Genomic DNA, 72,089 nt, shown 5'->3' on the forward strand with positions numbered 1-72,089 from the left:
ACGCAAGGAAAAACAAAACACAAGTATGTTTATCTTTGTAATTGTAAAAATGTACTAACAATTTCCAAGTTAAAAAACAAAACCAACAATTAAAGGGATACTCCACCCCAAAATAAAAAAAAATTGTCAATCACTCATCCCGATGTCGTTCTAAACCCGTTTCGGACCACAAATTAAGATATTTTGGATGAAAACCAGGAGGCTTGTGACTGTCCCATTGACTGTATAGTAAATTGTCTTGCATACTTTTCTGGACCTTGACAGTGTAATTTACTTGGCAGTCAATGGGACAGTCAAAAGACTCTCAGTTTTCATCCAAAATAGCTTAAATTGTGTTCTGAACACAAACTAAGCTTTTATGGCTTAGGAACGACAATGGGGGTAAGTGAATAATGACAAAATTTCTATTTAAAAAAAAAATCTAATTTTCTTTGGCACAAATGTAATTTATTCTGAAGCAATCGTCTCATCGGTGCTCTGTCAGGTATTGCTTTAATCAGCATATGTGTGATATTTGCCTTAAATTGATTGCTGTTTTTAACTTTATGAAGAACCATATTCTCCTAACCTGATTAAATGTACATGTCACCATTTACATGAAATTAAGTTAGAATAATAAGACACTATATGGTTGTTACTATTCAAATAAAATCAGTATCAACTCCATCTTTCCACTGCAGAGAAAACACAGAAGCTGCATCGAAAGTGCCATTTAGATGTATTTACTCAGACTGTTTAATGAAGATAAGAGGTTCCATAAATTCATTTACTCAATTACAAATGCATAAATAATCTTATTAGATTAATGTTTTACTTTTGTTGACATACGAATATGAAATGTTGGAAAAACGCAATGATACTTTTAAATATGAAATTAAACCACCAGTAGATGGTGGCAAGTCACTGTCTTAATGAGTGAATCATTGATTCAACCAATTCATTCAAACAGCTGATTCATTCAATAATGAATGGCTCACTGTTGCATATATTATCTAGAATATTTATCTTTTTTTCTACCGCAGTATGTTTGCTCATGTTTCTTTGTGTGTGCTGTTGCGCTTATAGTGTTGATTTCTCCACAAGTTAGACAGGCTGCACGAGCCTCAACTGACGATACTGTCAATACATTCTATAGCCCTATTTCGCACGGGATTAGTATTACCTGGTGACCTCCCCGCAAATGCCCTACCCTACTGAGGTCTTGAGATAATATTAGTCTAGTGCAAATCGACATCTCTGTGATTTGGCCTGCATTTGACAAGTTTTTTTTTTTTTTTTTCTCTCGAGGTTTTTGTTTCCTGTGCACCTTTTTATCCATCTTTCGCAAAGAATGGAGCTGCATTAGAGTGTTTGATAGTATTTAGGGTGCTGTCATCATATCACTACACCATGCAATTTGCAGAAAGAGAAAGCTGAAAAGGTTTTGAGGTTGTGTTATAGATAAATCAAGCATAAAGCTTGAGATATTATTTTATGTTCAAAATTTTTATTGAGTGGAAGGTAAAAACAAGGCATAATTGAAACAACTGACATAATAAGGACATTACACATTTTAAACATTTATAGCAGGGAAAACAACACAAGAAAGAAAGAGGGGGGAGGAGGAATGGCGGTGACATAAAGGGATTCAGTCAACAGGTAAAATTTGAAGAGAGTGAAAATATGTTATAAAAGGTTGCCATTTAGCTTGAGATATTATTTTAACCTGGTGAATGACAGAGCACAAGACTATATTAGTTTCTTTTTTAAAAATCCATCAAACAAGACCATATACTGGGACTCTCAAAGCCTTGACATCCGGGAGATTAGTCAGTAAATTCAAGTAAAATCACAGGCTTCTCTTATCCTGTGCGAATGCACCACACAAAATTCAGATGTGGGGGGGTAATTTCAAAATTATACAAGGTCCCCAGATAATACTAATCCCGTGCGAATAGGGCTTTAGTCACTGTTTACACTGCAAGTAATAAAATCAGAATCATTATCGACAAAGTTTCGGTGCTGCCCTAGTTAATGTTACTTGTTTGATCGAGCAAGTATAATTCTCTTTCACTTGCCCCTTCGCAAAATCCACTTGTCCCGGACAAGCCCTGATACACACACACACACACACACACATACTGGTTTTTGTTAATTAGGAAGACTATTTTTTCAAACCAGTTTTTTGCAACACTAAACAGTCACCCCTTTCCACTTGTGCTAGAAAGATGTAATAAATCTTAAAAAATCCTATTTGAGCTATACAACACAAATCTCACTTCAAAATGTGAATAAACACATCAGAACTCAAAATACAAGAACCTGACACCATGCTGTATTAAGAGGACAAACCATAATAAGGTAATTAGCTCCACCCATGACACAAATAGTAATTAACAGGGCCAACTTTAGTTGTCAGGACCATGGCCATACACATACACAAACATGTAAACTATGTGTATTAAAGGGTCAAACATGGATAAATGGAACCTTAAACAGACAAGTATTAGAGCAACAGAATCCATACTATTTGTGAATAGAAATTAAAATTAATCTAGTTCTAGAAAAAAAAAAAAAGTAATGTTTTTAGTAAGGCATGTTTGTTAAAAACTAGTTATATTTCCTAATTAAACTTGGCTAAGATGATCCCTGTCCAGGAAACTACCCCATAATGTTTATGCATGTTTATAATGTACAACAAAAAAGATGTACAACAAACAAATAATGTACTATCAAAAAAGTTTGAATTGTTCGTAAAAAGAAAATTGCCCTTTTGGACTATACATAGTCTATTACAGTACTGTCTTGCTTTCGGACTGCCAGTCGCAGCCGTTTTGTGGAGAGCTGAATGAGAAGAGTGCATTGCAGTAGAGAGCAGATTAAAGTCAAGGCAGTAAACAGGAGGCTTTTGTTTACCTCAATGCTGTTTACCCTAAGTGAAAACTCTGTAACACTAAAGATGACTTGCTGGTGGCTCATGATGACTCGATGGCCCTACTGTTTAAGTTGATTTTCAATAAAGCAGTGTTGATTTTTCGCTTCTGCATCCTCTATGTTTGCAAAATGCTCAGGTAAGCCACGGGCTAGTTGGTTAAATTTACCCAGAAAGGATTTTTACTTATACTAAACTAAATTTAAGGTTTGTTTTTCAGCAAAACCACAATGTACAGTCAGATCACAACAACTGAAATATAGTTTATGGCACGATTTGCGTGAAATATGATTGCCTACATGTGTATACTCTTTAAAAAAAAAAATTAAAACTGGATTGAAGTGTGATCCAGTGACGTACGAAGTGCGGAACTTTCCATTTTAGAGGCCACCTATCATACAGTTTCTGCCTCCACGTTTTAAATTACCACTTTATTTTCTGTGAACAGCACTTTTCAGGAATGAACGGAGGTAAGAAATTTAAAACCTGGACAAATTTAATTTAAGACCTAGGACTTAAAAAAAAAAAAAAAAAAAAAAATTTTAAAAACTTAAACTTCACTTTCTGAATTTTAGACTTTTTAAGATTCCGCGGGAACTGTAAATACTGAAAAGAAAATGTCACATCACATGGCATGGCAAAGTGATTGAAAGCAATGAGACAGAGGAGCAATCTGAATTATAGCGCTGTAGAGATACTGGACCCTTGGGCCAACACATCTCACATGGCTGTAATCACAAGTGTATAAAGGAATTAGTTTATAAAGGATGTAGATGAGTACAATCAGGAGAGAGGAAAGACAGTCTTCAGTTCCCTTTGTGAAATGTTTTAATGTAGATGAAAACGCTCCGGTTTCAAAATCAATGTGGATATTTAAATAAAACAACTCCGGTAAATCCACAGGCAGACAGCAACAAAACTGCAGGTATAACAAAAACTGGACAGAAAATGAGAACTAAAGAGGAGCTTAAATGGTAACTGATTAGTGGCTGGAAAAGGACAAAAAAGGAACACCGGAAACAGAACTTAACAGGCAAACTAAACCAAATTAGAACTAAATGGACTGTGTGGAGATGACATCACTGGTGGACAATTCATCACATTTCCATATTATAGCTAGGATTATTTTTTCTTTTCAAAGTCACACCACGATTTCTTACGAAGTCTCTTATGTTTAGAATAGAGCGACGAGCCAGAGCAGGATCTTCTGCCTCCTTGCATTGCTGGCATTCAATCATAGTGGCCAGTTTTCCTTTTTTGATGTGTTCGCCAAAATGTCTCATGACCGCGGCAACCCTTTATGGGAGACCATTGATGCTTTTTTGCTTTTGCTTTCCAGAGGAACTAGAAAAAGACAAAGAAATCAATGAAAACAAACTCAACTTTTAAACTAGATAAACCTTCACACTGACTCCACCAAAAGATGTTTCTCTACAGGTGCAGCATCAGCATAGTGTTCTTCACATCATCTCCACACTTTGACTACTATCCAACTGCCATAAGCAGAATCTTGACTCATCACTTAACGTTCCTCAATGTTCATGTTCGAGCCCATGTGTTGCCAAACCAGCCCAAATGGGCATGTTATTACAGTTTTTGGTGACAGAATGAAAAACCATTTTTACCTTGTCTTAGTCAAGTCACATTTATTTATATAGCGCCTTTTACAATGCAAATTGTGTCAAAGCAGCCTTACAGTCACAGTTGGTGAAAATTGTAAATTCAAAAAAAGTAAATTCAATATTGATTAATTATTGATTTAAACAACTAGGGCTGGGACAACAAAAATAAAATACGTCCTCGCAAAATATGATTTATTTTTATTCATTTTTCCACAAAACAGAATAATAATAAACGCGTCCAAACTATGGCATAACACAAATGGAACTGTGGGAATTTTGTTGATGACTAAAGCATCCAATCAAAAACTGCCATTTTATTATTATTATTATCATCATCATTATTGTTATTTTTATTTTATTCAGATACGTAAATTAGCATGTATAAATTGCTATTAGTCAATTAATGGGGAGATAATCGAGGATCGAATCAAATTCAAATTGGAAGTTCACACGAAACAGCGAGTCACGTTCCGAGGTTTGCTCTTCCAGGCTGTGAGTGTGTAAGAGTTGTGCAAACTTTCCATTACATTCCCACCGAAAGAAGTTTACATTCTTTTGAGTGGCAGCAAAGGCAGCCAATCAGCATTAAGTGCTTGCGTGCTTTGCTCAGGCCTGGCGTCAAGGGCTTAGCCAAAAGTCTCAAGCCCCCCAACCAGCCAGGTTTGAGGTTTGACTCTGCCCAGTCTTTCAAGCCCCCCATCCAGCCAAGTGGCAGGCTTCGGCTCTGCCCCATCTTTTCATCTGCGTTTTAGCGCCTTTTCAAGTTCATTAAGAATTTTCCATGACCAAGGCACGGAACAGAGTGAAGGTCAAAAGGTAAGTACATTAACTGATAGATGACATCCACATCTAGTCATACTGTGGTGCAGGACCAATACAAGACGCCTTCCTATCCACTCTAAAAAAAAAAATGCATCCCTTGTTTATCTGCAGTTCTTAACACACATTGAAGACAAACTATTTAATCTAATGGAGTAATCTAACGGAGTATTCTAAATGAAAGGCGCAAACGTGGCAAAAGTAATGCGTTTTAAAAGGCAGACACATAAATGTAAACACGGCCAAAGATTAGTGTAGTACAGGGCGTATTTGAGCACATAGCATGCAGTTTTCAGCACCGTTTTTTTGCGCATTCCGGGACCTGCACTTGCCTCATCACGTCACCCCTCTGCTCTAATAGGCCTTTTGCGTTCCAGAACCTTTTGTTTTACAAATTAAGCACTATTGTGGATGTTGCATTAATGGAAAATGCAGTCATGCACAAAAGTAAATGCACACAGATGTTATAGTGGAACACTGTATTAAGGTTAGTATAAAATCCAATCATATTTTTTAAAAATATTTAAATCAGCCCTTAATAAAAAAAAATGCCCCTAATATTAAAAACCTAGCCTGGATGCCAGCCAAACTTAGCCCCGCCCACAACATTTGAGGACAGGAAGTTTGGTCTGGTGTTCGCTCCGTTGAGGCGCAACTATGCCCGAAGAGACACAGTTCAGACCAATCAATTTGTCAGGGCGGGCTTTATAAGATGATGGACAGCTGAACAAAAGTAACGTAATCAACCACGTCACCAAAGAGCTCGCGTGTTCAACCTTTTGAATCTGAACTCCATGGCTCTGCACTCAATTGGATAGACCTCCAACCAATCAGAGGCATTTTTTTTTCCTGGTTCAGTTGAGACACGCCCCATAATCACAGCCCAATGGAACGGTATCGGACTCAAATTCTGACTAGAACTGAGTAGGATAACGTCAGGCTATTAAAAACCTAGCACACCCAAGCCTGGCGAGAAAGAGTATGGACGAATTTCAAACTATGCTTTTGCGCCCTTGAAGGGCACGTCAGGAAGAGGACACCGCTTAAACTTTCACTCCAGATGTAAATAAAAGGATGTTTTTGATTGCTCTATTCTCCAAATTTATTTTTAGCGGCCACACAATGAGACAATTGTGCAACTCGCTGCACAATTAAAAGCTATGATCTTCGAAGGCAATATAGGGCATAGGGAAGATCACTTTCAATTGATATTCTTCCTATATGTGAAATGAAAAATTACTTTTTGCAGTTGGGTCTATTCGAGATCGGATCACGTTCTCACCACAAAAGAACCGCTCCAGAGTTCGTTTGAAAGCGTACCGAGACCACCTCTTCAAGCAGGTCTCGGTACGCTTGTTTGGTCCGCCTTTGGTGCCACTTGCCCAAACGAACCGCACCAAAGGGGGAAACGAACTCTGGTACGATTCAACCGAACTAAATGAGGCAGTTGTGAAAGCACCCTAAGTAACTTGGTGTTTAGTGACATGTGTATGTGTAGGAGCATTTACCTGTTTATTTGTTGTCTTTTTTCTGCTGGGCTCTTTGTCCTCCATTAGTTTTCTGCTGGGTTCTTTGCCCTTACCATCTGCGTTTTCACATGCTAAAAACAAAACAAAAAACAATTGTCACCAGAGGCATTTATCTGTTGTAGGTAAATTTCACAAATACTGTGAAGCAGAAGATGCTCCTTTATGGGGTCAAACAACTAATAGACCCTTTAAATCATGAATATTCTTCGTAAGGTGAAATCCAAATTTGCAGCCTGGACTTGTAGTTCATGGTGAGACATATGGATGCATGCTATGTCCAGTGCTACTACAGCTTATACCAAAAGACATGGAGCTGACAAGACTCCAGTGGTGAGTGGAAAGTCGACCAGCTCATCCAGTTTCTGGAAAACGATGTTGAGAACAGAGAGAGCACTGCAGCGGAGCAAACCAGGTAACTAACAAAGAGACATTCCACCAAATAATAAATTCTAGGCAACACTTTACATGAAGTGAACATGACAGATTAATCATATTAAGAAACCACTTAGCTTTATGGGTAAGCATTACATGAAACTGTGAGGTGGCTGGTTTTGACACTGGCTGTCATGAAGCCAATGATAATTAATCTGCTATATCATGTTTATTACAATTTATGTTGTCATGGTAATACCGATAGCAGAACCATTAGTCCAGGACCTTATAAATATCTACTGGTACTGAACAAGTCAGAAACTAATTTAATACCCACCCCTGCTTATAATCATTGTTGTCTTGTTGTTGCTGCACAGGTTGTCTCTCCTCCAGCTGCTGAAAATAAAAAGTATGTTAGATTTATTAGAATGAATAGACTCACACATAACGTTCACGTTAAACCAGTAAGTGGCGACAAACGAGAATATTTTGTTATAAACAACTCTAAATCATTGATTTGGCTGGTTCATTGGCTGTCATTACAAAGAATTTAAGTAAACAAATCGTGAAGTAATTAACCGTGTCTGATTAACCGTTTTATACAGATTTTATTGAATTTTCAATATGGTTCATATGAGCTTCAAGGAGGCCAGGCAGGGTCTAAAATTAACACTTTACTACAGTTGCCGTTTAACGAATATAAGTGATTATTCTGCCGTTTATAGCATTAAACAGTGAACGTTACACTTAAAATAACTAAAATAAAAATATAAAACTGCGTCTCAGATAATTTTAACGTTAACTCTACAGACCGCCTCACGGGGACAGCGCTCGTGCGCACATTAACCAAACGTAATTTATTTATGAAATACATTTAGAAAACCAAAAACACTGCAGTAACATTACTCATCACAAGTGATATTTAGTGTCACATGGGCAAAAACGATGAATAAAAGCAGATTTGTAGGGCTTACCTTTTACTCCGTGTCCGTCTGCTGGAAGTCGACCGTTACAGAACAAAATGATGCGCATGCGCAGTACTCAAGATTCTCCGAAAGTCCGTTAGACTCAGGGATGGGCAGTATTTCAGATACATGTATTTAATATACGTATTTGAAATACAAAATACTATTTTGTATTTTGTATTTTAAAGCCTTTGGAAAAAATCAAATGTAATTTGTATTTAAATACATTTAAGATGAGTATTTTTGTATTTTCAAAATACTCAAAATACTTTGAGACAGTCAACCTCTTTATCAGGGTGTTGTTTTCATGCATCAACTAGTTCAGACCAGGTTCAGACCAGACACGCCCCCCATTTTTTACCTCTAATACACGACTGTCCAACTCCGTTCAGCATCGGTTAGTGATGTCTGATCGCGCTCTGACAACGGAAGTGATGTCTCGCGCATATACTTTAATGAGTGTCAGACATCACTGCCGCTGTCAGAGCGCGATCAGACATCACAAACCGATCGTTTCGTGTCTTAGGACATCAATGTGTCGTCACGAGCCGCAGGGTTTAATTTGGATTTGTCTAAGCAAGCTTTTTTTACTCTTTTAGCCGAAGTCCCCATCTACTCCCATTATTTGGCTGACAGACAGCAGCGGTTGGAGTTAAAAATCCTCATTTGTGTTTTACTGAAGAAAAAAGTCACCTACATCTTGGATGCGCTAGGGGCAAGCAGATAAAAATCAAAATTTCATTTTTGGGTGAACTATCCCTTTAACGTTACTGCATGTTAAGCCGAGTTCAGACTGCACGATTTTAGCCCCGATTTTGGCTCGCCGACAGGTTTTGAGAAATCGCAGACAAATGCCCGAAATCACAGGCAAATCGCTGCTCGTTCACGTGAGTTCGGGGAGGAGTTATAGACCACAATATCAGCAAGCATGGCTTCGTACACATAAACATTACAATGTTTAGATAGGACTTTCCGCTTTCTCTTTAGCTTTGTGCAGTTGAAGCCTTGTTTATACTTTCGCAATTCGCATGGCTCTACGTCATGAACCTGCTTACTGCGCGCGCTCCTCAGTAAACCTATTACCGTGCGTTCACACCGCCGCTGGCGAGAGCGTCAACAATCGCCTTGGCCGCCCTGCCAACAACGCAGTACTGTTCGTTCAAACCGCCGCCGACGGGAGGGTAAATGACAAGTCGCGTCAACCAATCGGAAGCCTCTCAAGCGAGGACCTCTACATTCCAATTGGTTGCCTCAGAACAGCGTCATAGCTCATTACCATAAAGTTAACCTGATTTCAACTCTCCTCGACACTCTCACCGTCCAAGACGCGGCGCGCCGCTCTCGCCGGAGCTCGCCGCGGCTCTCATTGAAAATGAATGACTAGCGTCACTTTGACGCTCTCGCCGCCGGCGGTGTGAACACACAGTTAGGCTTTTATGCTTGACGTGCTCTCCATTGTATAATTCTGTGAAAAACGACAGAGGGCGACTCTGAGTAATTGTTCTCCAAACCACCAAAAAGCAGCAATGAGAGGAAGTAGTTTGCCGAATAATTTGTCAAACACCTCTTATACTATGTCAAACACTCGTCTCGTGAGAAGTTTGTGAATAAATGGATTTCTTCACATGTAAACTGATTAGGTTGTAGGTCATTTTGACGACACATGTGAAAAAGTTTTTTTAGTACACTTCTTAAACCCTACCCAAATAATCAAGTTAAACCCAGTAAACTTGAAATTGTGACTTGAGACATTAGAACAAAACATATTAATATGATAACATACAGTAGGTGGACAACCAAAATGGGTATTACCGCCGCGCATACCGCCGCCGCAGGGCCGTTGCGTTAACTGAAATTCAGTCACGTGTAAAAAACTACCGCCAGGTGGCGCAAAGGGACGGATTGGAAAGTGACTGTAATAATAAAATGTCGATATGTTAACGGAGATGAAAGGACGAAGTAAAACAACAATAACATTATAATATAACATTTTAACATCCTTAAAAACCATTAGAAAATTTAACGTGAGAGTTAATTTCAAAACGTGGGATAGTCTTAGGCTACAGTCTATGCATCAAAAATTAAAAGAAAGACCTTTACACAAAGTCTTACTGCATGCTATTGTCATTAAACAGTCATTACTAGGCATATATAGCCTATATATATATATATATATATATATATATATATATATATATATATATATATATTAGGAGCACACACACACGGATTAAAAATGTAATATTTTCATTCTGGTTGGCTCTTAGCAAAAAAAAAAAGTTCCATATGCGGAGCGAAATGAGAACGGTCCAGCATTAAGACCGCATTAAGAGCAATAATTCTTATTAACTGCTATTGTTCTTGTTTTTATTGTTGTTATTGTTAGGCTATATGTGCTATGTAACGTTTAGTGATTTTGATATCGCAGACTAAAATACCGGCAGGAATAAATATTTTGGCTAATTTACTCATTAAAACCAAAGGTGTTCATCAGTGATTGTACATTAAGAGCAAGGACACGTTGTGTGCATTTTGTTTTGTGCTTTTACCAGAAAGAAACGCTCGATTGTCTGTGTGAAAACTGTGCGTGTGCACGAGCACCAAGAGAACTAATAACAGCAGCAACGAGCACTGGCCATGATTTCAGAAACAACACATTCCAGCGCATAGATCGCCTCTTATTTAACACAGACCTATATCTTATCGAATTGAGATATTTCTTTCTTTTTAGGTACAATTATTCGCTGAGTTTAAGTTCACTTTTGGGACGTTTCAGATTCTCGCAGAGAGAGCTGAAAGCGCACCCTGTTTTTTTATTTTATTTTATTTTTCAAAAGTAGCCTACAAGGTTTTGTTGTTATTGTGAGCGTACACAAGTAAAAGTAGACCATTTGTAGTCTTGCATCAATCTGTAGGCTATCGCCAAAAATTGACGGAAGGCCTGTTTTAAGTTGTTTCAGCTGTCATGAGGAGAAAATCCATCAGAACGCGCCGGCGCTTTCGTCGGCCAGAGGGATAAAAATGTAACTAATTTAGTTTCATATTTATATTTAAATATTGGGCTATAGCCTAATATAATTTTTTAAAGATGTCACCAATGTTGATTATGAAAAGTGAATAGCATGACGGATGCGCAATGTTGGGAGACATGCAGCGGGTCAGACATAAGTTTGACCACTTCATTAAGTTTTGTTTTATAGTAAGTCTTTCTTTAAAGTGAATTTCGTTTTGTAGAAATTGTATCTTAATTTCAATCAATGTTTCATCAACCAATTGCCTATATTTAATAAATAGGAAGAAAACCATGAACGTCGGGTGTGGAATGGATTGCGTAACAAACGAAACCGTGTTTCCGCGGCCTTTAAATAAGGCTAAATCAATATACGTCTTTCTGTTTTAATTAAATGTATTTATTACTTTATTACATGTCTTTATTGCTTAAATAATTGATAAGATGTTTTTGGTCGAACAATATATTTTAGCTGGTCTAGTTAGACACAAATTTGCGTAGTGGCTTATTGTGCAAACTTTTTTTTCCTACCACACGCCAAACTCATAACATTTCTTGCAGATTTAAAAAAAAAAAAAAAAAAACAGCCTGATCACACGAAAATGCGTATCAATAGTACGAGTTTGTAATCTCGTAGAATATATACGCCAAAATGAGTTTTGGCGTGCTTATGGTACGCAGTTTTTCGCGTGCATATGATACGCACTTTATGGCGTATTATACGTACGAACCCCCCACCCCCATCCTAACCAAGAGCGTATCATATACACGCCATAAAGTGCGTATCGTATGCACGCGAAAAACTGCGTACCATAAGCACGCCAAAACTCATTTTGGCGTAGGCTATATATTCTACGAGATTACAAACTCGTACTATTGATACGCATTCTCATGTGATCGTGTTGACTCTGCTCGGCAGCAGCAGACGCTGGCAACGCGCGGGGGAGGGTTGATACCATTCGAACTTCTGCAAATCCCCATAACACAAACAAATAAAGAAACTTACTGCAAATACTCGTAACAGAGTCTAACAATTGTGTATTTCGTCAGCTTATTTCATATGATCAGATCAGGATGTTAAAATTAACAAAAAGCACCAAGATTGCAAAAAGGTCTGTCACACGCATAGCTTAGGCTAATATTTTGAGTCTCCCGCCCTCTGGATTAGTGGCTTTGGTGACAAACATTTTAAACAAAGCGCCCTTCCCCCTATCTCGAACTTGTCAAGTGTTGCAGAGCAAGCACTGTTAGGTTGGGTGAGTGCTTTTTATACACTCAAGATAATGTAAACATTATACATTGATATATGGAACACAATCGGTTTGTTGTTTTTGTTTGTTTTTCTTTAACATTTTTATTTTATTTCTTTGTCTTTAAGGAACATTGGATGGCAGTAAAGATTCTGTACAGTTATTGTTCTAATAATACGGAGCCATAATGTTACATATCTTGGTCAATTTCGAGCTGCTTTACAGCTTAACCACAGTTTGCAACATCAGCATTTATTGAAATAAACTGAATCAACACAGATCTGCTGATATAAATAAATAGGCCTAAATAAATAGCAAAAACCAAGATTGGGTTTGTATGGTTCATTTGAACTATAATTTAATGATTTATGTTATGATTTTATAGAGGTACAATGTACAGATGCCTATGTTTTGCATAAAGTAAGAATATTTAATAAAGAATCTTAAACTTCCAATATTAAACATGTTCTCGTCATTTTGCTCTTAACTGCAGTCAAAATACAAATAGGCCTATAAAATATTGTGTAGCCCATTGTGGAGAGTCAGATTAGGCGCAAACTATAGCAGAAACTTTTTATCTTAATAGCCTAGCACTTGTTGAATAACAAAATGTTGATTATTGGGATATCAACGTTTTTTTTGTTCGTATTTGTGTAGCTTATGGCATGACATTTCTTTTTGTAATGTTTATGAGCGTGTTAATGGATACAAACTGCAAAATTTCAGTTTATCAGATTGTTACATAGCTATAATTGCACGATATGGTTGAAACATTAACACATTAAAATCGTCTGATAATCATACAGTAGTTAACAAGAACCCTTTGTAAGCGATGTATTACCATTACATCATGGGCATACGGGACACCCCCACAGCCCCCACGCTATGATGGGCCCCATCGCAGATTATTTACTAGCCTTTGCTTTTTTTAGAACTAAACTCAATTGACTAAAGATAAAGATAAAGCATCCAACTGAATCAGTTGGATGCTTTATTTTTATCTTTAGTCAATTGAGTTTAGTCGAAAATGCAAGCAGAATACAATAGAAAATAGTGCTAAATTACCACAAAAGGGGGGAAAATTCACTCTTGTTTCCATCGCCTTTTGTAAGGTAGCCAAGACAACAGCAAGCTTTGATGTGCTGTTACTGTTACTGTTAGCGGTCGTGTGCCGAGACAAATAAATATGTTCGGTCTTTGCTTCGATATTATTATTATTACTATTATTATTATTATTATTATTATATTGCCCAAACGTAAATATCCTAGCCAATAAGTCTAGAGTTAGGCTATTTCTTTATTCTTTTACTGTAAATACATGAATTTGGTTTAGGCCTATATATCATTTGATGCACCGATCGAAATTAATGAAAATTTGCGGCCGAAACAGCAATTTACGCGCTTGTCTAGAAGGGAACCCTATAGCCTAGCCTATTACGCAAATTTGTGTCTAACTTAGAATTTAGACCAGCTAAAATATATTGTTAGACCAAAACATCTTATCAATTAATTAAGTAATAAAGACATGTATTTAAGAAATTTAATAAAAACAGTAAGACATCTATTGATTCAGCCTTATTCAAAGGCGGCGGAAACATGAGTTCATTTGTTACACAATCCATTCCACATCCGACGTTCTTGGTTTTCTTCCTAATTATTAAATATAGCCAATTGGTTGATGAAACATTGATTGAAATTAAGATACAATTTCTACAAAACGAAATTCACTTTAAAGAAAGACTTACTATAAAACAAAACTTAATGAAGTGGTCAAACTTATGTCTGACCCGCTGCATGTCTCCCAACATTGCACATCCGTCATGCTATTCACTTTTCATAATCAACATTGGTGACATCTTAAAAAAAAATTATATTAGGCTATAGCCCAATATTTAAATATAAATATGAAACTAAATTGGTTACATTTTTATCCCTCTGGCCGACGAAAGCGCCGGCGCGTTCTGATGGATTTTCTCCTCATGACAGCTGAAACAACTTAAAACAGGCCTTCCGTCATTTTTTGGCGATAGCCTACAGATTGATGCAAGACTACAAATGGTCTACTTTTACTTGTGTACGCTCACAATAACAACAAAACCTTGTACTTGTGAAAAATAAAATAAAATAAATAAAAAACAGGGTGAGCTTTTAGCTGGCTCTCTGCGAGAATCTGAAACGTCTCAAAAATGATTGTACCTAAAAAGAAAGAAATATCTCAATTCGATAATAAATTTGTAGGTCTGTGTTAAATAAGAGGCAATCTATCTGCTGGAATGTGTTGTTTCTGAATTTGTATTTGATATTTTAAGGAATAGAATACACTCCTGCATTTAAATGCGGCTGCAGGAGTTGCAGTTTTTTTATGACGTTTTATTAATCCGTCCATTCTTTTTAGTTTCAATGATTTAGCTAAATCGTGCCTTAATAATGGGAGCGAAATTATTCAGTGACTCACGTTTTAAAATAAAGGATATAATTCACGAAACACGCAACAATTTCTTAATCAGTGTCCAAACAGATTATATATATATTTTTCCTAAGTAGTTATCTGTCAAATAAAGGACAGGTAACGAATAACAAAGTATGTGCGTGTCAAAAATCCATACTGTTTTATTAAAGGAGTTTAAAATATAAATAAAAAAATTTATTTGTGATAAATGTAGGCATAATATGTGAGAAAATGGACATTTTGCATAAAGATAAATGTGCTTAGATGCATTTGTTGGATAACGTGGTTAAAGCGCCACTCAGCGGTCAAAAGCTGCAAATGCACTTTGCGACGCGGCCGCGGCGGCGGCGGCGGCGGCGGCGGCACGCGCGGCGGTAGAAACACCGTTTTGGATGGCCACCTACTGTATGTATAACACTAAATTGAACAATACTGTGTTATATATGTTTTTTAATTCATTAATTATTTTATTTCAATTAACGATTGTATTAAACACCGACCATTACTTTATTCATTATTTCTGCTATGCAGGCTCATTTTGTAAATGTAATCATTTTAAATTTTACAAACATGGTGCTTTATGAAAATGTAACTGGACACATTTCCAAATTGTGATAGTGTTTACCCATCTATGCAAATGTTTGTTTATGTAGAGACGAAATAATTAGGTTAATCATTGTCTGTCTCCATCAGTTTAGTGTAGTGATTGTGTGCATTTGTGATGACAATGATGAAAGATACACTACACTTTTAGTTTTATTGTTCACCAAAAAAAGTGGCAAATGATTTCTAATTAAAAAAATTTTTATTTTAGATAAACTTTATATTTTCTAATTATGTATATAGAAACAAATAAACTTTACATTAAATAAATATAAAAGTTACTATACTACTTGCGTAAAAAAAGCATCAAAAGAGTTTGAAATTCAGTTTTTGCTGTGGTATCAAAACTGATAGTGATAATTGTGAAACCATGCCATATATTGTCATATCACCCATCCCTATTCTTTGCTATATAGCAGAAAAGGTTCCCACAGTTTTACAGTTTTTTTTAATAGTGTTCACCATAAGTAATAGACTACATTGTAACCTTGTCAGAAGTAAGTATATAAATGGCTGCTATTTTGCACTACATAAGTTTATTTGTAATTACCAGCAAGGAAGCAAGCACTTCAGAAAGAGAGAGAGAGAGAATGACAGAGAGTGCAGAAATAAGGTAAGGAATTAAAAGTCAGTAGGCCTGTGTAGTTTCTTAATTCACTGTGACTATTTATAATTAGCTTAACAAATTACACATTGTCACATTGGCTTTTAATGATGGTGATAAAACATAATAAAAGTTAAAAATTAGTTTTTTGGGGGTTTTTTTTGTAGTTTTTTATTTCCTACAGGGCAGGGGAAGGGAAGAGGTATATAAAATTAAAACGAAAGATAGATTTCAGCCTAATAGGGATACCTGCACTGAATCTTCAATTTCACATGTATTTTGTGTATTTTTAAAATACAAAATACTGTATTTGTATTTAAATACATTTTCCCACACAGTATTTTGTATTTGTATTTAAATACATTTTTCCACACAGTATTTTGTATTTGTATTTTAAATACATTTCCATGTATTTATGCCCATCTCTGGTTAGACTTGCTCATTTAAAATTTCGAATTTGTCTCGCGCGTGCCCCATCCAATAATTCTCCTTCATTCACAAACACAACATATAATATATAAACATGTCCATAACTTTTGGCGCTCTAACGGTTAAACAGAACGGCATGCATCTTGCGGAAAAACATTGTAGCCGGAGCTACTTCTCTCTGTTTATGTCTATGACGAATCACGCAGGTATTTGTGCTACTCCGCAGCGGTTCCTACCAGACTGGTCTAAAATAGTCCGAATATAAACACTTATTATAGGTGTACCATAATGATTCAGGGTACAACAAAAACACGGTTTGGAAAATGTATTCATGTTGTACATTCCCATTGTATAATTTTTGAAAATTTTGAACACAAAAAGTTACATATCTGGAAAGTTATCAGGAGACCAATGGACCACGTCGCTACAATGTTCTCCATGGGATTAACCAGCGACGTCTTTTGAGGACGTGCCAGTGACGTTTCTGGAACGTTAGCCAAGATTCTTAAAAAATAAATAAATGGAACTTTACCACGACGTCCTCACAACGTTGTCATTCAGTAAACCTCTTGTTCACAAACATATGAATAATCACAATTTATTAAGTAAATGTTAGCTAGTTTTGCTGGCAAATATTTTATGAATATGTAGTAGGCTATTAGGTATATCTCAAATATAAATAAAACTATGTCGATTCGTTTAAAAAGCTTGAATCAATTAAATTTACTCATAATATCCAAATGCCATATTAACAAACATAATGTTGGCTTAATGCAATATCTGGAAAGTTATCAGGAGACCTATGGACCACGTCGCTACAACGTTCTCCGTGGGATTAACCAGCGACGTCTTTTGAGGACGTGCCCGCGACGTTTCTGGAACGTTAGCCAAGATTCTAAAAAATGGAACATTACCTCGACGTCCTCACAACGTTGTCATAAAGTAATGTCACGCTGACCAAATGACGACTAACTGATGACGTCGTCACAACGTACTGTGTTTGCTGGGAATAACCCTGCCTAGGCAAAAGCACAGAACTGCATTACAGTAAATTTTCCCGCTGTATAAGCCACGAATATTTACAAAGATTCACGAATTATAATTCCGTCTGGGACACAATCTCAGGCCGGGAGTCTCATGCTCATCGAGGCCAATAAACCTACAGCTATTGTTGAAAACATAATTTACATTTAAGTTTTTGTTAACCGACCAAAAGAGAGCACCCGCTAATTCAGTGGTAAGAAATTAATGTAATGTTATCCCAGTTAAAGTCACATAATTGTTATTAAATTTTTTTTAGTGTCTGTGAATAAAATTAATATTTAAAAAACCCAATATTGTGTTGAAGTCATTGTTTGTCGCTTAAGAAACGTAAAATCTGCTATTGGTACAGTGTCACTGATACAATTCACGAAATCTTACATAGTATTAATGCATAAATTCGATCTTATTTAATCCTCCATAAGGTTTATGTGCTCGGATTATTTATAACATATTTCTATTGATTAAATAAAAGTTCAAAACAAAACATGGTCTGTAGTATTGACGTCCATTCATGCGATCTTCCGTGCCGCTTATATCATATGGGACGCGGAGTGACAACGAGCCTACAACAGTAAATTATATCGGAGTAAAAAGAGGTTAGGGGAACGTTCCGGGAACGTTCTAAGAACGTTCTCCAAACCAACAGGGAACGTTCTATTTATGTAAAGAAAACGTTCCTGGCTAACCAACAGAGAACGTTAGGATGTATGTTCTGGGAACGTTCCCAGAACGTTCTGGGAACTAGAAACTAACATTCCCAGAACGTTCTGGGAACCAAAAATTGTTAGCTGGGACACTTAATGTGTTTCAATTCGGACACATGAATGAACTCTGCTTTATGAACTCATACAACCTTTTTTACCATGATTGTTTGTATCATGTTTCTCACTGTTTTGATTTTAATACAAAGATTAACTGGTAAAACAGTCAATGCACTTCGGAATAGACTTCCGGCGGAGAAGGAAGTGGTGGAGGAGTGACATCGCGGACAGAGGCTGGATGGCGGAAGGGAGAATGTCGTGGGGAGATGAGTCGGATGGCAACAATGAGCAAGAAATGGAGTATCAGGAAGTAAGATTTAAAAAAAAGGAAAAAAAAAGGAAGCATGGGTGATGGATCTGATTCGGAGCAAATAATGAACAAATCAAGCGGTTCGAGAAATGAAGCTGATAAGGAGGCGGAAGAAAGAGAAATCAAAGTGATAATTACGTTTGCTAAACAGTCAGAACAACAAATGCATCCAGTTAAACTATCAAAAGCAATTGAGAAAGAGATAGGAATAGTGAAAGCCGTATCCTTTCTTAGTAATGGTAGAATAATGATTAAATGCAAGGACGGGAAACAGAAACAAAAGATTCTGAAAATGAAAACACTAGTTGGAGGAAAGATAACATGTTCAGAAATAGGCGATAAAACTAGAGGGGTCATTTCAGGAGTACCCCTCAATGTAAGCATGGAAGACATTAAAGGAAGTCTGAATGGAGGCATAGTTACCTCTGCTAGAAGATTGCAGATGTGGAAAGATGATAAAAGATGTGATAGCACAAGTGTGATGATCCAGTTCGAAGGGAGCACTTTACCGATAAGGGTAAAGCTCGGATTTATAAGCTTTTCGGTTCGAGAGTACATGCCTCCACCTTTGAGATGTTTTAAATGTCAGAGAATGGGACATACGGCAAATCTGTGCAAAGGAAAAATGCGATGTGCGAAGTGTGGAGGAGAACATGAATATGGCAAGTGTGAGGAGGGAGCAGAGATCAAATGCTGTAACTGTGGTGGAGGACATAGTGCAGCATACGCAGGGTGCCCTGTACAACAAGAAGCTCGGGAAATACAAAAAGTTAAAACAATGCAAAAGCTAACGTATGCAGAAGCTACTCGTAAGATAAAAGGCATAGATGGGACAAAGAGAAATAATGAGCAAGGAAACAGGGTGGATTCTAATGTCCAAAAAAATGTAAATCACGATCCAAGGAATGAATCAGATCTGCACTTCATGGTAAATAAAATTGATTTTGTGGCATTCATTTGTGCTGTAATAAATGGTACAACACAAGTAGAGAGGAAGTTGGATAAACTAAAGATTATTGTAGAATGTGCTAATAAATTCCTAAAGGTAACAGGAGTTTCAGCTGAGGAAGTCCATGGGATTTTAAAAACAAAAGAAGGAAATGCTGCTTTGGATATGACTCAGAGTAATGATAATTAGTTGTATAATGTCCTTCCTACTACTACATTGGAATGCGAGGAGCTTAATAGCAAATGGGCAAGAATTTAAAAAATATATAACAGAGATGGGAAAAACACCTGACATCATGTGTATTCAAGAGACGTGGTTAAATAGCTCCTTGGATTTTAAGATCAATGGATATGTAATAGAGAGGAAGGATAGAGGAAATGGAAGAGGTGGAGGGTGTGCAACATTTATTAAAGAAGGAATAGCATATAAAAGAATATATGGAAATAGTAATGCAGAGTATGTAAATATAACAATAATGGGAATACAAGAGGTAATCAGAATTACAAATTTTTATAATCCATGTAAAGAATTAAGTAATAATACATTAGAAGAAGTAATGGGTGATACACAGGGTAAGATTATTATATGTGGGGATTTTAATGCTCACAATGGATTATGGGGAAGCAAAAAGACAGATAATAATGGGGAAATAGTAGATAGTTTTATAGAAGAACATTCACTGGTGTGTTTGAATGATGGTAAACCAACAAGGGTGGATATAATGACAGGTGGCACATCTTGTTTAGATCTAACTATAGTGTCAGCAGCTTTAGCTGGAAAGTGCACTTGGACAGTATGTAAAGATAATATGGGTAGTGATCATTGGCCAGTAGTATGTGAAATTCAAAAATCAGTACAAAAGCAAAATATTAGTCAATGTGTATGGGGATTTAAACAGGCAAGATGGAAAGAATTCCATATGATGTGTGAAGAAAACTTCAAAAAAATAAAATTAGAAGGAACTGTTGAGGAGGAATATAGTAAGATAGTAGGAGAAATTATTTATGCAGCAAAACAATATATACCTTTAATAAGAAGCAATGGAAAGAAAAAGAAAAATGTACCGTGGTGGACTGAAGAGTGCACAGTGGCAATAAGAGAGAGGTATAAGGCATTTCGATGTTTAAAAAGGTTAATAACTCAAGATACAATTGTAGATTATCAGAAGAAAAGGGCAGTTGCAAGAAGGGTAATTAAAAATGCAAAAAGAAAGGCCTGGCAGGAGTTTTGCAATACAATTGGGAGAGAGACTGGTATGCATGTGGTGTGGAGAATGATTAGGAAAATGAATGGTATTAATAGTTATAAGGAGATCCCAGTAATTGAAGAAGAAGGGGAAATGAATGTTACAAATAAGGAAAAGACAGAAGTCTTAGCTAAAACCTTTGCTAAAATTCACAGTATTGAAAATTTGGATGAGAAGTTTTTAAAAAGAAGACAAGAAATAAGTAAAGTATATAAGAATGTTCATACAAAAAAACAAGGAGTTGATAACATTATGGATGAATTTTTTAATAGTTTTGAGTTAAAAATAGCCATTAATAATTCAAAGAATACAACACCAGGGAGAGACATGATCAGTTATAGTATGTTAAAAAATTTACCAGAGGTGGCCTTTAAAGCAATATTGGATCTTTATAACCATATATGGAGTGAAGGCATATTACCCAAAGATTGGAAAAGTGCAATAGTGATACCAATAGTGAAACCAGGGAAAGATGCAACAAAAGCTAATAGTTATAGACCAATTGCCCTTACGTCGACATTATGTAAAGTAATGGAGAAAATGATAGTAAGAAGGTTGAGTTATTTTTTAGAGAAAAAAGAGATATTAACATCAGATCAGAGTGGTTTTAGGAAAAAGAGGTCTACAATGGATGCTCTAATTTTATTTGAAAATGATGTTAAAAAAGCTCTTTTAATGAAAGAATATTTGATTGCTGTTTTCTTTGACATTGAAAAAGCATATGATACTCTATGGAGGGAAGGATTGTTAATTAAGCTAAATAAAATTGGAGTAGGGGGGAGAATGTATAATTGGATATTAGATTTCCTGTTTGAACGCACTTTTCAAGTAAGAATAGGGGAAGAAATGTCTACATCTTATGATATTCTGAATGGGACCCCACAAGGAAGTGTAATCAGTCCAATTTTGTTTAATTTAATGATTAATGATATATTTGGAAAAATAAATCCTAACATTGGAAAGGCATTGTATGCAGATGATGGAGCAGTATGGAAAAGAGGTAGGAATCTAAGGAGTATAGTAAAAGGAATACAGGAAGCAATACATGAAGTTGAAAGATGGTCAGACTGGGGATTAAAGTTTTCAGTATCAAAGACTCAATATATGATTTTTACAAAGAAGAAGAAGATGGAACAAATTACACTGAAATTATATGATCAACCATTAGAAAGAGTTTCAGAATTCAAATATCTTGGACTAATCTTTGATGGAAAATTAACATGGAAGAGACATATTAAGAAAATTGAAAATAAATGTAAAGGTATAATAAATTGCATGGTAGCAATATCCAAGTATGAATGGGGAGCAAGCAAGAGATCATTATTGCATGTATATCAAGCATTAATTCGCTCTAGTATAGATTATGGATGTATAGTGTATGGGGCTGGATCTAAATTAGAGATGAAGAAATTGGAAAATATTCAATCTAAAGCACTTAGAATCTGTTGTGGGGCAATAAGATCAACCCCTTTAGATGCCATCAGGGTCGAAATGGGGGAGATGCCATTAGATTTGAGAAGAGAGAAAATTTCTTTGATGTATTGGGTTAATCTACAGGGAAGTGAAAGAAATCACCATACACGAACAGTTTTAAAAGATTGCTGGGAATATAAAAAAAATGGAGGAAATAGTTTTGGATGGAAATATGAGCAATGGGTCAAGGAGTGTGACCTGAAGGATGAAGTTATCTGTCCTAATATACCACTACATGGTGTATCAGTATGGAATATTACTGAACCTGTTGTTGAAATGAGATTATTAGATGCCCGGGAAAAAGAAGAAGGGTATAGTAATAGTTTTGAAATCAGTGGTTTTATGAGAGAAACATTTTGTTCTTTTATACAGATTTATACAGATGGATCTAAGGACCCAGTGAGTCAGAAAGTGGGTATAGGAGTGTATATTCCCAGATTTAAATCACAAATAATCTTAAGATTAAGTGATAAATTATCTGTATATTCCACAGAATTAAGTGCTATAATAGTAGGATTGCAGTGGGTTGAACAGGTTAAGCCAAATAGGGTTGTAATTTGCTCAGACTCTTCATCAGCTCTCAAAAGTATAATGTCAACAAGAACTGATAGAGAAGACCTGTTGGTGGAAATTTATACATTATTATACAGACTGAATAGCAGAGGGTATAGTAGTATATTTCTGTTGGGTACCAGCACACATAGGGATAGTAGGGAATGAAAAGGCTGATCAATTAGCAAAAGAAGCATTAAAGAAAAACTTGGTGGATATTAAGGTACCCCTGGGAAGAAGTGAGGTAAAATCAGTGATAAATAAGGAAATAATAAAACTGTGGCAACAAAGGTGGGAAAATAGTAGTACAGGCAGATGGTATTATAATATTGAAAAATCAGTAAGGAAAAATGGACAGTTTTATGGAAGACATAGAAAGGAAGAAGTTATGATATCAAGATTAAGGTTTGGACATACAGGATTAAAGTCAACACTTGCAATAATGGGGAAGCATGAAAATGGTATGTGTGATGCGTGTGATGTATTAGAAACAATAGAGCATGTGTTTTTTTAAGTGTAATAAATATCATGATGAGCGTAATAGTCTTTTCAGCAACATAAAGAATAAACCAGTGAGTGTAGCTGACCTATTGGGAAAGGGTTTGAGAGATAATCAGGTATATATGGCGGTTTTAATCTTTTTAAAGTGTACAGGATTAGAGCATAGGATATAGATGTAGTAATGCTCTCATCCATCTCAGAGAGTGAGGAGCCTACTGTGGAAGCTGGAGGAGCTGAACACGCAGCGCCAGTTAAAGCATGGGATCTGATCCTTTGGGGGTGGGTGGGGCAATTAAATAAAAATTATACAGATACATCACCCATGCAAGTAAATAAGTTATACAGTAGGTGGCGGTAATACTCCAAAGGAGTGAATGGCCATATAACAAGAAGAAGAAGAAGAAGAAACTAATTGCTTGTTTTACCAAGTCAAAGTGAGAGTGCAACTGCGGTGCCTCGAACGAACCTCCAAACATATATTACATATACATATCATATAGTATATTGTGGATACTTACCTTTATATATTTTTGGTTGGATTATTTCCTCTTTATTTTGCTGTTTGTTGTTTTTTTTTGGTACTTTGGTTTTTTTTTTTCCTTCCCATCGTTTTTTTTTTTGCGCACCTGTATATATAATTCACCGTTGGACTGTATATTTTTGGCACTGTAAATAAATCACACTTGCACAAAAGTGCTATTGCGGGCTGAGCCATCAATTTTTAACATCTTTTACGGACATTCACTTCGTCCCCAAGCGAGTGGTGGTTCTCGCTTTATCACAAATGGTCTATATTACATAGTCATAAGTGTGAATTCAGCATGTTTTAACAAACTTTTTTTTAATCATATTTCAAGTTTCACTTAATTTTGTTGTACATTGTAACAGTCACATTTCCAAATATTTATGACCCACCTTCTGTCAGTCATGTACCACTACCGATCAAATGTAAAAGAACGTTGTGTAGTTCTAACTTCCTGTTTGTTTTTGTTTTCTTTAGATGTAAAAAAGGAGGCATCAAAGTTTGTATTTGCTGTTTCTGCAAAACTGGCTCTGTTTATGCTCGTGATCAGCTTGCAGGCATTGCTCGTGGTGGAAATCCCTGAGTTCGTCAGAGTATCAATTTAATGAATAAGGACATAATTTTTGCAATAGAAGAGTAGCTTCAATCCTTGAAAAGCTTAAAGTCCTGAACAGTGAACTGTGTTAGTGTTTCAGTCTGTAGTACTGTGTTTCTGTCTTTGTTGGTGAGTTTCCTTTTGTATTTACTTCCATTTTACAGATGCATATTGCATTTATGTTGTGACAGTTTTCCAGGCTCTTTTTCCAATGACTAAAATGCATATTTGAGCTGTTTTAACTGAAAGTAACTAGTACTGACATGTTAAAATGTGTCTGTGCTCTTGTGTATTTTTTTTTTACTACTTAACCCCTTTCACAGACAAGGCTTAAATCTAGTCCCAGACTAAAATGCTGTCTGAGCAGTTTTAACTGAAAACATATCTTAAAATATGTCACTGCCATTGTTTTGTCTCAAGATAAACACTTTTCTGAGGCATGTCTATAAAATCTACTTAAATAATTGAACTAAGGTCTGATCCTGGCTTAGCCTAAGCTCTGTCTGTGAAACCAGGTCTATTTGTTTTAGTCACCATGAAATGCCATTTTTACAGCCACTTGTTTTTCCTGAATGTGATGTTAATTCCTGTTCAAACAGTGTGTGGTTAGAAATACATATGTACAGTATGTAAATTGAAATGACATTATTTCAGGGTGCAAACCTGATGAAAAATCAACTTGAATTTCAACCTTGATTCAATGTTGATTTAAGGTTGTTCTGCTATCTGGGTGATATATGTTTGGAACAACATGAGAGTTAGTAAATGATGACTGGGGGGTTTGGGTATGGGGGTTAACTATCTATTTAAAGACATTCTGCTGTGAATAAGATTGCACTCACCATTTTTAAAAGCTTGGATGAGTTTTCGGCTCTGTATTGGAGTCAGAAAAGGAGTAATGTCATCGTTTCCAACAAATATAAGATCTTCTCTTTTTCTGACACCAATAATATCAATTAGGTGTGCAACAAGTGTCTTCAGCATCTCATCCTCAAGTTCAGGCAGTATCTTTTTAATTTCACATGATAAGCTTTCAATATCCATATCTGTGTTAATTTAGAAAAGGTATATTGCATGATGCAGGGATACAACATTTAGTCCTGAAGCCTGATATACTGGAAGAGGGTAGTAATCGCACAATCTATCAGCATGAACACACAGAAATTTTTCTTCTGAAATTTCTAGGCAATTAAGACTGAAGCACGTCAACCACAAAGTGCACTTGTGTATGGCTGATAAAAATCATTGGTATCTTTCCAAAAATGAAGTCCAGGGACCTCATTTATAAAACTTTGCGTAGATTTCATCCTAAAAGTGTACGTACGTGCAAAAGCTAAATTCTACGTACGCACAAAAAAAATCAGATTTATAAAACCATGCGTACGCCAGAACCTGCGCACAAATCCCTTTATAAATCCCAGTCAGCGGAAGATTGTGTGTACGTGCATCTCCACCCTGTCTCCTCCCCGAAATCACCATATATGGAGATTACGACGCCTAGTTTTACTATGCATAACCTCATCTGCATATCATTTCCATGCACATTCCCATCCACGTGACACCACGGTTAACACCGTCAAAGGTACAAGACATTGGAAAATATTAGATATGGACTATAAATGCTATGTTTTAGAATAAATATATCAAAATATGCATAAAAACAAAATTGTATAAATTGCTTCAGACAAAGGTTTTAATATAGAGTTACTTCATTCATTTCCACTGGCCAAATAGTATTTTAATAGTTTTAAACAATTCAAATCAAATTTAAGCAGTTTTACTGATAAGGTGAACACATCTTTTAGGAAGTTTATAAGTTATTTTTAGTGGAGACAGATAGGCATACTTATTTATTGCAGTGTAAATACAATTGTCTTTCTCGGCGCGTCACTGACAAAGTATTTTAAAAAGAAAACATCCAAATCTTACCGTTTTCCTCATATTTTTCCTTCAAATGGTAATTGTTTGAAGATCCTTCACACGACATCAACACCTCCTGCAGCTGTGGTTGTACAGTAAGATATTATCATTGGACCTATTCAATCTGGACAATGGACTGTTAGACTACCGAATCCAGCAGTGTCTTACATAATATCCAAGTTAAGTGTGCATCACTGATCAAAATATTTTGTCATAACATCTGCAGTTTAGTTTAAAGAGAAATTGTGCTCCAAGCCCTCCTCGCTGTCATTAAAACAGCGTGTCACAGGAAAAGTGATAGAATAGCACATCTACTATCTCAATTCATATCATGTTTGTTTAACTTCTGCGTAATGTAATTTCAGTGCTTATCGCCAATAGTGAAAGTGTAATATTAATGTAAATGTGTATATCAAAATGACAGCTGTACTTCATAAATGGCTAACATCCGTTTTCTTTTTTTCTTCAAATCACAGTTGTGTTGTCATTATTATTACTGTGTTGTATTATTATTACTTATAAATCACTTACTTCCACAAATGTTTTTTTCCTCTTAAGTCTCAGCTGTGTTGTTATTATTCTTTATAAGCAGAAGAGGTACAAGTAGCCTAGGAAAGTTGCATTCCCTAATGAAGCAGGGTGTGGCTAATATCAACAGTAGATGGATGTACCAAAATGTACATACATACCGTGAGGGAACTTGTGCTTTCCTACTGCCTCGAGGAAGAAACCTAGAGCAGTCTCTGCCCGGTTGTTGGTTGCAGCCCTCAGATACATGACCTGATGAATAACGCGTTTTGTAAAGTTATTGGCATCTACAAAATTGTATGACAACATATTTACACAATTATTTAATGACTGTATAGACTCAATTTATCACTAACCTTTCTTGAGTAGCCATCTATGCCCCCAAATATTTCTAAGCCATATCTGATTATAAAAAAATAATATCTTATCCAAACAGGTACCTAAACAGTTCTGAAAACAGAATAAATATCTAGCTGTACAAGTAACATCTACAAAAATAATTGAACCTACCTGATCAGCTTGTGGTTGGTGTCCAAATGCACGAGGGAGGTGCCTGAACTGAATAGGATCTTCTCACAACATGTCCAAGTGACATTCTAGCAAGAACTCCAGCTGAATCCACTCTATTCATAGAGTCCCAGACTCTGCTCCATTGGACTCGATGACCAAGAGCTTTCAAGTGTCCTCTCATCATTCTGTAACCGGAGTTTTGATTGTAACCACAAGATTGTCTAGCTCTTTGTCCGTCAGGTGAGTGTATGTTCCCCTCACTGTAATGCCAAACTCGTGCATTCTTCGTTCCACGGTTTGTGTTGACATACCAAGCAGTTTAGAAATGCAAGGTACAGTCAGACCCAGTTCAATTAAATGTCTGAGGTGCTGCTCAGACACAATTAGTTTGGGACGTCCCGTTGGTCCAGCAATTTCACTCACAACAACTGAAGAGGTACGTCTCGTGTCCAGTCGGTTAGAAAGCACAGAACACAGGTGCGAAAGACACTGCATTACCTCTTGAGGCATATGTACACGACTTGTGTGTGCAGTGATCAATGTCAAGCCATTTGTGCAAATAAAATGTAAATAGTCTAGGTCCAGAGGCAAGCGCTACATGGCTTCCTGTAATTGCGACAATAGTCGCTCTAAAAGCAGCCTTGACACTGCCTGCGAATATACACAAAATATTAAGTGAAATTATCAAACCAAATTAAAGCGAGCATTTAATGCACCTACAATATATCACATTTAACCCACTAACAATATGTTTATGTTCAATTACCTGAGATTGTCCGACATTTGCCAGCTGACGTTAATTATTCATCTTCACACCTGTACGAATTAGCCACAGAATCCATGAGTCGCACTGGACTGGAGTGAAGTCAAATTCCCTCTTCGATTGATTGGCTAAAGGAGGAGCTGTCAATCTAGAGCTAGTGGACCAATGGTGGCGTTTAAGCCCAGCCTAATTTGCATGAAACTCGAACTGCAACATTTGGAAACGCAAGAGCAAAACGTAGAAAGAAGAGCAAAGAGAAAAACAGCACAAGCGCACAAAAGAGTAAAATATGAGCAGAAAGAAAAGAGTAATAAAAGCAAGGAAAACGACTTTTAAGAACGCATAAACACAAGTTTGAGATTTGTACAATATCATTTTTAATGTGTTTAAAGTTTTGATTCATGCTTGTTATTTTTTTAAATGTGCTTTTGATTTTTCGATTTACACTTATTATATTTTGATCCGTGACCACGTTCTTTGCCATTCCAATCATTTTGCATTATTTGTTAAAGTTTGCGCTATATATTTTTTACATGTGTTTTTAAATTTTTGATTTACGCTTATTATATTATGATCCGTGACCATGTTCTTTGCCATTCCAATCATTTTGCATTATTTTTTAAAGTTTGCGCTATATATTTTTTACATGTGTTTTTAAATTTTTGATTTACGCTTATTATTTTTTGATCCGTGACCGCAATACTATTGGCGGGAATGTGATCCCATAGGATTCCCCAAAACATTGGAGATTCTTCTCCATATATTTCAATTATCATTTCCGTTGTCCTTTTCAATGTAGGATTTGGCCCTCCCCCTGTTGCAGGGTTTTTTCGCTTGAATATTTGCTTTTTTGCCTCTTGAACCATATTTTTAAAACGTTTCTGAATGTCTTTGACAGATCGTGAGACAGACGGGTTGACGCTGTTAACTTTTTCAGTTATTGTTGTCCACACCTTGTGATTTTTGTTATTGACGTTGTAGTTGCTAAATCTATTCATTAAAGTGGACTTATATAGTGATGGTTGATTTTAAAACATAATGAATCAGTGTGTTGAATCAGCTGTTTGGAGAGCTAAAGTCACGTGATTTCATCACTTGGCCCTGAATTTGCTGGTTTAACACATAATCTGAATCATGATACAACACAAAAGATTTATAATGCTTTAAAGTTATTTGAAGTAGTGTTTTGATGACATGGGGGTAAGTAATAAATGAAAGAATTTTTATTTTTGGGTGAACTAACCCTTTAACTTTCATTATTCAAGTGTCTGTTTTGTGTTAAGTTTATTTTCCTTGTTAACTTCATTAATTAAATGTGCTTACAATAATCAAGAGTGAGATAAGAAAATGCATGTTCCAGGTTTCCCTTTTAAAAATAAAGTCTCAGTGTAAGTGTAATGTTATATTATTGTTAAAACATTTGTCAGATGAATACATGAAGTGGTAAATTTTGATAAAATGTGATTTGTAATAGTATTAAAAGGATTTGATATAGTTTAAATGGATTTTAAATGTCAAAATGGCATTAAACGTGCTTGATATGCATTTTGTTGTAGAAATTGATATTTTAAATCAGTAATGAGTTAGGAAGTGTTAAGGCAAGAAAGTAAAAATGAGCAGTTTTATTCAATGTGTTGACGTATTTAAATTGAAACAGGAAGACAGGGTGGAACATATTGAACAGCTTTGGACCTTTTTCTAAAAATAGGCAATAGTGTTTTACACCACAGTTCAGTTAGAGCTGTTGAATTTGTAAAAACCTCTGTTTCCTTGTAATCTCTATTATTTATTCTGGTAATGCCATTTATGTCATTTTAAAATACTGGGTTTAAATGTGTCTGATTAGCAGTGGTGAGGCTGGATTTTCCAGGCAACCATAAAGGTACTAAAAACACATCTAAATCAGTTCATGTGAGTACAGTGGTTCAACATTAATATTATAAAGCAACGAGAATATTTTTGGAGCGCCAAAAATATTCCGAAGATTAACGAAGGTCTTACGGGTGTGAAACGGCCTGAGGGTGAGTAATAAATGACAGAATTTCATTTTTGGGTGAACTAACCCTTTAATATTGATTGCTTCTTTTACTTATACTGATCCTTGAAATATAACGTTTTACACATTTTATACCCATGTTTAAACTAAAATTTGTCCACATTTTATATATTGGTAAAACACACTGAGTTTTAATGCGTTTCAATTCGGACACTTTTCCCTAGTCATTTCAATAGCAAAAAGTGTCCTAATCAACCTGAATTCCATATATATATATATATATATATATATGTTAATAAAGTCAAATAATTGTATGTGAGAGAGTCAGTTGTAATATCATTGCGTTCCTATTGGTCAGTGTTAGAGGATTCATCTTACCAATTAAAATTTAGCTCATATTAATTTTAATTTTTAATTTTGTTTAGCCTTCTAATAACCATAAAGACAGCCAAACAAAACCAGAGAGAAATTAGCCTGCTCCGGAGCAGGCTAGCTGCAAAGTGTAAATCTCCATAGTAACTTAATGTAGATTAATTTAGCCTCCCTTCATGCAACCGAGTCAGGGCTAAATTCAGCCAGGATAACTGGAAAATCCCAGCTTAATCCCTTATCTTGCTTTTGTGCAATACCCCCCAGGTAAAATTATTGGATTTTATGCACTTATGTTATTGTAAACAATGCAGCGTCTGAACAGGACTTTTATTGTGGAGTGACAACATGATGTCATAAGACTGCGCCGTGCTCCTGCATCTGCTGTGATTCTGCTGAATAAAGGTTTGTTTTAAGAATTTAATCTTTTTTAATCAACAAAAATAGCTTTAATGGTTTTTAATAGTTTTACAAGCGATGTGAAATTAGTTTCTTTATTATTTAATGTAACAGTGTGATTCTTTATCTATCTGTAATGAAGAATATTTGTGTGAGTAAAACTCATCCACTGATGAGAAACAGTAAACCTGCGTCTCATTTCTCTCTCTCTATATCATAAATCAGTTTATCATGAACACGAGTTCAGTCTCTGGAGAGTAATGATGGAGAAACTGAACTTTTCAACTCCGAGTCAATTGAATCAAACACTTTGAGAAATGATTCAGTGAATCACGACTCGTGCTGCTCAAACAGTGAACATGAACGAGAACAACAAACACTAACAAACTAACTAATCGTGTTTTCATCAAAGAGTAATCATTTAATCTATAGTCCTTTAAATACCACATGTAGATCATGAATGTCTAAATATGAAGTTTATTCATTTTTAGCAAACACTTTTTAAGTGTTGTTGTTGTCCAACCGGTCATTGAAGACCATTAACTCTGTTAAGTATTCTCTTCTTAAAGATGGCGTTTATTAAAGAGGAGACTGAAGACACGAAGATTGAGTTTATTAAAGAAGAGAGTGAAGACATAAATATGGAGTTTAATAAAGATGAGAGTGAAGACATGAAGATAGTGTTTATTAAAGATGAGACTGAAGACGTGAAGATTAAAGAAACATTCAGTGTCAAACATGAAGATATTGAGGAACAAACAGGTTGGTTTTATTCTCACAGATGAATTTGATCATTATTAAAATGTCCAGCTCTACAGAAATAGAGAATATACAGAAATATAATCTTAGAGAATATTACAGAAGTAGCCAAAACAATTATTTTCTGCAACAATAAACCCAATATCATCTTCTGAATAGAGAACAATGGAAAATATGTTTTTCTGTTCATGCTCAAAAGAAAAAATAGTTTTGTGCATTCGTATTTATATTAAATGTGTTTATAGACTAAATACCATAAAGGAGTGGTCGCAATAGGCGGCCCTTGGGCCAAAACTGGCCCGCCAGCAATAATATCTGGCCCGTGCCAGCAGCCAGATTATTTGAATAGCGGCCGGTTCTGAGATAGATCCTCGACTCGTGGTGTCGTATTATCACTGTGTCTACTAACTTACACCAGACACGCCGCAACAGCTAAAAGCTGTCTACCCTGAACAAACCGACCACTGCAAAGCACTTGGACTACAAACCCGATTCCAAAAAAGTTGGGACACTGTACATATTGTGAATAAAAAGGAATGCAATAATTTACAAATCTCATAAACTTATATTTTATTCACAATAGAATATAGATAACATATCAAATGTTGAAAGTGAGACATTTTGAAATGTCATGCCAAATATTGGCTCATTTTGGATTTCATGAGAGCTACAGATTCCAAAAAAAGTTGGGACAGGTAGCAATAAAAGGCCGGAAAAGTTAAATGTACATATAAGGAACAGCTGGAGGACCAATTTGCAACGTATTATGTCAATTGGCAACATGATTGGGTATTAAAAGAGCCTCTCAGAGTGGCAGTGTCTCTCAGAAGTCAAGATGGGCAGAGGATCACAAATTCCCCCAATGCTGCGGCGAAAATTGCAAAGAGTTTAAAGATATCATCTACAGTGCATAATATCATCCAGAGATTCAGAGAACATTCATATAAATATATATATATATATATATATATATATATATATATATATATATATATATATATATATATATATATATATACACAGGTGCTGGGCATATAATTAGAATATCGTTAAAAAGTTATTTTTTTTATTGTATGTTATTTAAAAAAATGAAACTTTCATATATTCTAGATTCTCTACATGTAAAGTAAAACATTTCAAAAGTTTTTTTTTGTTTTTTTTATTTGTTGATTGGAGCGTATAGCTCATGAAAATCCAAAATCCAGTATCTCAAAATATTAAAATATTTACATTTGAGTTTCATTAAATGACCATCCCTACAGTATAAATTCTGGGTATCACTTGTTCTTTGAAACCACACTAATGGGGAGGACTGCTGACTTGGCAATGATCCATCGTTGACACCCTCCACAAAGAGAGTAAGTCACAGATGGTCATTACTGAATGGGGTGGCTGTTTACAGAGTGATGTATCAAAGCATATTAAATGCAAAGTTGACTAGAAGGAAGAAATTGGGTAGGCAAAGGTGCACAAGCAACAGGGATGACAGCAAGCTTGAGAATACTGTCAAGTAAAGCCGATTCAAACACTTGGGAGAGCTTCACAATGAGTAGAATGAAGCCGGAGTCAGTGCATCAAGAGTCACCACACTCAGACATCTTCAGGAAAAGGACTATCAACAGGGTTCCTACACATTTTCCATTTCAAAATTCCATACTTTTCCATACTCAAATTTCCAGACCTCCTTCCAAACGATTTTCTGCCATTGGTAATCCTTGGTCTCCTTTTCTATGTTTTACAGTCTTACAGTTTTTTACTGATTTTTAAATTAGTGTTTGATTGTTGAAATAAAGTTTGGTATTTAGTATTCACGTCTAGGCCCTTCTTAGCCTGACGTGGTCATACTCAATTCTAGTTCGAATATGAGTCTGATACTGCTCCATTGGGCTTTGATTATGGGGGAGTATTTCAACCGATCCAGGAAAGACCTCAATTGGATAGACCTACAACCAATCAGAGCTACAGAGTAAGTGACGTATGTTGAGCGATGCATAGTTGTCAACAGAACTCTTCTTAGCGACCATCGGGGCCAAAATAAATCAAACTTTTGCCGAATCCCGTAGGAAGGACGGCAAAGACATCTTTCCCATCGACAAATGCCTTGATCGCGGTCCTCTGTTCCTCTTTTAAAATTAATGCACTGTCGATATCTTCTAAAATGGACGCGATGGTGGAATCTACACATCTCAGTTCTTCAACAACAGCCATCATTGTTGTAAACTAATTGACCTTTCGCAAAGACCCGCCCCCCTTAGTTACTGTTGCTTTGTCCGACAAGCCGTGGCGCTGTCACGCCACACAGAGTGGAAAATACATCGCGGAGCAAAGAGGAAACTGACAACACGTCGACAGACGAGACAGAGCAGGTTACTTATGATATTAAACAAAGTCCCAGCTTTCAAACTGTGTAGTTATTAAAAAAAATCAAACAATAAAAACCGTTTTGTGGCTCTTTAATGGGTTGTGACCATGATCGTGACAGATTGCTGTAGTGCCTCAGCTCAAGAGGCTCCTTAACCGATCATCTCTTACTACGAGTCCATTTATAGCATCAAATAAACATGAATGAACATGAGAATGAATGTTGTTTCAAACGCGGAAAGACGTCAATATGCACAATTTTTCAAGTTTAACTCTACCAATGTTAATCTTCTAACTCCTGACTGCTTTGTTGGACAAAATGGCGGATGCGGCGTTCTGATTGGTTAGATCGCTTGTCAATCAAACTCCCCAAGCGCTCTTTGATGACGTGGCTGATTACGTTTCTGGTGATAATCTGTCAATCATCGCCCTGACAATGTGATTGGTCCGAACAGTTTCTGTTCGGGCATAATTACTCCTCTACGGATCAAGTCCAGACCGAACTCCCCGACCTCAAAATGTTGTGGGCGGGGCTAAGTTCGGCTGGCATCCAGGCTAGGCCCTTCTCTTCTTAAAACCACAAACCTGTGTGACTTTTGTTGGGGAATAATCTACAAGTACTAATATATTCCCTGTTTAACAGGGTGGAGCAGTGACTTAGTTTGTTTCCATTTCTGACAATACCACTCGCTACATAGGCGTAAATATTTAATTTGTTTAACATTCTAATAATTCGACACATTCACTTCATTCACATCCTTCTCTGATTTATCCATTCTGCTCTGTTGTCGGTATTTGTTGTTGGTATCAAAGCATTTATATAGAGAAGCCTACGAGTAGGTGTAGCCTACACAAGCACAGTATCAGTTTCCGTAATATTTTATAAATTCATAAGTTTCTAAACCTCTGCAAATTCAAAAGAGGTGTAAAAGGTGACGTGTAGGAATGAAGTTGTTGTAGGGGGGTCTGGGGGCATCCTCCCCCATGAGAAGATTTTTGTGATTTTTAACATGTAAATGAAGCATTCTAGTGCACTCTGACAAGAACATAAATGGAAAAAACAACAACATTTGCTTCAAGTTATGAAATAATAATAAATTATTGCCAGTGGGGCTGAGCACAAATTTCACAATTGAATGTGATTTTGATTCAGAAGCTTGCGATTTGATTTGATTACCTTTGATTCAGTATTGATTAATTTGGGGCCTATCAGGTACAGTACAAGGCAAATTTCCTCAAAGAAAAAAAATGTACATATAAGGAAGTTTATATACATTTTTAATGACAATTATTTTTCTACTCTTTTTTTTATGTGGGCCTAAACATTTAAATGGTGGCTGTCATGAAACAGATTTACATTCAATATTGAAGCACATGTTAAGTACAAATACAATGAATATGCAATAGCCTATAGTGCATATATTTAGCAAAATGCTCCTCTCGAAGTTCATTTTTGTAGCTGACATTAGTTTTTGGACATTGAACGGCTTTTCTGAGGTAGGCTAAATGTGACATTTTTACAAGCCGTTTTATTGACGCCTTTCTGCGGTTGAAACACTGATTGATCGATTGCATGTGACATGATATGGATTTCGGTAAGTTGTACTGTATCTTTCAACATACCTTTGGATGTTCATTTATGTTTATTGTGTGTTGTAACTAGTAAAGCAGAAGAGATGTCGGTTCACGAGTGCTACAGCGATCTATGACGACACAGAGCGCCAAGAAAGATTGCGACTCACTCCAGTCTATGGGAAAGTAGCCCATTTTCAATTCTTGCGAGAATCCTGAGACACACACACTCGCCCCAAAAAAACCTCTTCGGATCTACACGATTCACATAAATTATGTATTTTGATTCAAAAGGGCTAATTTTGCTGTAAAGTGACTAGTTTGCAGGTATGATAAATTAGAAAACTGAATAGAGACAATAGTCTGGAAACACAAATATTTTTCCATACTCCGATTTCTTTTTTCCATACTTTTCCAGACCTGGAAATTACTCAAATCAAATTCCATACTTTTCCAAACCGCGTAGGAACCCTGTATCAAGCCACTTCTGAAACAGAAACAACATCAGAAGCATCTTACCTGGGCTCAGGAGAAAAAGAACTGGACAGTGAGCAGTGGTCAAAAGTCCTCTTTTCAGATAAAAGTAAATTTTGCATTTCATGTTGAAATCATGGTCCACGAGTCTGAAGGAAGACTGGAGAGGCACAGAATCCAAGCTGCTTGAAGTCTAGTGTGAAGTTTCTGGAGTCAGTAATGATTTGGGGGGCCGTGACGTCTGCTGGTGTTGGTCCATTGTGTTTTATCAAGTGCAAAGTCAATGCAGCCATCTTCCAGGAGATTTTGGAGCACTTTATGCTTCCATCTGCTGACAAGCTTTATGGAGATGCTGATTTCCTTTTCCAGCAGGACTTTAGCACCTGCCCACAGTGCAAAAACCACTTCCAAGTGGTTTGCTGACCATGATATTACTGTGCTTTAATGGCCAGCCGACATGCCTGACCTGAATCTATGGTATATTTTTAAGAGAAAGATGAGAAACAGTCGATCCAACAATATACAGATGATCTGAAGGCTCAATAGTGCCTCTGCAGTGCCACAGGCTGATCACTTCCATGCCACACTTCGCTGATGTTGTAATTTGTGCTAGGAGCAAGTCATTTGCTGTAATATGTGCTGCCGACCAAGTATTGAGTGCACAAATGAACATACTTTAAAGAACTTTTCTGTTTTGTAAATCCCTTTTTTGATTCATCTTAGGAAATATTCTAATATTTTGAGAGACTGGATTTTGGACTTTCATGAGTTGTACGCTCTAATCAAAATAAAAAATTTTTTTTGAAATGTTTTACTTTACATGTAGGGAATCTAGAATATATGAAAGTTTCATTTTTAAAAATAATTTACAATAAAAAAATGAACTTTTTGATGATATTCTAATTATATGACCAGCACCTGTATATATAGAAAAGGAACCCCAGATGTGTCCACAATAGGGACTTTAAGCAGCAGCTGCTGATACAACAGCAACGGCATTCTGGCGTTCTGTTGCGCATGCGCAAATTTAACTGCTACTTTTTGGCATTCTACTGTTACCGTCTACTGCGGGAGAGTAGCCGATTTGCCGTAGTTGATAATACGTGATAGACTAGATAAGTAAATGTTATGTTCTATGGTTATGTGGTATTTTAGTTGTATCTGTATGTCATTGGTTGCTTTTGGCATTAATTCTCTTTCTTTTATTTACATGTAATGTATTGTTTACTATGTTAAATGATTAAATGATCCATGCCGTCCTCTTTGTTGTTGCTTAGCGATTTTTGCGTTCTTTAGCTACGGCAGTTGACAGTTTACTTCCAGTCGCCGTTGCCGTTCCATCGACAGCTGTTGCTTAAAGTCCCTATTATTGAATCTGGCCCCCTTTTAAAAAAAGTTTGGACACCCCTGGTTTAGAGCATACATGTTTTTGGTTTTGATGCATTAAATGTCTCATTTTTTTATGTCTGTTTTCGTCCTAGACCTGATGGCACTGAAAGAGGCGAGTCATGAACTTAATGAAAGGGAAGAAGAGAAAAAACATTACGATAAACATTATGATTTCATGACTGGAGAAAGATTAACACAGGCTAAAAAGTGTTCCTCACAAAAAAAAGCTCAAAAGACAGGAACTAAAAGTTATTTCACCTGCCAACAGTGTGGAAAGAGTTTTGATCAACATAGAAACTTTCAAGACCACTTGAGAATTCACACTGGAGAAAAGCCTTACACCTGCCAACAGTGTGGACAGAGTTTCACATTTAAAGGAAACCTTAAAGTCCACGTGAGAATTCACACTGGAGAAAAGCCTCACACCTGCAAACAATGTGGAAAGAGTTTCAGTCAAAAAGGAAGTCTTATAGCCCACATGAGAATTCATACTGGAGAGAAACCCTTCACCTGTCAAGAGTGTGGACAGAGTTTCACTGTAAAAGGAAACCTTATAGTCCACATGAGAAATCACACTGGAGAGAGTCCATTCACCTGTGAACAGTGTGGAAAGAGTATCAGTGGGAAAGGAAACCTTGAAATCCACATGAGAATTCACACTGGAGAGAAACCCTTCACCTGTCAAGAGTGTGGACAGAGTTTCACTGTAAAAGGAAACCTTATAGTCCACATGAGAAATCACACTGGAGAGAGTCCATTCACCTGTGAACAGTGTGGACAGAGTTTCACTGTAAAAGGAAACCTTATAGTCCACATGAGAAATCACACTGGAGAGAGTCCATTCACCTGTGAACAGTGTGGAAAGAGTATCAGTGGGAAAGGAAACCTTGAAATCCACATGAGAATTCACACTGGAGAGAAACCTTTCACCTGCCAACAATGTGGACAGAGTTTTACACATAAAGGAAACCTTAAAGTCCACATGAGAATTCACACTGGAGAAAAGCCTTACACCTGCACTCTGTGCGGGAAAGGCTTCACACGGGAACGAAACCTTAGGAAACACATGAATATTCACACTGGAGAGAAGCCTTTTACATCTGATCAGTGTTGAAAGAGTTTCAGATTTAAAGGTGAGCTTAAGTGCCACATGAGGATTCACTGAAAGAGAACTGTTTTAGAAGTCATACCTGTGGAAAGAGCAGAGGTGTAAAGAGTACCTGAAAACCATACTTGAGTAAAAGCAGAAATACCTGACAGCAAAAAATTACTCCCATTACAAGTTAAAAGTGACAAATTCTAATACAACTTGAGTAAAAAATCTTGGAGCATCTGATTTTAACATTACTTAAGTATTTTACTCATGCTAAATGTAGGCTCAGAGATGCACTAGTCTTCGACTACCTAAAAGAAATGCCAGTAAAAATAAACGATTTGATTGATGAGAAATCATGTTTATTTTCTAAAATCAAAATGAAACTGAACACCGCAACATTGTAATAATTCAAGGTTGACACAACAGCCTCTCAAAAGTCTGCAAAAATCTCAGTTAAGCGCAAGTGCCCAAAACGCCACAAGTTAACCAATATCCTTCATAAAGGTCTTGTCAATACAACAGATAAATAAAATAATTTTAATTTTAAGAGAACACTTACTCAGGCAACTGGCTTCAGAACAACTAAACACCAAGCAAAGAAGCTATGAGACAGTCGTTTAAACACACATGGCTGAACAAGACACACAGGGCCATGTGGGTTTGGATTTTGATTTCCCTTCATAATAAAAACCTTCATTTAAAAATGGCATGTTGTGTTTATTTGTGTTATCTTTGATTCATATTTAAATTTGTTTGATGATCTGAAACATTAAAGTGTGACAAACATGCAAAAAAATAAGGAAGGGGGCAAGCACTTTTTCACACCACTGTATATAGCACTTTATTTAATAGATTGCTTAAAAGCAAGCAGCTTTACAGTATCAAACATGAAAAACAGTGTCAGTGCCTCAATTCATCAGAAGCACAACTTCATTTTGTACTATTACGGCTATGTTCATGTTTTCACCCGCGGAGATCTTACCTCAATGAACTCAAACACATGAGTCATAGAAGCGTTCCACGTGAGTGAAGGCGGAGCCTCGGCGCACACCTCCTATTATGTTATCGTCACGGACCAATGGTAGAACGAATGTGTTTTACAGCGGGTTGTTGTTGTGAAAACCTGGCAACCCTGCTCATCACCGGTGCAGTCATGACCTCATCTCCTAAATCAAACACCTACAATTCACAACTAACTGCTAATGCACTCGCATTCATGTAAAGTACAAGTTTGGTTGAGTACAGGCAAGATAAAGTACCTTCAATGCCCTCTTTATAGAAGAAACAAATTGCTGCAGAAAACGTTAGGTGCCATGCAAAAAGGTTAATTGCATTATGTGGCGAGGGGGGCGTGGTTCAGCGAAGTCTGCAGAGGGAGAGAGAGTTAGGAGACGAGCGGTGAGTGAGTGGGTTAAATGCAAATGACGAACACCTGTCTCTTGTTTCAGTAATTGGCGTGGAGAGAGTATATAACGCCAGGAGAAACAGGAGTGGCAGAGAGAGAGAAGGACTACTGACTGCTGCTGCCTCGGAGACACTGAAGTGCTGGAGTGAAAAGTTGTGATTTATGTTGTGACCGTTTTGTGCCTGTCTGCACACCCTTTTGTTTATTCTCAGAAACTGAATAAAAGAGCTGTCAGTAGTCAAAGCCGACCCTGTCCTCTTCCTTCCTAATACTGAACTTTGTTACACTGGTGCCGAAACCCGGGAAGGGAGAGGAAAGCCGCCGCCATGCAATCGTCCTCCGGAATGCCATTTGCGGAGATTATCAGCAGCCTCGCGGTCATGCAACAGGAACAACATCAGGCCCTGCTGGATTTACGGAAGGATCAAGAAAGAACCTTCCAAGTCGTTGTCCAAGCCCAGCAGGAGGACCGTGAGAGGTTCCGGAGCTGGATTGACCGGGAGGTTCGACTGGAAGCCACGGAACATCGCGCTGTGCCCACCCCCCTGCCCTTCAACAAAATGGGATCTGCGGACGACCCGGAGGCGTTCCTTGACTTGTTTGAAAAGAAGGCCGAGCTGTCAGGCTGGCCGCAGGACCAGTGGCCGATGCGCCTGGTCCCGCTGCTCTCCGGGGAGTCCCAGATAGCGGCACAGCAGCTTCCGGTCCAGAATCTCCTGGTCTTTGACGACCTGAAGAGGGCCATCCTCCAGCGGGTCGGCCGGAGCCCTGAGGAACATCGCCAGCGTTTCCGCTCACTCGAGCTGGCTGAGTCCGGCCGGCCCTTCACGATGGTCCAACAGCTCCGGGACTCCTGCCGCAAATGGCTGCTGGCTGAGGGAAGCGACATGGAGAGGATTATTGATCGAGTGGTACTGGAGCAGTTTATTACTCGGCTACCGAAGAAGACAGCCGAGTGGGTCCAGTGCCACCGCCCCATGTCGCTGGACTCGGCCATCCAACTCGCAGAGGACCATATGGTGGCGTGCCCTGGGGTCGGCGAACCCCTTCCATCTGCTTCTCTCTCTCCCTCTACATCTTCTGTCCCTCTCTCTCGTCCTGTTCCTCTCCCCAGGTCGCGGCCACCTGGCTATCCATGAGTCCCGCCCCGGGGGCGCGGCGGGCCTGACCAGAGCCAGGAGGGCGTGACTGGCTGCCACGGGACAGGACCCCACTCCTGCTTCTCCGCTTTCTCCACGCCAATCATTTACCCCACTCCCTGCCACTGGAGCGGCGGGGAGGTCTGGACCAGCCTGTTGGTGTTGCGGGGACCCGAAGCATTTCATAGATAAGTGCCCCGTGATGGAGGTTGGGACAATGGTCCGGGTCCCGGATGTCCCGCAGGCTGCCCCCGGTCAGGCTGACTGGTACCAAATACCCGTGAGTATCAAGGGGGGTACCAACAGGCTTTGGTGGATTCAGGCTGTAACCAAACCTCGATACATCAAAGCCTGATTTCATCCGGGGTATTGGATACAAGCCGCGTGGTTAAGGTGCGGTGTGTGCACGGGGATGTGGTGGAATATCCTGTAATACCGGTCATTATTCAATTCAGGGGACAAAAGCATAGTGTTAAGGTGGCAGTTAATCCGCACCTCCGGCATCCGTTAATTCTGAGAACAAATTGGCCAGCATTTTCTGAATTATTGGGTTATTTATGCACGGATGCTTCTTGGGGAAAAAATGCGGTGGATGTGGAGGCGCGGGTGCAGGCGGGGGAGACTGATCGGGGACCACTGAGTGTTGCTTCAGGGCAGCAGAGTGAAATCGAGAGCATAATTCTCTCGGATCGCGATGACTTTCCCCTGGAGCAGTCTCAGGATAAGACATTAAAACATGCATTTGAACAGGTCCAAGTCATTGACGGTCAGCCTCTCCAGCCTGGACGTGCGCTTACCTATCCATATTTCACAGTGATAAAAAATAGGTTGTATCGGGTGACCCAAGACACCCAGACAAAGGAAGATACAACCCAGTTGTTAGTTCCAAGGAGCCGCCGGGAAATGCTTTCCCAAGCGGCTCATTCTAATCCAATGGCTGGACACTTAGGACAGGCAACAACACTAAATCGCCTCATGACCCGATTTTTTTGGCCGGGCATTCACGAGAATGTGCGCAGGTGGTGCGCGTCTTGTCGTGAATGTCAGTTGGTGAATCCACCAGCCACCCCAAAAGCGCCTTTGCGCCCCCTTCCATTAATGCAGGTCCCCTTCGAGAGAATTGGCATGGACCTCATCGGGCCATTAGAGCTATCAGCTCGAGGACATCGCTTTGCATTAGTCATTGTGGATTATGCAACACGATATCCTGAAGCAGTGGCTCTCCGCAGCATTTCTGCTAAGAGTGTTGCGGACGCACTGTTTAGTCTAATCTCCCGGGTGGGGATTCCAAAAGAAATCCTCACCGATCAAGGCACGGCGTTTATGTCATGTACATTACGTGAACTTTACGAATTATTGGGCATTAAAACGATTCGTACCAGCGTCTTTCACCCACAAACTGACGGGCTGGTCAAACCTTTTAATCGCACGCTTAAAACCATGATTCGGAAATTCGTTCAGGAAGACGCCAAAAATTGGGATAAGTGGTTAGAACCCCTCTTGTTCGCTGTGCGAGAAGTCCCGCAAGCCTCCACTGGGTTTTCCCCCCTTCAAGCTTCTCTACGGACACCAGCCCCATGGGGTACTGGATGTCCTGCGAGAGACTTGGGAGGACGGACCATCTCAAAGTAAAAACGAAATTCAGTATGTAATGGACTTGAGAACAAAACTCCACACTTTGGGGCGGCTATCAATGGAGAATTTGTTACAAGCTCAGGACAGACAGAGCCGGTTGTACAACAGGGGAACTAATCTACGTAAATTTGCACCGGGAGATAAAGTGCTTGTATTGCTCCCCACGTCAAGCTCAAAATTACTTGCAAAGTGGCAAGGACCGTTTGAGGTCACACGGCAAATTGGAGATCTCGATTATGAAGTAATACGGTCAGATAGGAGAGGGGCACGTCAGATATATCACCTCAATCTCCTTAAAAAATGGAATGAGGCGGAGACAGTGATGCTGGCGACGGTGATTGGAGGAGAGGATGATCTTGGGCCAGAGATGAATGTCAAAACACAATCTCTCGCGCTGGCTCCAGGAGGAGATCACCTCTCACCCTCCCAGCTCACTGATCTCACTAAATTACAAGCGGAATTTGCAGACGTGTTCTCGCCCCTACCTGGCCGTACTAATCTAATTCAGCACCACATTGAGACAGAGCCGGGCGTGGTAGTTCGCAGCCGGCCATATCGTTTGCCTGAACACAAGAAAAAAGTGGTTCAGGCAGAATTAGCGGCAATGCTTGACATGGGAGTAATAGAAGAATCCAACAGTAACTGGGCGAGCCCGATAGTTTTAGTTCCGAAAACGGACGGCTCGGTTCGGTTCTGTGTGGATTACCGTAAGGTCAATGCTGTGTCGAAATTCGACGCGTATCCAATGCCATGGGTGGACGAACTGCATTAATTGGCTTGGTACGGCTCGCTTTTATTCGACACTGGACATAACAAAGGGTTATTGGCAGATCCCCTTGTCTCCATTATCTAAGGAAAAAACAGCTTTCACCACGCCGTTTGGATTACACCAATTTGTCACCCTTCCGTTCGGGCTGTTCGGGGCTCCGGCTACCTTTCAGCGTCTCATGGATAGGATTTTACGGCCCCATGCTGCGTATGCTGCTGCCTATCTTGATGATATAATTATATTTAGTAATGACTGGCAGCGGCATATGCAGCATTTGAGGGCCGTGTTGAGATCGCTGAGAGGAGCTGGACTCACGGCCAACCCGAAGAAGTGTGCAATTGGGCGGGTGGAAGTAAGGTATCTGGGTTTCCACTTGGGACATGGACAGGTGCGTCCCCAAATTGACAAGACAGCAGCAGTTGCGACCTGTCCGCGTCCCAAAAAGGAGGTGAGACAGTTCTTGGGGCTGGCGGGATATTATAGAAGGTTTGTACCTAATTATTTGGACCTCACCAGCCCCTTGACCAACCCAGTCTCATATGAAAATGTATCCTGACTACGTTGGTCCAAAGTGCAAAACGTAGAGGGGTTACAATAATGGCCTTTAAATTGTATGACTGTTACATTTTTTTTGCCTATTGTTTTGCGTCCAAGTCACGTGACTTTAGAGAGCCCGGCCGTGAGAACAAAAAAAATGGCGGACGTTTCTCTACTTTTTAGTGAAAAAAACAATATTTTGAGTTAGTTTATGCATAAAAATAAGTTTTGATTACATTTTTAGCGAGAAATATATATTTTATTTTCATAATATTCACTCAGTGAATGTACATAATCACTTGCTTGCGCGTTGTTGCAAAGATTTATCTGATCTCGCCAGAATAATGTGAAACTGCTACGTTTTGGTTGCTATGGACAATATTTTTATTTTCTGCATCAAAATAAGGTTTGATTACATTCTAAGCAAAAAATATATATTTTATTTTCATAATATTCATTCAGTGAATGTACATAATCACTCGCTTGTGCGTTGTTGCAAAGATTTTTCAGATCTCACCAGAATAATGTGAAACTGCTACGTTTTGGTTGCTATGGATGCTACTATTGCCTAAACATAGCTGTGGCCCCAGATTCCACATACTCTTCCTTACAATTTCGCTCCGTCTGACGGATCAAACCCCTGCCTACTGTATGCGTTGCGTCTGAGGTTGATTTGCTGATCAACACATCAATCCGTGGCAACGGGTGAAACTAATGTTGATAAGTTACGATGAGTGGTTTTAATGTTGACATCTACCGGAACCTCCGTGCATTTAACTTCCTGTCTGGTGCGAGCTCATTGACGGGATTTGGCGCGTAAATTCCCCACGAAAAAGGAAAATCAGGAAAAGTTAAACAAGGAGGAAATGGAAGCGTGGAAAAATGAATAATCTTGACCCCGAGGATGATATATTCCTGGTTGATGCGTTCCTGGATGAGTACAAGGTAAATAACATTATTTCAGTAGTGGAAAAAGCATACTAATTGCATGTCAATTACAAGGTGTAAGACCATAATAGACTAGAGGTATAGCAGGAAAGAAGTATCAAGGTGCAAAACTGCAACACTCCAAATGAAAATTGTGCAATTATACAGTTCAATGTTCTGTACCTTTTATAATAATTAAATAATTAAATAAATTTATATTCTTCACAGAAAATGAGCCAAGGCCAAAGTGTCTGAGTTTTAACAAATAATTAATCATGTTATTTTTCTTTTGAAAAAAAATGAAAACGGGTCAAACAGACCCGAACAACATACATAAGTGGCATCACATTTTTACATGTGGGTAACATAGCTGCGAGAGGTCAAGCAGATTGACGAGATTGAGGGGGTCGTGTTCGCTCTTTCAGCCACCCACCATTTAAACTTGTTCATCCTCAAAGGTAGGTAATGAATAGGCTTATACTTAGTGATATATACATATACTAACGGAACCTGAATAAAAAAGTTAGTTAGCGCCGTCTACATCATCATTCGTTAATTATTTATCACCATAAATTTATAGGGATGTATCCAATGACATAGGGGTTTATTGGGAATTATATTAGCCACCGCATTTAACATTAGCTGCAGTTGGCGGCAATATGCTAATCGAGGTCAGAATAATATGATAAATTGAAAACTTTAGGAGCTACAGTAAGAAAAGTGGTAAAATCATTCACACAAAAATACAATGCCTAGATGAAAACAGAGATCAACTTGGAGCTATATGAAACTATGGAGTATAGGTAATTGTTGCATAGAATCTATAGTTGGGCTGTGCGATATGGACTAAAAGTCATATATAGATATTTTTCCGTGTCTGGATAATTTCATACGTCTATTATTAATGGCCCGCGGTAAATCGCTCTCCCACCACTCACTCATACTACAAATCCCACAATGCACTGCAACTGATGACACACAGGTCATCAAAACGAATTGGCGGCTCAAGGGCAGAAATTTATTGTCATTTAAAATAAACTACATCGACATTAACAATATCTCGTGCTGTATCGTGTTTAAAAATGTAAAACACACATGAAGTGTTGATATCTGACACCTGCCTAATGATAATGCTGAAATAGGCCAAATTACAAACATTTATAATGTAACACCTAATAAGGCAGATCCTTTGTCTCTTTGGTTATTAAATCTTTATTGTTTTTTATTCTAGTTTTAAGATGCCACGAGGGTCAACAATAACAACATGTGTTGGTTGCAAAGCAGCTATTGGTGTGGCCACCAAGACCTGCAAATATTGCCAATCAAGTGCAGCCAAGAAAGCAAAGACTGGCAAAAAAACTTCTGAAATTTGAGGACAGAAAGGAGACGTGGTTAAAAAACAAAAACAAAAACCAAACCACCTCTCATGTTATTGATGAGGCATCTGTCTTGGTATGTGTTTAACGTCTGTAGCCCACAATGTTTAAGACATTTATAATTGCTTATATTTCTGTATATATTACATAATATGTATCTTTATTTTCAGGTGGAAAAGTTAAACACATTGGGGTACAAGGCCATGGTCTTTATTGGAAAGAAAACCAAAAAGCAGAAAACCTGGTCCGCACAAGTCCTCCAGCCAAAATGGCAGCTGTCAGACCATTCTGAAAAATACCTTGACAGGATGAAAGGTCTCTTTGAACTGTTAATTAATGGTAAGTGTGTGTGATTATTTAAAATCTTACTCCATAGTCAACATAAAAATAAATAGGACACAGCAATTACAGTTGGGCATTTTCTTGGTACTGCTGTCACAGGGCAAACCACAATGGGCCAAAAATAGCTATTCATCTGTTGCTTCATCAAATTTGGTCTTTGTTTTATCCAATAGGTGATAGCTGAAGCAAAAACAAACTACTGGCAAGTGAATTACTGAGGTCGTATCGGCCACAATGTGCCACCAGAACAGCTTCATTCTAAATAGGAACTGATGATGATGGAGAGCACTGTTGCACATCCAAAGTCTTCTGTGGGTGTTTGGTGCCTCATTTTTAGCTGTATATATAATTCACTTCAGTCTACTGTGTATATGGACAAGCTCAGTATGTGCACACACATATCAAAATACATGTCTGTAACAATTTCCGTCCTATGCTTTTTTCTGTTAAGTAAGGGATAATGTATAGCTACGCAGTTGTTATTAGTGTGTTAATACAACCACGCCAGTTTGATCAGTACTTGAATCAGTCTGAAGGGGTTGTATTCGCTATAACAATCACCTTGCTACACATTATCCTGCTTATTACATGGTTACCTATACCAAATAAATCAATAATTTGTCATTGTAATCATTTTCTTATTACTCAGTTTGTTTACGTGTTTATACACATAAATTATGCCCGTGATGATCATACAACCCCTATTGCAGTGAAGTTCCTATATTCATGAATATACAATGAAGACAAGACATTTAATGTTCAAACTGAAAAAACTGAAAAGCTTTATTGTTTTTTTTTTGCAAATATTCAGTCATTTTGAATGTCATGGGGCATGGGTATGCCATGTACACTACCACACACCCATGACTTTTGAACTTTGAGCACTGATAACAATCTGGGTGGTCCTTTTCATGACACTCACGTGTTTCCACTGAACCTGTGGAACCATGTTCCAAACATTCCCAGTCTTGATCTTGTCCCAGGTTTTATAGGAGTATGTTGCAGGCCTCAAATTCAAAATGAGTTAATATTAGCTAACTAACAATAAAGTTTTTCAGCTTGTCTTTGTAGAGTATTCAGTTTAATATAGGTTGAAAATGATTTGCAAATCGTTTTATTTTCGTTTTACAGTTGACTCAGCCTTGTTGAAATTAGGGTTTGTAAAACACATTGAATCAGATTGACAAAATTTTCATACTTAAATAAAGAAAATACGTAAATCATTCTCATCATTCTGTGAGACACTGTGCTCTGTGAATTGAAGCATTATCTGTCTGGAAGACACATCTCCCATCAATATTGAGGTTATAGGAGAAAGGTAATATGTGTAGGAGGAACTAAATTCATTGTTTTTCCCCTCATCTTCCAGAGTTTTCCTTCAATTGGTCTCCTGTGTGTACATCTTGTAGTCTATAAACCTTGGTAGAGCGAAGAAGTGACCATACAGCATATGGTTAAACAATATCCATGTATTTCAATGAGTGCCCTGCAAAAGATTTGTCATGATCATGAGTTGAAGTGCCCTGTTTAGCCACCAGAGGGCACTCCAACATGGACTTGTCACCTGTTTAAACTGCATTTCCCATAATTCACTCCTGGACTCATTATCCTCGTGTCATTGCACCCAGCTGTTTTGTGTTTCATCATTAGTGTCTGTCTATTTATACTCAGTTGTTTCTGTCCTTGGTTGTGGTTTGTTAATATTTGTTACGTGCACTTTTGTTACCTCTGGTTTTCTGTTTGTGGACTGTTATATGGATTTTGACCCTTGCCTGTTCTCTGGATCTCGACTTTGGATTACCCTTTAATAAAATACGCTGCACTTGGATCCTTACCATCTTGTTTGTGTGCAACCCGTGACAGAACAAACCACCATGCAAGGATCCAGCAGCGGAAAGATCCGGCCATCTGCTGGGGTTGGGGAGGGGCGGTCCTGTCTGACCAAACTTCGGCAGAGGAGAATGGAGGTGAGGGCCTTCACCCAGAAGTTCTGGTCACGGGCGGAGAGGTTAAGTCTTCCTGATGCGGTGCTCAAGGAAATATTCAACGGTTGTCTGGATGAACCTCTGCCGCAGTGGGAGATGGAGTTGGTGAGGGGGTTAAACTTTTGGAATTTCTCCAACTACCTGTATCTGCGTGGGAATGGGCAGATACGGATACCTCCAGCACCTGCTCCAGTCCATCAGTTCGCTCCAGCACCCGCTCCAGTCCATCAATCCGCTCAAGTCTGGGAATCCTCTCCAGCCCGTGAGCCCGCACCAGCCAGCAAGTCCGCTCCAAAGCCAGCTCCAGCCCGTGAGTCCGCTCCAGAGGCCTCAGAGGAGGTGGGCACTGAGTCTCCGCTTCCCACATCTAAAAAGAGGAAGAGGAGGAGGAAGGCTTCCATCCCTCAAGACCCGGAGGCCTCCCCAGAGCCCGCTCCAGCCAGTGAGTCCACTCCAGAGCCCGCTCCAGCCAGTGAGTCCACTCCAGAGCCCGCTTATGAACGGTAGTGTATAATGCTACAAAAGCTTTTGTATTTCAGATAAATGCTGATGTGGACCAGTGTTGTTGAGATCATTGCAGCCAGTGAATTTAATATGTTCGTGTGGCCCTTTCATTTTCATTTTATTCATTTTTGTAGTTATCACGTTACTTATGCGGATGAACAATGTTTATTACACATCTTTTTATTTTGTATTTTTTGAAATTCAATTTGAAAAAAGTAAAATCAATCAAAGTGAAGAAAGAGCTTTAAAACTTGAGCAATGGGTCTTTGGCAATTGTCAGTCAATAATTTAATAATTAACTGAAATTAACATTTTATTGCTGACAATAGATGTAGTATTTCTTGTGAAATGTTGGTAACATTTTACATTAAGGTTCCCTTTGTAAAGGGTTTATAAAGGTGTTTGTTAATGAGTAATAAGTCATTTACAAATGCATTATAAATCATTAATAGTGCAGTTATAACTGCATGAATAAAAAGGCGACGTTAATGCAATACCTGCCAAATAGTGAGCCGTTTTTAACTCACATGTTATAAATGCTTAATAAATGCATTTATTAACATATATTTAACTCAAAACAAGATTCCTGGTTTATTTCATGATGCAGCAATAATTGACTATCATAATTAGACTGAAGGTTGTTGTATTTGTGCTTTTCTTACCTCTACCGCACACATTATGATAACTCTATTAAAAAAATATTTGACTCTTTTTCTTTTCTTAGAATGGCTTAACTTAAAGTGCTGTAAAAAAATTTTTGGAAAAAAATATTATTTTAAGGTACTTTATGATTTGTTGCCATATGGCAACAACGTACAATAGTGGAAGTAAATTAGAATAAGTGTAATTGTATATAGTTAATATTTTTCCTCAGAAATGTTGTTTGTATTGAATCAATTGGTGTTATTATAGGTTTTAGCAGTAAATATAAACAACACCTTATACTTATTTTCCAACATCTTGTGCTTTTATTTATTCCATTCTCCTTTTGCTGAATAATACTTTATATTCTTTGAATTTCATTAAATTTTTCGTGAATTTTATTTAAATTGGAAATGCAAACAGTTAAAAACAAATCTAATACTGTTCATCATGTATCATAAAACATTGACATAAAACCAAAAACATTGCAGTTCATGAAAATTCAACATTATGCAATCTTATGAGAGGAAGGTTATGAACATAAATCCCCCATAATCCTTGAAACTTCACATTTTTTCTGTATGAAACTTTAAAAAGTATTTTTTTCAGAGGTGAGGCACATGTACACATCAAATTTGGTGCAGTTCACCCTAACAATACACTTTACATCCACTTGCACCTGCCTTTTTGAGACACAATGGTAGGCCAGTGGTTGGTCTGGGCCAGTATACATGGCTGTGATGGCAGATCTCTGATGTTGATTTAATCCATAATACAAATGCCATGGCAGTCCTTAACATATGATTAATCAACATTATATCACTTGCATTAATGTTGTTATTGTTACAGTTTAACAGACTGCAGCTGGCCTTTGCTTGCTATCTAACCTATTATAATAATGCCATTCCATTATTGCGCAGTGTTGCCATATGGCAACACAGAGATTTTATCGATTTACCAAAAACTAATTTCATACATTTTTTTTTTGAGTGGTGAATATGTTATCATAACTTACCTGAGATGATGCTAACAATTTTTTTGTGAATGTGACATGGGCGGGTCCTTGTTTGTTACTGACGTTTTTATTTGCTTTCAGCAACCACATACAAGAGACGGCAGTCTGTCAGAAAATCGCGCTACAGAAAAAAATTGCATGTCATTTGACTTAACCAAAGCACATCATTGGCTAAACTAAGGTCTTCTCTTACCAACAAAAAAAACGTGAATGTTCTCTTAAAGAGACAGTGGCAAGGAAATGAACACAAAGAGTATGTTGCCATATGGCAACACTATGCGGTAGAGGGTTAATATCTCATGACTGCCACTTGTCTTACTATGTTGCTTACCAGAAGTTTTTGTCTTACCCATGATACTCTCCAAAAAGGTCATGATGCCTCTCCACAGCAGTGTATAAAAACAAAATTATTGTTTTTTAAAGACAAAATTCCAACTTTATTTTGAAAATAAAACAAAAGATAATAACCATAACTTGATTAGATATTAAAGTCCGCTGTGAACCGGAAGTTGCAAACGACTCTTCTCCAGTGTTGTGACGTATTTCCAAGTGAAACAGAATATTGAATAGAGGGCAGAGTTTTACTTTAGCGCTCCTCCTCTTCATCTCTCGCGCTCCTCCTCTCCATATCTCGCTCGTAGCAGACGAACGGTTGCAGAAGAGTGGTTTACACGTTTTCAACCCAAGCCGTCAAACTGACGTAATCAGAGAAGGAACGCCATTCCAGACCAGAAGTAACTTTTCAGATTTTGATTAAAGATTACTGCGACAAACAAGTTTTTTCTGTGTTTTAACTTGCGCGGATTCATTGTTCACCACAAGACCAGTAATATGCACTAATAAAGTAAATAGGGTCGATTTTGATTTCATCTGTACTTTAATAATGAAAAATTTAATTACAGTAATAGTTACCTGTGACCCCAATGTAAAGTGGAAACCTGTGAACCATTTATTAATGAGTTATAAACATTAACAACCTATGAAAGGGAAAATTAATGTAAAGTGGAAACCTGTGCAACCATTTATTAATGATTAATAAACATTAACAAACCTATGAAAGGGAACATTAATGATAAAGTGAAAACCTGTTAACCATTTATTAATGAGTTATGAATATTAATAACCTATGAAAGTGAACCTTAATGTAAAGTGGAAACCTGTGAACCATTTATTAATGAGTTATGAACATTAATAACCTATGGAAAAGGAACCTTAATGTAAAGTGGAAACCTGTGAACCATTTATTAATGAGTTAATAAACATTAACAACCTGTGAAAGTGAGGAACATTAATGTAAAGTGAAAACCCTGTTAACCATTTATTAATGAGTTATGAACATTTAATAACCTATGAAAAGTGAACCTTAATGTAAAGTGGAAACCTGTGAACCATTTATTAATGAGTTATGAATATTAATAACCTGTGAAAGTGAACCTTAATGTAAAGTGGAAACCTGTGAACCATTTATTAATGAGTTATGAATATTAATAACCTATGAAAAGTGAACCTTAATGTAAAGTGGAAACCTGTGAACCATTTATTAATGAGTTATGAATATTAATAACCTATGGAAAGGAACATTAATGTAAAGTGGAAACCTGTGAACCATTTATTAATGATTAATAAACATTAACAACCTATGGAAAGGAACATTAATGTAAAGTGGAAACCTTGGAATCATTTATTAATGATTAATAAACATTAACAACCTGTGAAAAGGAACATTAATGTAAAGTGAAAACCTGTGAACCATTTATTAATGAGTTATGAACATTTAGTAACCTGTGAAAGTGAACCTTAATGTAAAGTGGAAACCTGTGAACCATTTATTAATGAGTTATGAATATTAATAACCTGTGAAAGTGAACCTTAATGTAAAGTGGAAACCTGTGAACCATTTATTAATGAGTTATGAACATTAATAACCTATGAAAAGGAACCTTAATGTAAAGTGGAAACCTGTGAACCATTTATTAATGAGTTATGAATATTAATAACCTATGAAAAGGAACCTTAATGTAAAGTGGAAACCTGTGAACCATTTATTCATGAGTTATGAACATTAATAACCTGTGAAAGTGAACCTTAATGTAAAGTGGAAACCTGTGAACCATTTATTCATGAGTTATAAACATTAATAACCTGTGAAAGTGAAACTTAATGTAAAGTGGAAACCTGTGAACCATTTATTAATGAGTTATGAATATTAATAACCTGTGAAAGTGAACCTTAATGTAAAGTGGAAACCTGTGAACCATTTATTAATGAGTTATGAACATTAATAACCTGTGAAAGTGAACCTTAATGTAGAGTGGAAACCTGTGAACCATTTATTAATGAGTTATGAACATTAATAACCTATGAAAAGGAACATTAATGTAAAGTGGAAACCTGTTAACCATTTATTAATGAGTTATGAACATTAATAACCTATGAAAAGGAACATTAATGTAAAGTGGAAACCTGTGAACCATTTATTAATGAGTTATGAATATTAATAACCTGTGAAAGTGAACCTTAATGTAGTGTGCATCGTGTATTTATTAAAGCAGACGCAGATCTTTTTTTTTTCCTAGTGACATATTTTATTGTTGAAATATTAATCAATGCCAAGCGAGATATTTTATTTAACAGAAGTCGCCTAAGCAATTCATAATTATTCTTGACAGGAATACACAAGAGTCATGTGTTTGTCGCCATGATATTTTCAAGTCCAATCACCGATAAATTGATAGGGTAAAATTAACTCTGTAACGCGCCGGCGCGTTTTGCATGGCAAAACAGACTTAAAATACTCCGTCATTTTTTGCATAGAGACAGAATATATCAATTGCTATAGAATATCTTCTTTTATTTGTATACACTCAGAGTAAAAACACAATGTTGTGCTTTTTGTAAAATAAAGAAAACTAACATGATGCGTGATTTCTCCTCTCCCTCTGAACGAAGTCCAACTAAGTTCTCAGAAAATGAACTGTAACTTAGTGAATACTAATCACAGAAAAATTAAACTTATGTCTAAAAAAACGTTAAGATGTCAGGTTTTAAATCATGTAAGTCAAATCGAAAACAAACCTTCTGTGTTTATGTAATCTGTATGAAAAGAGAGCCATGTCAGAAGTCCGTGATTCAGCTCATTATCCGCTAATGCGGCCACGCCCACGGAGCCAGCGCTATTCAGACGCAAATTCAGAGGCAATTCATGCATTCATCGTCTCAATCGTGTATTATTGTCTTGAAAAGTGTTTATCTGGATGTAAAAGTCATGGTTAGGGAGCTCTAGAAGACATGCAGTTAGTTCCTGTTTTCTTTTCTTCTACAGATGAATTTTAGATGAGTTTTTGTTTCTTTAGCGCCCTCCGGCTGCAGTATGAATTGGAAACTCCATTCATGGAATAGCCTCTTCTTCTTTTAGATGAATTTGTGGACTAAAAATGCACAGAGAGCGCCCTCCGACTTCAAGGATGAATTGAAAACACCAGCGCTCATAGTAATGACAATGAATATTAAATAAATATAACTTCTCTGTATAGAAAATTGACATAAGCATATGAGAATCCAATATTTCTCCAAATGTGCATGCTTTTAAACTAAAAGCCTATATTCAGACTCTTTGCATCACAGAAATACATTATATTTTAAAGTATAATATAAAACCATTACTTTATATTGTAATAATATTTTTTGGTGTGACTTCTGATGAGCTCATGAAGGTGCCTACCTGCAAGCCTCATTAATATGCTTTAGCTTTACTATCCAATTCTTTTGTCTTCTCAGATGCTTTTTCAGTGGTGATTCACGCCTCCTCGCATACCGTGTTTCTTGGCAAAAAGTGTCTTACAAAAACTAAATCAATATATTGTTTTATATGAAGGAGTAGGCACATAATTTTTACAAATTTTGAAGCAAAAACTCTAGTCTACAACCTCCAATACCCAAAAGTCTTGTGAACACAGATTTAATATACTTATTTTGGCCTTATTTCAGTGACTTAAGTTTTTTGTTTTTTCAGTAACCACGCATAAACATTATTCCTTCAAAAACACAAACATGTACATACATGTTCCTCACATATTATTGTAGCCTAGTTTGTGCTGAATACAGTGTAATGACACTTTTGTCATTTATATGTTTATGAACAACTGAAAAAAGCACAAATGAGCATGAGCATGTCAAAACTTCTCCAGGCCCCAAATCAGCCTCAGACTCCAGAGGGTTAAAGACATGTTTACAATAACACTGAGCGCGTGCATCTCCACGTTATGGTAAGAGGCGTGACCTTTCCGGGCAAGATGCGCTAAACTGCTGTCGAATCACAACACAGGAACCGCTGGCACAATCAGAACTCGTTACGTATTTCTGAAGGAGGGACTTCATAGAACAAGGAAGTCATCAGCCCGTTTTTATGACAGTGGAAACAGCGGTATACAGATAAGTAAATTATGTGAAAAATACTGTGTTTTTTACACGCGAAACATGAACACATGTTATATTGCACACTATAAACACAATCAAAGCTTCAAAAAACCACGAAAAACGGGACCTTTAATAAGCAATTCATAATTATTCTTGATATCATGATAAAGGATACTGTAACTTTGTGGGAGTGCCAGAGCGGTTATTTATTTAATATAACTAAGCTAACACCACGAATAAACATATAATATACGAACTAACACAGAGATTATAATATAAACACTTGAAAAACATAGTCTGCAATGTCACTTCAGTTAGCTTACCCATCAAATCAGTAACTTTAAACACAAATTTCACTTTAGAGCATGTCGGAACAGTGCTGGTAACGGTGTGACTTCTTCTCATGTGGCAAGGCTTTATTGGATGCTCACTAGCACCAACTCCTGTCACACGCCAGAACACGCATGCTTAGTGATGTAACCCTGAAAGAGTGATGTGACCTGAAAGAGTATAAGTATATATAGAGTATATAAAGTATATAAGTATATAAAGAGTATATATAAAGACTATATATTAGTATAGCCTAATATATTATTGTCATGTCTAATTTTCTATAACTTTCTTTATAATAAAAAAAATGCTTCATCTGAATCCTGCTCCCTGACTGCTCTTTACACCAAATGTGACACTAATGAATAATAAGCAATGTATTCTTCTTCTTTTTATAATTATTATTATTATTACTATTATTATTATTATTATTACACAGTAGTAGTGTTACAATGGTGTACGTGCTGAAGAGAAGATACTTAAACGGATTTCCACACACAGGGTATTTACTGAAGAACGCAGGAGAATACACACTTTACACACATTAACCATCTAACATAACATTAAGAATGGACAAGGAGTGAAGGGAGTGAGTCCAATATAAAGGCAGTGCAGATGAGAGAGTACAGGTGACGATGATCTGTGATGCTGAGGAGCTGACGAGGGAAGTGCGTGCAGGTGAGGAGACACGAGGATCATGGGAAATGGAGTTCCGGGGACAAGGGATCCGTGACGGGGGGTGGGCGCCCTGGAGACCTCATGCCGGTGCAGGGAGAGGCATGGGTAGGAGTGGAGGTCTCCAGGGCGGGTCCATGAGCCATGGCGGGTCAGGTGCGGTGGGCGGCCACGGCGGGTCAGGTGCAGCGGGCAGCCATGGCGGGTCAGGTACAGCGGGCAGCCACGGCGGGTCAGGTACAGCGGGCAGCCACGGCGGGTCAGGTGCAGCGGGCAGCCACGGCGGGTCAGGTGCAGTGGGCTGCCATGGCGGGTCAGGTACAGCGGGCTGCCATGGAGGGTCAGGTGCACTTTGAGGCCCACCCACATGTACCCCACCCCTGGGTACTTGGCCCCCCCCAAAAAAATACTTGGGGAGGTTAAGGAGGGACTTCAGGAGTCTGCGGAATGGCGTGGGTTTGTGGACAGGAGTGGGCTCGTGGGCAGCGGAGCATGGAGCGGCTGAGACTGAAGCGGCTGGCTCGGCGGCTGAGACTGAAGCGGCTGGCTCGGCGGCTGAGACTGGAGCGGCTGGCTCGGCGGCTGAGACTGGAGCGGCTGGCTCGGCGGCTGAGACTGGAGCGGCTGGCTCGGCGGCTGAGACTGGAGCGGCTGGCTCGGCGGCTGAGACTGGAGCGGCTGGCTCGGCGGCTGAGACTGGAGCAGAGGGCTTGGCGGCGGCGGCTGGAGCTGAGGGCCAGTCCATCCCCTCATACTCCACTAGAATCCCTACAGCCACTGGAGCGTGCTCAGAGAGGGCTAGAGCGTGCTCGGAGAGAGCTGGAGCGGGCTCGGAGAGGGCTGGAGCGTGCTTCTTCCTCCTCCTACGCCTTCTGGGCCCAACGGAGGATTGTGGGTCCAGCGTAGACCAGGAAATCAGTTCACTGGAGGGATATGTGGAGGAAGAAGGAGTCTGACCAACTGGCCTGGCCACCTCTGTTTCTGGAGGGACTGGACGGGATTGACACATATGCTGAACCTCATCGACACAGAAATTAGATCCGTTTAAATACAAAATTAGATTAATGGTTTCGCTCAAGGAGAAATGATTTTCAGGTTCATCAAAACGGATAGTGTCATCGTCCAGTCCGTCCAGAAACCGGGTGTTCAAAAGTGCATCTGACCAGTTAGTCAGGAAAGCAAGCTCTACAAACTCCTCCACATACCTCTCCAGTGAACGTCCAATCTGGAAGAGCCCGATGAGTCGGTCCGCCGCTGACATTGTAAAGAGAGGCACAGGAGAAGCGGGAGTCACCGCTTGCAGGAAGATTCCCATCTTTTTGATTGTGGAAATCCAACGGTATTTGGTCCGTTCTTCTGTTACAATGGTGTACGTGCTGAAGAGAAGATACTTAAACGGATTTCCACACACAGGGTATTTACTGAAGAACGCAGGAGAATACACACTTTACACACATTAACCATCTAACATAACATTAAGAACGGACAAGGAGTGAAGGGAGTGAGTCCAATATAAAGGCAGTGCAGATGAGAGAGTAAAGGTGACGATGATCTGTGATGCTGAGGAGCTGACGAGGGAAGTGCGTGCAGGTGAGGAGACACGAGGATCATGGGAAATGGAGTTCCGGGGACAAGGGATCCGTGACAAGTAGTAGTAGTAGGCTATATACTTTATTATGCTCTTTCAGGTTCTCATCACTATGCGTGTTAATTCTGGCATGTGACAGGAGTTGGCGCTAGTGAGCATTCAATAAAGCCTTGCCACTTTTCACGAGAAGAAGTCGCACAGTACTGTTCCAACATGCGTTGAAGTGAAAATTTGTGTTTACTGATTTGATGGGTTAGCTAACTGAGGTGAAATCACAGACTATGTTTTTCTAGTGTTTATATTATATTAGTAATCACTGTGTTAGTTTGTAGTTATCTTAAACAAATAACTGCTCCGGCGCTCCCGCGCATGTAAGTTACTGTAAATGGGGATTACCAAAGCCAAATACTCAAGTTATGGTGGCCTTTATCATATCAGAAATATCTATTAAATGCATATTAATATGCTGCTAATGTTCTGTAATGGTGCATTAGGTCATTGATTTAAGGATCTACACAACTGTTAATTAAAAAAATACATATTTAGGTGCCTTTATTCAGCTTGTATCAAATATGTTTGGTTTATAGGTGTGATGTTTATTATCTTTTCTGAATACTTGATTGTTTCTCTGAATGTTTTAATTTAAGTTTACTTGCATAAGCCACAAGTCATGCTCTGTAACTTTGTGCTGTAAAAGAACTTTTTTTGTTTTTTTTGTTTTTTTGTTTCAAGTTTCAAGTTGTGTTTACTGAGACATTCATCTGAAAAAGATACTATCTTCTGTGTGTACATTAATAATTAATAAATACATGATTCACGTGTGTTCACACTACATTACTCATGAATAAATGGTTCACAGGTTTCCACTTTACATTAAGGTTCACAGGTAACTATTACTGTAATAACATTTTTCATTATTAAAGTACAGATGAAATCAAAATCAACCCTATTTACTTTATTAGTGCATATTACTGGTCTTGTGGTGAACAATTAATCCGTGCAAGTTAAAACACAGAAAAAACTTGTTTGTCGCAGTAATCTTTAATCAAAATCTGAAGAGTTACTTCTGGTCTGGAATGGCGTTCCTTCTCTGATTACGTCAGGTAACTTCTGGTAAGCAACATAGTAAGACAAGTGGCAGTCATGAGATATTAATAAGAAAAGCACAAATACAACAACCTTTAGTCTAATTATGATAGTCAATTTTTGCTGCATCATGAAATAAACCAGGAATCTGTTTTTGAGTTAATAAATGCATTTATTAAGCATTTATAACATGTGAGTTAAAAACGGCTTACTATTTGTCAGGTATTGCATTAAAGTCGCCCTTTTATTCATGCAGTTATAACTGCATTATTAATGATTTATAATGCATTTGTAAATGACTTATTTTTCACTAACAAACACCTTTATAAACCCTTTACAAATGGAACATTAATGTGTTAAAGTGTTACCACATTTTCAATACCTTTTTTAAAAGTTGTAAATTTGACAGATCAGAGACAATCGCATTAAACGATGATTGGCATTAGACATTTGTTCGAGAAATGTAAGAGGATTATGATCAGTGAAAATAGTAACAGGTTGTACACTCAAACCAATATACACTTGAGTGTTGCAAGGCGAGAATTAATGCTAGGGCCTCTTTCTCTATAGTGCTGCAGTTCATTTGATATTTAAGGAACTTTTTCGAAAAGAAGCTAATTGGATGATTCAAACCATCTTCACCAGTCTGCAATAAAACAGCACAAACACCAGTACCACTAGCACAGGGGTAGGCAAGTTCGGTCCTAGAGAGCCGCTGTCCTGCAGAGTTTAGCTCCAACCTTAATCAAACACACCTGAGCAAGCTATTTAAGTTCTTCAGGTTTACAAAGGCTATAGGCAGGTGAAGGTTTTTTTTCAGGGTTGGGGCTAAACTCTGCAGGACAGCGGCTCTCTAGGACCGAACAGGAAAGTTTTTTTCAAAATGGGGTGCAACAAGTACAGGCATGCTACAGAGCAAAGTTTTCAGAGCATCAAAAGCAGACTGGCACTCAGAAGTCCACTTGAAAGAGACTGCTTTATGCAGTAAGCCCATGAGAGGGCTAGCAACATCTGAATTTTTTTTGCAAAAATATCGATAATAGCTGGTCATTCCAAGAAATAGATGGAGCTCTCTTCTTGTCTTAGGGATTGGAAAGTCAAGGATAGCCTGAATTTGAGTTAAAAAAATAACATTGATTACCCCTTGGTTAACTGCAAGTTGGTCAAACAAAGACACAGTCTTAATATAGTTATAAAGTTTATGCAACTGGCCCCTGTGTACAGAACCTCAAAGTACCGTCCGGCATAGTGACGAGAAGACATGGTGCACACCATGGACTGGAACTAGGGACTGCTAAGTTGTGTTCAGGTAAATACTGAGTTTATTGCCTCATCAAGTGGATTTACACGATAAGCATTTTGTTTAACGGGTGCGTGTGAACCAACGTCAATGTCGTGTTTTATCACATGTGTTATGGTAGGGTAGTCACTGAACAAAGTCGGATACCTTTTAGCCAAATTTTGTATGTCAGCCTGGGCAGACATAGACAGGTGTGACAATTTGGCTAAGAATTTTGGCTAGAACTTTGTCTTCGATTTGGAAACAGCGCTGTACAGCTTGATCATACATAGTTTTCATTTGGTCTTGCGCTGAATCAAGCAAGCGTTTCACCAGCTTCCACAGTTTATGCAGTCATTCACAAAATGAGCTAATGTAATCTAGGATTTTTGTAGAGGGAGAAAGAATTTGTTCCTGTAAAATCTTCAGTGGACCACGCACAGTGTGTCCAAAGATTAACTCAGAAGGGCTGAATCCGAGGGAAGCTTGAGTCGTGGTACGAATTGCGAATAACTAGAGTGAGATCTCTTCATTCAATTCTTTCTGTTGTTCAACACAAAAAGTTCGGAGCATGGATTGAGAGTTTGATTAAATCATTCGATGGCACCTTGCGACTGAGGATGAAAATTTTTTTATTACTTTGGTGAACACTTTGGACATGAAATTAGTTCCTTGATCAGACTGAATGTATTTCGGCACTCCAAAACTGGTACGGAATTTAATGATCGATTTAACAATTGCATGAGCTTTAAGGGAAGAAATTAGTATCGCTTCAGGATACCTGGTCGACACACACATCAACGTTAACAAATAGGAATTTCCAGATTTGGTTTTGGGTAATGGCCAAACACAATCAATCAAGATCTGCTCGAATGATTCGCCAAGTACTGGTATCAGCTTCAGTGGGGCTGGAGGAATAACTTGATTAGGCTTCCCGGATAACTGACATGCATGACAAGATTTACAGAATTTAGAAACTTCAGATTTCATCAAAGGCCAAAAGAAATGTTTCAACAAATTATCATAAGTTTTTCGAACACCTACATGACCAGAAAGTTCATGGTCATGTTCCACACTCAATACTTATTCTCGGAAGGGTTTTAGAATGACAACTTGAAAAACAGTGCCCCAGTCTTCCTTGACATGACTTGGAGACCACTTGCGCATAAGAATGCCGTTTTCAAAGAAGTACGCCACACGATGCTCTGGCAAAACGGTCAGGCTCCACGGCAGCTGCAACACAGAGGTTGATCGGCATGTTGTGCCTCAATTAACATGGTTTTTACAAATGGCAAATCAACATTAGGAAAAGCACACATTTTCAACTCAACTGAATCAACTTTTTCCTCTGTCTCAGCAGAATTGTCAGCACACCGAAAGGTTTTTGACAGATCAACAGAGTCTTTGAATTTATGAGCTTGATCTCGTGTCACTACACATGTGCTAAACACCTCAGGAAACTCCTCTTTTAATGCATCTTCATCATGCGCATCAGGAACATCTATCACAAAAGCGTTATCACTTGCCAGATCATTTCCTAGAATGAGCGATTCACCTTTAACAGGTAATTCAGTTCGAACTGCCAGTTTAACTTTCCCTGAAATAATTCCAGAGCACAAATAGACATTGTGCAAAGGAACTTTAACTATAGTGAGGTCAATACGTTGCACTAACATACTGGAACCACAATTTGACTGTTCCGAAAATGGCAACACACTCTCTAAAATGAAGGATTGTGCAGCGCCAGTATCACAGAGCATGCAAATGCATTTTGTTTCAGAGTCTGCTTCATTAAGCGACATGACACCATCAAAAATAAATGGCTCAAAAGCAGATTCAGCGGTTGTATCCAAAGAAACCAGCTCAGGACAAAAAACAGGTTGTTCAACTAACGCAACGCTTTTAGAAGTGTTTGCTTTCTTGCCAGCTTTATGCTTCAAAGCGGGGGAAACGGAAATGAGATTTTCCACCTCATGACAGTAAAAACAATCACGGTTTCCGCTACTGTCTGCACTTGAAATGTTCTTGGATACCACTGTGGTATCCTTAGAACTACAAACTCGATCAGGGAAATTATGCTTTGCGGGTGAAAACACTTCTCTGTGTTTAAGCACAAACTCATCTGAAAAACATTTGATATTCAATAGTGCTTTGCATCTACCTGGATTGACATTATTTTCTTTAAGAGCTTGCTGTGCAGCCAAAATTATATACCAGTTATCTCTGTAAAGCTGCTTTGATACAATCTTTATTGTAAAAAGCGCTATATAAAAAAGGGTGACTTGACTTGAAAAAACTGCAGCCTCAGAAAGAGAGGACACTTTCTGCTCGTTTAAGTAAACCACTATTTTCTCTGGTAAACAATCCGTAAATTCCTCCAACAATATTAGTTCTTTAAGCTGCTCAAGTGCAAACTACTGCTGTATCCAGATGGTCCTAAGGAATCTGTATGACAGTCCTTGCCTAAGACTTTGGAATGAGTTTGGTGGTTAGAGTCAACCTGTGATCCAATAATAAGCTCTCTCTGTGGTGGTGGTGGCGGGTGCAGTCTTCTTCCACACCCGCCATAAAGTGGTCCATGGAATGTCATCCTAACTGTTGTCCACCACATGTGTAATGTTATATAAATGAAAACTACTTGTTTACTCATCTGCTTTATAACAGCAATATGTCATTGTGTCCTGTAATGCTGGATATCAATCATGTGATCAGCTGCAGCCCAATCACAGACATCATGCTGATATTCAGATCAACAGCACTCTTACTCATGTGATATGGATTAAAAATTGGTATGATGATAAAAGTAGGAAGATCCAGACCTACAGGAGTAATGTTTACTGACTACTGAATGGTAAGATCCTCAGAGGACAAACACTATTAAAGAATGGAAAGACAGTGTCAGTGAAGGTGGTTGAGAATTTGTGTAGATGTGTGATATGTGTTAGTTACAGGATCAGAGAATGACACCGTTCCTCTCTCATAGTCCAGATGCACTCTCACAAGCTCCAGACATCAGTGATAAATAAATCATATCCACTCCTTTGGTTTGTTGCTGCAGTTACTCCAAGACTTCAGCATTCAGTATCTGAACCCAGAACATCAAGCACAGGCTGTCAAATCTCTCTGGATTATCTGTAAAAGGTTGATATGAGCTGTCTCTGACACCGGTTAGATCATCAGACAGGACAAGATCTGGATCTGGAGTGTTTGGATCCAGAATCACAGGAGCTGATGAAGACACAATCAACAGATGCTTTTATTCTGATGTTCATCAAGAGAGAACCCTCACAGATTATTATGAATTATGACACTCATTCTACTAATAAACATATCAGACATCTTTAAATCTGTAAAACGTCCCCTTTTTCCAGTGTATGTGTGAGAGCTCAGATCTTCTGCAGTCAGACTCACTGTTTTGGACAATGTCCTCCATCTTCTTCCAGACTCTGAACAGCAGGTTTTCCAAGTAACGTGGCACATGAATCAAAGCTCCAGAAGCCATCTGTGGATCCGGCTGTGAGCTCTGGACTCTGGAATAACATTCAGGTGTCAGAACTGCAGTGGCTTTAGATCAGAAGCAGAGAGACCAAAGACAGGAGCAGATCACTCACCTTTCCTTTGAGACTGGAAACTTCTGCAGAACAAACACACCATTTATCATCAAGAACTCAATCAAGGAACCAATGATCAACCAATGATCTGAATTCACACCTTCAGAAAGCAGACGTCATTGGCTTTCATCATCTCCTCCATGTCTTTGATTGTGTTTGAAACAGCTGAGATGTGTCTGTTCATCTCCTCCAGCTTCTCCTTCATCATCTGCTTCTTCTGCTCCTCTTCCTCCCTCAGTGCAGTGATTGTAGCTTCTTCTTCATCTCTGAGAAACTGATGAAGCTTCTCAAACTGCTGTTTAATCTGACACACTGTGTGCTCAGCTTGAGACTGAAATCAAATCATATTCACTTCAATCATCTCAATCAACACACATCAACACTTCACATCATTCATATCTGAGAATCCAGTAGGAATTGAGGAATGCATTATATCAATTATACTGTGTGTAGTGATCCTACAGCTGTAATAAAAATGACCTTTTTGATTCTGTTTCCTCACCTTGATGTGTTGAACTGTTTTTTCAAACCCTCCTTTAATTTTTTCTTTTTGTTGAAGTTTCTCTTGTAAAGACTTCATTGCTGTATTGAGCTTCACCTAGAATTGAACAAAATGAAAAATACATAAAATGCCAGATTACAGTGATATGATCATACAGTTCTGTGAAAAAAGTATTTGCCTCTATCCATAATTCTTCTGTTTTCAGAATTTAAAACCTAACATAAAACAAAGACAATCTGATTAAACACAAAATTTGTAAAAGACAATGTTATTCACTAGGGGTTTGATGAGATCTCATGCCACAAGATCTTACAAGATTAAAATGTAATGAGATTTCTTGTCGAGGTAAAAAGCTGTCTCACGATATGGCCATGACAGAGTGTGAGGGTGAAGTTAGGATAGAATATGCCACCTCTACGTTTACATTACACCTCCACTGTCATTTTGCTTTTTCGCTTCAATTCCATTCAGCTCATCCAACATGAGCTGCAGAGTACATAGTGCAGCAGGAATCAGAGTTCACTGATCACGTGACAAGAGTATGTGACGAAGATGACTGACAAGACTATGGGGGAGGATTTGTTGCACAACAGAGCCTAAGCATCTGATAAATGTCTTACCTTGTAGAATGCGCATTCAGCAATGCCACCCCCTATTCACAGAGTATGTGTGATCGCGCAAGCGACAGTAAAACATGAGCATGCATTCAAATGAGATTTCAATACCCCACATCCCCACATTTTAAAAGCGGCTCCCCAATGTATGCAAATATCTCCCAATATGAAAGCTATCTTAGACTGGGCTGTGTAGTTGTAACTATCTCTTAGCACTGTATCGCACTTTGTGTTTGCACTTAATAAGACTAAGAGAAAACGTCTCAGGTTACGTATGTAACCATAGTTCTCTGAGAACAGGGAACGAGACTCTGCGTTCAATGATGCTTTGGGGAACAATATACCCACGCTGCCATGGTTAAGGAGAGTGCATGCCAAACGATGGCTAGACAAATGTCAAGCAGTTTTGAATGAAACGCCAGATAGCAACTCACCCTCGGGTCACACAAAGGCTGTCAGTGACAGCATTCCCTACGGCCAACAGCCCAAGCTGAGCCTCAAAGAGGCCTTCCGTAGGAAGCCTACCAAGGCTGCTACAGGCATCTGGGACCAACTTTCCCGAGGAAAAGTGGTCCCTTAAAGGGAATGTGGCCAGGGAACTGAAAGGAGCCCCAGCCAGTCACTAGAGGGAAATGAAGTCACCCCCAATGCCACCAGGGAGGCCGAACCTGGTCTGACATAAGACAAACTTAGTCTTGGCCAACCCTGTCTGAATACAGAATCTCCATAACACATTCTTCAGCGAAGAGAGCAGGTAAGAGTGACTGCAAAAAGGGCAGTAAGCAACTCAAACCCACGTGTAGAGACATGCACAGAGAACCCTCGTATTGAGGGGAGTATAATCCACTCATCCTAGGATCTACTCAGCGCTTGATTATTTGCACTGAGGAGGCTGTGCGGTAGAGAACCCTGATATAGGGGAGCACAAACCAGCCTGGGGCTGATCCTAAATGGGAGGCCTCATGGAAGCCTTCACTTAATGATCAGCTTAGGGAGCTAAGCACTATTACACAGACAATCCTATCAGGGAAGTACAAAGCTCGACCTAACAGGTAGACCATACTGTGGGCACATAACCATGGAGACCAGAAAGGGTCTACATCATGATAGTAGTTCTATGTGGAGTAAGACTCACATAAGCTAGAGTACTTTGTCACAACAATAGGACATTCAATGGTGGCCTGCGAGGCCACGTTGAACACCTATCTTGCTGGAAGAAAGAAACATGACTTCAGTATACAGCAAAATGAGACTGTGAAGTGCCCACATAACAGTCCACCTAATACAATCCAACAAGCAGTGCACTTGGTAAAATGAACCCTTTTTACTCTTTAAAGCAAGAGGAGTACAACAAATGCCATCACGCACTAAGGAAGGCCCCAAAGAACGGGCCTATGACCTCAGCAGACACGTGGCGTCAGCTCGTGGCAGTATTTCAAGCACCAGGAAGGACAAACAACCGAAACCATAAGGAGGTTAAATTATCACCTGGGGCCCTGGGCAACCAGAAATGTACTCAATAAAACACTTGAAACTCTCTCAGCAAGAGGAGTACACTATTACATACACCAGTATGTTCAAAAGGTGGCCCAGAGGGCTTAATACCTGTAAACATACGGTGTCAGTCTAGTGGCCACGTAGAGACAGGCATCCTGGAAAGCAGAACTCAGCTGAGTGCTATAGACCCTCGTATTGAGGGGAGTATAATCCACTCATCCTAGGATCTACTCAGCACTTGATTATTTGCACTGAGGAGGCTCTGCACTAGAAACCCCGATACAGGGGAGCACAAACCAGCCTAGGGCTGAACCTCAGGAGGAGGCCTCATGAAGGCCTACAACCCATGATCAGCTTAGGGAGCTAAGGACTATTACACAGACAACCCTAGCAGGGAAGTACAAAGCTCATCCTAACAGGTAGACCATACTGTGGGCACATAATCATGGAGGCTAGAAAGGGGCCTACATCATGATAATAGCTTTATATGGAGCATGACTCACATACAAAAAGCATTTCACCATATTAGAAGGATATTCAATGGTGGCCTGTGAGGGCCACCTTGAACCCCTGTCTTGCTGGGAGCAGGACATATGACTTAGTAACAGTAGTTAAACTGTAAAGTGCCCACATGACAGTCCACCTAACACAATCCAACGAGCAGTGTACTTGGTAAAATAACCTTTTTACTCTTTAAAGCAAGAGGAGTACAACATACGCCAACACGCACTAAGGAAGGCCTTTGACAGGCCATGCATTCAGTGGAAAACTTTCATGCATCATACTGAGAGAAGGAATACATATTACGCCACCATACTCCACGAGAGGCCTGCTTAAGGCCTACTCAACAGAGGTGGGGCGTGGCCGATGGTAGTATTGGATTCCCAGGCATCCTGCCAACAAGTCAGTTAAAAAGGTGGCCTTGTGGGGCCTACAATCTCAGAAACAAGTGGTGTTCAGTCTGTTTGCAGAATAAAACACAAACTGTACCAACATGTGAACTAGAAAGGAGGCCTGTTGGGGCCTACCGTTCTACGTGGCTTCAGATCATGAAATAAAGGGAACCAAGCTACAGGGGACCAGCTCTAACCCAACAATAGCTGTGGGAAGCTAACTGCAACCTGAGCTAGACTACACATTCCAACAGGCAATGTACCCTAAATCATATGTGACTAAAGGGAACCAAACAATGCCAACATGTCTAAGGGAGCCCTATATGGCCTACTACCTCAAACAGACACGTAGCAAAGCCTGTGGCAGTGTAAACTATGTGAGCAAACTATGATAAACTAAAGGCACTTGTTAGAAATACAATTGCTAACTAGAAGAAGGCTAATTAACCATAAGAGGCTTCAATCAAAGTTATATGCAATATAGCTGTTAACAAGATCACAAAGGGAGCTAATAGAATCCAGCTTTTCTCAAAAAGTGGTTGTATACTACCCTGAGTATGCAATCCCAACAGGTGATGCACTCAGTGACACAAATAAACCTCAACTGGGGAATATAATAGTTACCAATCTCTCCAATAGAGGCTAACATTAAAGAGCCTGCTATTATGAGAACATATGCTAACATGTGGCAGCATAAGTAAGCTCTCATACAAATTTAGGGCAACAGTCTAGAACTAGAACTAGAACAAAGCAAATGTAATGCTTTGACATACATGCTGTTTTCAAAGAGGAAAAACATTTTCTCCACACAGATTCTTAAATCTGTACTAAGCCCTAGAGGACGAAGGCTAAAAGCTAGCACCGTCAACTCAACCTTGATCAAGAAAATCAAGTGGCTCAGAGGAAAAAACACTTTCCATAGCATGAAAAGTTCTAGAAAGTGGAGCCTAGCATACACTGATAACTTATCTACGCAAAGATAAGGTCCTACCACCTGAGAAAAACAGCATCAGGGAGTCTAAAAACAGTCTACAACCTAGCTGTTAACCTCACCAATTGCACCAACATAAACAAGGGGACAATGGGCATATGGCCTAACTACTCCCTCGGGATGAGGCCAGAACTAGGAACTATACATAGGGTTAACATATAACACACCTAACCTAGCTCTAGCCTGGCCGCTAAGCTACGGGCCTTCTTACAGGGCCACAAGCCTAGTTAAGCCTGGGCTTCACCTCCAAATCTCATGGATAAGAGAAAGAAAGCGAAGCTCACAAGCAAACAATGTCAGGCAGCCGATTAAGGCCGACCTAAACATACATATTAACTGAAGTGACGAGTGCTAACTCAAACTACTCTAGAAAACAGCAGATGAGAAACTACTCTAAACAGCAGGTGGCTAAGAAGCGGCCATTATGTGGCCTGCACAATATATCGTTCTAGCCAGCCTATCAACTTCAGTTTGCCCAAAAACCTTACTTTTTCTAACTACATACTCAGAAACTATACAGGAAAAACAGTCTTATTTGAAACACAAAATACAGACCCTCCTGCGGCTTAAAGACCGAAGACTCCTAATACTCCTTTTTTCACGTTAAAGGATGGAATCTGGGGTTCTTTTAAACCTAAAAAATCCTCTCATTATCAAACCGAAAAAGCGGGCAGACAGAAATAATCACTATGGGCCCAGCCATCAGTCTGACAATAAGAATCATCTGAGCATTATATATAGGAGGTGAAAGAAGAAGAGGAGAGGGTAGATATAAATTGCCCTTATGTAGCTGGGGAATCCATTACAAACGCGACGGTGTTTACAATTGATCACCCATCTCACTCACTCTTCTTCCTCCTCCCGTCTGTCTTGGCTCAGATACAAATCTGAATGGCTAGGGGTTTTTCTCAAATGCGGAGATCAGGAAGGAATGGAAAGTTTATGGGAGCTGCAGTGTTCACGGACAGAAAGGAACCGCTCGTCGAGCCATCTGCACGTGAGAGAATACAACTTTCTCAAACTTCCCAACGAGCTCACCTGCAAGCACTATGATTGCAGTCACTGTTTTGCTTCAGCACAAACGGGGCCAGAATCACCAGGCACAGATGCGGACACCTCTTAGTAAGGCATATTAAAAAATGCCTTACCGGAGTCGATATAGTCGCGATCAGACAGAACAGACCCGAAAGACGAAAAAGATACTGAATGTTTCTCCAGGCACTCCTTTTATACTTCCGGGTCGCGCCATATTACGTCATAGGCTGTTGCCGGCCAATAAGGATTGGAGTTGTTGTATAGTTGGCTTTCAGACACCAGGTCACGTGAGACGTTCCCTAAAGTGTCACTGAACGCAGAGTTGAAGTTCCCTTCGAAAGGGAACTGTTTTTCATTTTTATTTATACTCTTTTTATTTCTATGATCAATTTGTGAAAAAGAGTTTAGATGGGATGTCAAAAGTTGTAGAAGCTCATAAATCATGCACAGTAAGGTCTGAAGAGACTCATATGAAATCATACAGGAGAGAAGCCAGTCAGTCGAATTTGTGGCAAAACCTTTTACCGTGCTTGAGTATTGTTGTCTTTTATGGCATATAAGGCTGGGTTCACACCGCAAGCGGCAGCAGAGCGGAAGCAGCGCGTTAACGTGAACTGCAGCTGCAGAGACGCGCGAGTATTCACACTGGAAGCGTTTGTACAGCGTCACAGCAGCGGCTTGAAGCTACATATAAAGTGAGCATTTCTTTACAAAGACAGCTATAAATTTGTTTTTATAGTTGGTCATTGTTAAACTTGATAGTCTTGGAAGTTTGTTAACATGCAAGGTGTCCAACACTCACATATAAACATAAAGCCTAAATAAAAATAAATAAATAAAAGCCTCGTGTCATCCATTGCTGCACACGAATGAGGGTAAGCTTTGTGTTTTACATCATCTGACGCATGAACATGTTTACAAGACTGCAAACTCGGGTTTGATTTGGGTATGCAAGAGCCTATATTGCTGTCTGTGTAATAACTAAAATAATGTTTATATATCATATTTTCTGGCTAGTTTAGTTTAGTTTTCTATAATATACCATACTTTAGCCCAAACTGAATAATTAAAAACAAGTTTAAATGAGTAAATCTTCTATAAATATTTTTTAATATTGATTTTCTTTCATGACATACTTCAATTCTTGATAAAACACACTAGATATGCTTATTCTGTGCATTTTGAGCACTTTTTGTGTGAAATCATATTTATTTTGTCCATCAAAGGTGTACTTTCACTTTAATTGAGCGTTAGCAGCGCAGCAAAAATAGACCCAGCGCCGAAACGATCGCGGCACTGCTGCTTCTGCTCTGCTCCTGCTCCGCGCTGCTGCGCAGCCTCTGCGTGCGGTGTGAACGCACTCATCTGTTAACATGGGCGCCGAAAAAATACGCGCTGCTTCTGCTCTGCTGCCGCTTGTGGTGTGAACCCGGCCTAATAGTTCATAATCAGAAACTAGACTGAAATGACATTCATTATAAGATGATTAGTTAAAACATTTCAAATGAACCTGCGGACTATTTTTCTAGTTATGTATTTTGTCACTGAGGATTTCTTAAAAGTACTGTGTCAAAATCTCGTCACATTCTCGTGAACTCAATTTCATGTTTTGTCTTGTGAGCTAACTGTCTCGTCGCACCCCTATTATTTATTGAACCAAAAAAAAAAAAGGTCCCTTTCGAATGGGAACTCATGCTGCGTCCCCAAGAGGGCACTATAGGGAATGCCCCCACCGTGACTGGTGTCTGAAATATGAAAACGTTTTATTAGTAGTTTCATGCTGTGACTGTGGGGGCGGGAACGCATGTGACACAGCCATGCGGACTTACCAGAGCATCTCATTCTAGCATTTAATGCTGAGGAGTACTCTAGCCTACAAGCCTCTGAAGGACTGGACTCGGAAGGATGCAGACTTCCGTTTGAGAAGCACCCTTAGAAAGTGTGTTCATCCATGTCAGCACTATCTGATGAACACTTTGTCAGGATGTAACGGAGACCAGCTAGTAGTTGCTATGTGAGTAAACCTCACTCCTCTGATCTCAAGAGATGCTCTAGCAACTGACGCTAGAAGTTGCAGCCTTTAGCCTCCTTGTTAGAGCGTCCGAGGCCCACGCACAGTGGGGTGATTAGGACCTAGGTAGAGCGGTTACCCACTAAATACCCACTACACTACAGAAAGAATTGTAGCAGAAGAGCCTCTTCTCAATATTATCAACTCGTCTTTATCTTTAGGTCATGTCCCAAGACCGTTCAAGCTAGCAGTTATTAAGCCTCTCATAAAGAAATCACAATTTGATCCAAAAGTATTAGCAAATTACAGACCCATTTTAAATCTTCCATTTATGTCTATAATACTAGAAAAAGTTGTCGGCTTAGTGCTGTGTTTGATATTATGGATCATAAAATAATCTTAGTATTCAGGGACAGGTGGTCTAGGTCGTACCTATCAGACCGCTACCATTTTGTCTATTTTAAGGGGGATAAAATCTAAGATCACATAAGTAAATTATGGAGTGGCGCAAGGATCAGTGTTAGGCCCTCTGCTATTTTCAATATTTATGCTGCCACTCTGCAATATTATAAGAAAACATGGAATTAGTTTCCACTGTTATGCCGATGATACTCAGTTATATATTTCAACAC

General features: G+C 38.5%; 3 protein-coding genes and 2 long non-coding RNA genes across 5 annotated transcripts; 2 read left to right on the forward strand and 3 right to left on the reverse strand.

The window, feature by feature from the left end:
• Window positions 1–2,266: 2,266 nt before the first annotated feature.
• Window positions 2,267–8,335, reverse strand: LOC125265435. The gene is made up of 3 exons (XR_007184258.1): window positions 8,228–8,335; window positions 7,067–7,649; window positions 2,267–6,952 (listed from the first exon to the last, which is right to left on the reverse strand). It is a non-coding gene; the product is annotated as an uncharacterized LOC125265435 (long non-coding RNA).
• An 18,638-nt stretch (window positions 8,336–26,973) lies between these two features.
• Window positions 26,974–27,685, reverse strand: LOC125265436. Its single transcript, XR_007184259.1, has 3 exons — window positions 27,476–27,685; window positions 27,322–27,367; window positions 26,974–27,217 (listed from the first exon to the last, which is right to left on the reverse strand). It is a non-coding gene; the product is annotated as an uncharacterized LOC125265436 (long non-coding RNA).
• Window positions 27,686–30,939: 3,254 nt separating this feature from the next.
• Window positions 30,940–38,944, forward strand: LOC125265424 (gastrula zinc finger protein XlCGF57.1-like). The gene is made up of 3 exons (XM_048185642.1): window positions 30,940–31,008; window positions 31,572–31,764; window positions 37,650–38,944. Exons 2-3 carry the CDS (start codon window positions 31,572–31,574, stop codon window positions 38,669–38,671), a joined length of 1,215 nt encoding a protein of 404 aa, XP_048041599.1. The 5' UTR covers window positions 30,940–31,008; the 3' UTR covers window positions 38,672–38,944.
• Window positions 38,945–39,569: 625 nt separating this feature from the next.
• On the forward strand, window positions 39,570–46,750 carry LOC125265428. Its single transcript, XM_048185647.1, has 3 exons — window positions 39,570–41,477; window positions 46,297–46,517; window positions 46,612–46,750. Exon 1 carries the CDS (start codon window positions 40,385–40,387, stop codon window positions 41,195–41,197), a length of 813 nt encoding a protein of 270 aa, XP_048041604.1. The 5' UTR covers window positions 39,570–40,384; the 3' UTR covers window positions 41,198–41,477; window positions 46,297–46,517; window positions 46,612–46,750.
• Window positions 46,751–63,619: 16,869 nt separating this feature from the next.
• LOC125265432 (E3 ubiquitin-protein ligase TRIM35-like) lies at window positions 63,620–64,507 on the reverse strand. The gene is made up of 4 exons (XM_048185651.1): window positions 64,417–64,507; window positions 64,015–64,245; window positions 63,915–63,937; window positions 63,620–63,833 (listed from the first exon to the last, which is right to left on the reverse strand). The coding sequence occupies exons 1-4, from the start codon at window positions 64,492–64,494 to the stop codon at window positions 63,635–63,637; spliced, it is 531 nt and encodes a 176-aa protein (XP_048041608.1). The 5' UTR covers window positions 64,495–64,507; the 3' UTR covers window positions 63,620–63,634.
• Window positions 64,508–72,089: the final 7,582 nt, after the last annotated feature.

This window comes from Megalobrama amblycephala, linkage group LG3, assembly GCF_018812025.1.
Source record: "Megalobrama amblycephala isolate DHTTF-2021 linkage group LG3, ASM1881202v1, whole genome shotgun sequence".
NCBI classification, from domain to species: Eukaryota; Metazoa; Chordata; class Actinopteri; order Cypriniformes; family Xenocyprididae; genus Megalobrama; species Megalobrama amblycephala.

What these genes read in the sequence shown, in the direction of transcription:
- LOC125265424 (XM_048185642.1), top strand. Translation starts at nt 31,572, where the DNA reads ATGGCGTTTATTAAAGAGGAGACTGAAGACACGAAGATTGAGTTTATT. An exon ending in AGATATTGAGGAACAAACAG is followed by an intron (nt 31,765 to 37,649) that starts GTTGGTTTTATT and finishes TTTTCGTCCTAG; the next exon opens with ACCTGATGGCACTGAAAGAG.
- LOC125265428 (XM_048185647.1), top strand. Translation starts at nt 40,385, where the DNA reads ATGCAATCGTCCTCCGGAATGCCATTTGCGGAGATTATCAGCAGCCTC.
- LOC125265432 (XM_048185651.1), bottom strand. Translation starts at nt 64,494, where the DNA reads ATGAAGTCTTTACAAGAGAAACTTCAACAAAAAGAAAAAATTAAAGGA. An exon ending in ATGACGTCTGCTTTCTGAAG is followed by an intron (nt 63,938 to 64,014) that starts GTGTGAATTCAG and finishes TTTGTTCTGCAG; the next exon opens with AAGTTTCCAGTCTCAAAGGA. An exon ending in TTTCCAGTCTCAAAGGAAAG is followed by an intron (nt 63,834 to 63,914) that starts GTGAGTGATCTG and finishes ATGTTATTCCAG; the next exon opens with AGTCCAGAGCTCACAGCCGG.